The following is a 72,089-nucleotide window of genomic DNA, read 5'->3' as shown; positions in this document are numbered from 1 at the left end:
AATTAAGATAAAGTAATGGGGGGTTGGTATGTTTCGGTGCCTTTAACTGTTAGGATTGAGCATAGCTGACTATATAAGAAAAATAACCCTCGTTTAAGCAAGATGGGAGTTTTATTTTCCTTTTACTTCCTTGATAAGAGCTGATCAAGCAAGTCAACACTTCCTCAGTAGCCTGTGCTCCTTCCAGGTCTTTGCTATACCATCCTAATAGTCTGGTTGCTTGGCACATATTATGGTTGCTGGGGCTCCAGGCATCATATCCTTCCAAGCAGCAAGAAGGATCAATGGCAAAAATGTGCGTATCAACCAAGTCAGCCCCTTAAGGCACTTTTCCAGAAGCCCTACAAAACGACTACTAACTACATTCCGTCAGCCAGTTAATTTCTATCTACTATGCAAAAAAGCCTGTGAAATGTAGTTTGGGCTGGGCACATTGCAATCTCCAGCAAAACTGGAGTTCCATTGCTCAAAAAGAAGGGGAGAATGGATATTGACTAGGTACCTAGAAGTCCAAATTCTGTTCTGTACTTAATATTTAGTCCATCTTCCCTAGGCCTCAGTTTACTCATCTATAAAACGAGAATGGATGCTTACTTTTCATCAATGTTTTAACATTAGAAATAACACATGTAAAAGTCTTGACAGATAGTAGGTATTTAATAAATGAAACAATTACCAAAAAACATCTAACTTCTAAAATATATTTTTGTAGTTATTGAACATTGTCATAGAAAGGTTAACTATCTGATTATGTATAATACTATCAAATACTGGAATTAACATCACACTGCCTCACCAGTGTAGTTCAACTACTATCTAATTCCATTATCTCCATCCCACCCTCTGAGGAAGTGCTGGTTAGGAGTTAACAGACTCTTACAAGGTCAGTCAACTGCTAAACTAAGTAGCTAGGAATAATGGAAAAGACTAATAATGAAGGGATCTACACAGCATATGTGATGGGTAATCCAAGTCCATATAACCCTTTACTCACCACCAAAATAATGGTCTCATTAGCTCAACAGACATTTTGTCTTAAGGAGATACCACTTTCCTACTTTAAAAATTTCAAGTCCAGTCTTCTCCAGTAATGTTTCTATGAGGAGACCAGACAATCTAAGTGTGTCTCTTCTACTACCATGTTTCCCCAAAAATAAGACCTAGCCAGACCATCAGCTCTAATGCGTCTTTTGAAGCAAAAATTAATATAAAACCCAGTCTTATATTACATTATGTTAGATAAGACCCAGTCTTCTATTAAAATAAAGCCCGGTCTTATATTGATTTTTGCTCCAAAAGACTTATTAGAGCTGATAGTCCGGCTAGGTCTTATTTTCGGGGAAACATGGTATTATTCATTTCTCTACTTGTTGGTTTTTTTTTTTTTTAATATCAAAATACATGACCACCAAGTCCTCCCATCCCGGTATACATGCCACTTTGCAAAGTGACTTATTATTCTTCCTATCAAGAGTTGGATTCTATTTCCAGACCTCTTGAATCTGAGCAGATCTTGGCCTTGCTTTGACCAATAGAAAGTGTGAAAAGTGACATGCTATATATAACTTACAAGACCAGGTAGGCCTCCGTAAGCCTTACAGTTCTGGCTTCACCCACTTGGAGCAGTGCCCTGAGACCACCCTGTAAGAAAGTAGGTCTAGCCTACATGGAGGCAGACATCAATGCTCTGGTGCTCTGGGGGACAGCGCCACCTGCCAGACATGTGAGTTAGGACATCTTAGACCTTCTAGCCCAGGAGATCCTCCAGCAACGTGCAACTGCATGAGTGAGTGAGCCCAGAAGAAATTAGCAAAGGGACCACTAAGCCAACAGACAAAACAGAAGTAATAAACCGTCCTTACTGTATGCCATTAAGCTTTGAAGTGATTTGTTACACAGCAATATAAAATGAAATAATATTACTCTGGGAAGAAATAATTGAAGCTTTTATTTGCCTTACAGTGATCTTTGACTCTGTAAAAGGAAACATAATAAAGTCCTAGCACATCGTGGGTGCTCAGTAATTACTTGTAAAATGAATGAAAAAATAAGTCATGGTGAGCCTCCCTGAACGCAGTAAAGAGCCACGGTTTTTAATCTGCGTCATTACATCTCCACCAGAATCAACATCAGAGCACCATCTATTGGTCAGTCAGATAATTTAGAACAGGCAAAGTAAGGATGAGCTCCCATTCCCTTCTTTTTAATGTGAAACTGAATAATTCAGAAATACTTTGGAGTTAGTCATATGCTCACCTCAGAGGAGAAAAACATTTTTTTGATAAACTGGGGCTTTTCTCTTCTACTCTCTCCCTTGTATTAGCAGCAGCTTCAACATGCAATGGTTTCCACTATTTTATTGCTATTTAAAAAGCTACCCCAAGACAAAATTCACCCTTTGTGGACTCAGCCTCTCCAATGTCAAATGGGATTATTTCTAACTTTTCCTACGTAAAAAATAAAGTTTAGTTACCTGGTGTACATTTTATATCTAGTTAACATTAGAAACCCCTTATTCCTAGGAATTTACATGGCTCAGAAGTAAATGTTTTAGGAATATTTGTTTTTAATCGCCACAATGGAAGATCGGTAAACTCTCCTTTGAAATCTTTCCAGGCTTAAATCACTGTGCCTGTGCTCTATGATGGAGAACTTTAGTACATCAATTGCCCATCTGAGTGTTGGAGTAAACTCAAATTGTCTTGCTAGGAAAATCTTGGCCTTGTGCACAAAATCTCATCAGGCTCATATCTGCAAAAGGTTGTGTGGCCTTCGAATCAGATGTATGTGCTGTGGGGGAAAAAAGATTCTCCCTTTACTGCTGACCTTTATGCAGCCCGTAGAAATGGGAAGGGTGCTCAGCAGTACCTCATCTCCACAAGCCATTTGGTACCTTTTAATTGGCACTTTACAGACCTCTTCCCAGCTTGAACAAGCAGTCAGGGATCCCCTTTATGAAAACAGACTTCCTTTGTGGTTAGGGGTCTCCTTTTCTAACAACTATTTTTCCCTTTACTGTGATCATAGGTTTCTTTGTGACAGGAGAATCAGTGTAATTTGTATAGTGTAAGAGTTCCTTGTTATACAGGGAAAACTGGTTAGGGCACCTTGTAACAAAACAGTACTCTGGGTAGAGATGTCATGTTACAAAGCGGAGTTGAAGCCAAAGGTAACATAGGTGGGCTTCAGAAATTCTCTGAAGCATAGAGATGATTATGTCTTTGTTAATGCTTAAATGTCAGGAGAGATTTCAGTTAACTGGTGAAGCACATACAGGATTTGTGCCCTTAAAACTATGACCAGGAAATGTAATCCAAAATCCCTTCCATTTAATTCTTATTCTTACCAAAAGTGTGGGGGGCGGGGGGCAGGGAGAGAGATCATTATACTACTCCTAATGGATTCCCTGAGGCCATGTCATGCTTCCATTCCTCTAATTATTCTAAAATGTATTCCTAGATTGAGCCAGACCAAAGGAGGAAAGGATATGTGTATTTCATCATTTTAACCATCATATAATTTTTTTTTCGTTTGAGCAACTATCATCTTTTGTCAGAATTTCCTACAATGTCCTCTTAACTGATTTTTCCATATTTGTTTTTATTCCCCTGTAATGCTTCTCTATGTACTAATCAGACTATTCCTTGAAAAATCCAAATCCTATCTTGTCACATGTCTGCTTCAAAACTTTGTGACTTCCTAACAAACTTCATATTAAAGACAAAATCTTTAACATTACCCACATGACCATGCGTTATCTCATCCTTACCTACCCAGTTTCCCTGAAAATAAGATCTCGATGGACCATCAGCTCTAATACGTCTTTTGGAGCAAAAATTAATGTAAGACCCAGTCTTATAGTAAAATATAGTAAATTATAGTAAAATATAGTAAAATATTATGTTAAAATAAGGCCAGGTCTTATATTAATTTTTGCTCCAAAAGACGCATTAGAGCTGATGGTCTGGCTAGGTCTTATTTTCGGGCAAATACGGTACCTCTTCAGTTTCTTTCTCAGTCACTTGTCCTCTTTCAGTAACCTAATGGAGTTATAAGGGAGGAGGTCCAAAAAACAATGTTCTTCTTCCCTATACAAGTTCTACAACTGTTTAGCAAAAGGCAAAAGAGCAAGGTAAATGAGAGACATTTTTAAAAAATTGTCCTTACATATTACATTGGTATTGGAGGATATAACCTTTAAATAAAAGGAATTTCTGAAGACTAAACCTGAGAATCAGGCAGCACTGAATGACTTTCCTCATGGGTAGAGAGCCTCAGCTACTAAGTTTAGCTCCTGGCTATAATTCAGGAGAGCTGAAGTATCAAACAATCCCAAAATCTCAGTGGCTTGAAGCCACAAAGGCCCATTTCTTGCTCATGTCCATCACAGGTCAGCTGAGACTCTGCTCTATATTCTGGTACCCCCTCTGGGACCCAGACCGAAGGAGCAACCACCATGTTAAACTATGCTTGCTGCCATGGCAGAAAGATAAGACAGGGCTCTGGAAAGTCTCTCTGTCTTTCTGGTTATCACATGCTCTGCTACAAAAGCGAATCACACCATTTTCAATCCCAACCCAGGGGATACAACTAATAAAATGTCCCCAGCAGGAAATTTTGCCTTCCTTGTGCCCAGAGAAGAGAACAGGATGTCGGTGAGACACAATAGTGACTGTCTCCATCGCCAAGAGCAGCTGTGAACAAGTGCTCTCTGCAGGCCTGCTGGCCTAAGAGACACAGGGTGAGAGGTGCCAGTCTACACATACCACACGTGGCCACTCACAGTTTCCTGTAGATGAATGAGATGAAATGTCTTTAGTGAAATCCTTCCTCATGAAAACTAGATGAATGGGGAAAAGGTATTCCCCCTGATGGGAACAACTGTGAAAATTTGAGTTCAGCTGAGATTATAAATTAAGCACAGCTGGAATTAGGTATTGTTTTGAAAATGTGGGCAGCTTCACAAAGAGAAACACATTACAGAGATCATGCCAAGTGTGTAGGAGGCTCCCAACAAATGGTATAACCAACGTGGATTCCAGAAATTATAATGCAGATCATTAACCCTCAAGGAATAAAGAAAGAAATTTGTTTCTGCAACTCGATTTTTATAAGATTTTCCCTATAGTTTTCCAAAAGGGAGGCTCTGAGACAACAAGTAATGCAGTATGTTTGTGCATCATGCCATTTTCCTTGATGAAATTTTAACTAAAATATTGTGTACACACAGAAAAGCATAGAAATCATAAATGTATAGTCTGATATATTTTCCCAAAATGAGTACATCTGGGTAATCAAGCACCCAGACCAAGAATCAAAACATTATTATCACCTGAAACCCCCTTGTGTTTCCTTTCAGTCACTAATACCACCTCCCAAACTATGGTATAGACAGTGATTATTCTATTGAAGAGGAGAGTGGGAGTGGAAGGGTAGGTAAGGAGAAAATTTCAAATTTTGTCATGTGTCGTTTTGAGTTTTCACATCAAGAATATAACTATATATTATTTTTGCAATAAAACAATTTAAACCCTACTATCTTGACCCAGTGATCCCTTCTACTGATCCTGTATTATCAAGTTCCATTCAGGTGCAGTGATTATGAGCACAGCCTCTGGAGTAAAACAGAAAGGAGTTGAAGTCATATCATACCAATCCAAAACATTTTCTGGGCCTTGGTCAAGTTACTCAAACTCTCAAAGCCTGAATTCCGTCATCTACAAAATTATAGTAATAACAATAATTAGTCATAAAAGAGAAATGAGATAACATTTTTAAACTACTTAAAAGAAAACCAGAAACATGCTAAGAGCTCTATAAATTGTACCTGTTATTATTGTGTGAAATAAGAGTATCAGGTAACTGGCCTTTGGATATTAAATAATATACTCTATTCAAATCATTCAATTAAAAACATTTATTCTGTTTTTACTTTGAATAGTTGAAGATAATGACTGGCATTCCACCACACAGTGTCCGAGAAATAAAGAGCTAGTTAATGCTATCTTAGAAATCACCAGATTCATTCATTTATTTGTTTATTTACACAAATGAATAAGCTGAAACCAAGACAGTTGATGATTGATTTCTACTCACACCATTTGTTGGCCAAAAAGCCAAAAACCAGATTTCAATTTCTCTGACTTCCAGTCCAGTGCTTTGTCCACTATAATATGATCCATTCACATAGACATACCCTAGTAGAGCTAACAGTTATTGAGTGTCTTATCAATACACGCCAATAAAATTCAGACCAAAATGCCCCTCCCCGGAAAAGACGGAAAAACACTTTCTATTAGATCAAGCTGACTTCTATTTATTCCATTAGCAGCATCTGTACTTACTGGAAAGGCCTCCAAGAAGACTACCTCTGTATTAGAAGATTGCTAATATGTGGTATTAAAAATTAATTCTGCATCAGAGAAATGCAAATGAAAACCACAATGAGATATCACCTCACCCCAGTCAGAATGGCTTTCATCAACAAAACAAATAGTAACAAGTGTTGGAGAGGCTGTGGAGAAAAAGGAACTCTCATACACTGTTGGTGGGAATGCAGACTGGTGCAGCCGCTATGGAAGGCAGTGTGGAGGTTCCTCAAGAAATTACGAATAGAATTACCATATGACCCAGCAATCGCTCTCCTGGGTATCTACCCAAAAAAATATAAAAGCATTTCTCTATAGAGACACGTGTACGCCAATGTTCATTGCAGCTTTGTTTACGGTGGCCAAGACATGGAAACAACCAAAATGTCCTTCGATAGATGAATGGATAAAGAAGTTGTGGTACATATACACAATGGAATACTATTCGGCGTTAAGGAAAGATGATATAGGAGCATTTGTGACAACATGGATGGATCTCGAGAGAATAATGCTAAGTGAAATAAGTCAGACAGAAAAAGCAGAGAACCCTATGATTTCACTGATATGTGGTATATAAACCAAAAAGAACAAGACAAACAAAGGAGAAACAAAAACTCATAGACACAGACAATAATTTAGTGGTTACCAGAGGGTAAGGGGGTGGGGGGTGGGTGATGAGGGTAAAGGGGATCAAATATATGGTGATGGAAGGAGAACTGACTCTGGGTGGTGAACACACAATGGGATTTATAGACGATGTAATACAGAATTGTACACCTGAAATCTATGTAAATTTACTAACAATTGTCACCCCAATAAAATTAATTAAAAAAAAAAAAAAAATTAATTCTGGGTGGAGGGGTGGCTCAGTTGGTTAGAGCGTGAGTGCTGGGCAATGGGGTTGCTGGTTCAATTCCCACATGGGCCCTCCACAACTAGAATGAAGTCAATGAGCTGCCTGCCAGTCAGCTTCCGGGTGGCCACATGGCTCAGTTAGTTGGAGTATGTCATCTCAACCACAAGGTTGCTGGTTCGACTCCCGCAAGGGATGGTGGGCTGCGCCCCCTGTAACTAACAACAGCAACTGGAGCTGGAGCTGAGCTGTGCCCTCCACAACTAAAACCGAAAGGACAACAACTTGACTTGGAAAAGTCCTGGAAGTACACACTGTTCCCCAATAAAGTCCTGTTCCCCTTCCCCAATAAAATCTTTTTTAAAAAATTAATTCTATTTCTGAATATACTGAACAAAAGAGGATCTCTTCTCAGCTATCTGCTGCTGAGTCCTCTGTTGTCCTGGTTGCTTATATTTATGCTAATGAAAAATCAGCCCTCAGAGCTCACAACATCTTTTTCTTTCTTCCTTATACATATCCTACCTGGAGAAAGAACCTGAGACTGAAATTAGAGAATTGTGAATTCAACTTTAGTGGACAAATGTAAGGAGACAAGTTGGGGGCCTGAAGAAGGAAGGCAGCAGAATTTTCTCAAGTATCGATGTCTTTGTTTTGGAGATGGGAACTTGTGATTTACTTCCGAAAAAAAGCTTAGAACTTGTGTTTGAATCTTGACCACTTGGAGTTGAATCTTACTGTCAATTCTGTGGCATCTTTTCAGTCCCTTCTTTTACTTGGCATTCATTTCCTCATCCCCAGAACAACTTCTGTAACTGATCTCTGAAACTAATCTAATTTTCAGCAGCTATAAGATGAAAGGATTTTTAAATTGTTTAAAATGTAAAGAAAGCACTGAACGCACTACACAGTTAAATTTGTCTCATAATTATTACTTTTATTGTTCTCTCATTAATCTTACAGACAAATCAGGGAAAACTTCTTTCCTTTCGAAATATTTAAGATTGAGAAGAGTACATTTCCTATATTTTCTTTTAATGAATAGAATGGAGTACTGTAATGAGCAAAGAAGATGCATTTGAGATGCATATATTGGCAGATCAAAGAACTATTAATATTTAATACACTGGAATAAACATATGGGAGTAGAAAAAGAAAAATTTCTTAACTACCACATGCATTTTATCAAATGACCATATGTTTTATGTTCTTTCAAAAGCATAGTGCATGGAGATAGCATCAATAAGTCCAAGTAGCTATTTTGTTAATGGACCATTTTTTCCTCAAACAGTAGATAAACAAAAGGCAGTTATGAGATGCTCTTGTTAGTATAGTATTAAAAATAAGTAGTATCACCCTGTAGCCTCTGTAAAACACTTCAGAGAGATGTATTCCTTATGTGTATGCATTCATAGTACTGACTCTCAAAATTCAAACACTATTGAAAGCACACAAGAATCATCCTGAAAACAAACTTTGATTTCCATCTTAATAGTGGGGATTATTTATAAGAGTAACATTTTCAAGGAATTTTATTCAATAAAACATCAAAAACGTGGTGGTTAATAACTATAAAGGCTTAATTCATCTTTAATAGAAAGTTTCCTTTTGTCCTGTTTATATTCTTCACAGTGAACAGATACGTTGGTTTATATCATCCAAAGAATAATAGACTAAGGAATCCTTTTTGAAGTAATTTTATCTACCCTTATTGTGAAGTACCATACTCACAAAAAGTACATTAAACACAAATACACAATATGGTGAATAAATATAAAGCAAATTCCCTTGTATCGACCACCCAGATGAAGACATAGAGTGCTGACAGCCCTATAGATGTCTCCCATGAGTTTCTTCTTGTATGTATGCCCTCTCTCCCCACTTGGGATAACCACTGCCATGACTTTTACCATAATATCTCTGCTTTTTCTTTATACTATTATCACCAATGTATTTGTTTCTAAAAATATGGTTTACTGACTGTGTTTTGATTGGGATGTATTATTTTATGACTTGCTTCTTTTTTCCAGCAATATGCTTATATAGTTCACCCATATTACTGTATAGTTTTAGTTCGTTCACTTATGTATACAATGTGTACAATTTCATTGTATAAATGTACACAATGTATTTATCTATTTTAATGTTGACAGATATTTGGTTTGTTTCCAGTTTGTGGATATCACAAGCAATTCTGTTCTGAATATTCTTGTACTATACCTTGGTACAAATGTGCACACATTTCTCTAGGTGTCAAAAATTGTGGAAGTTTTGAGACTATACCTGCTTGTATGCTAACAAGTCAATCTGCCACAGTTCCATGAATGTTGGTAAAAGACATGAGATTCCTGGATCAAAAGCAAAGGACAATGTATTTTTCACAGCAGTGGTACTAGCCAGAAAGTCAGCATTTGCAGTGGTTCTCTGAGCCTTAAAAGTTGACACAAAGGGCTGCATTACAGAAGAGGAACCCTAAGCTCAGGAAACACAAATTCTTGTAATAGACTATAAGCCTAACCAACCTTTGCTCCAGTAGGAACACTATCTCTATCTTCCAAGTTTATTTTCTGGAAAAGATAGTCAGGAAAAAGACAGTGCCTCTACCCAAAAGATGTACAGAAATGTAAGAAATCCATGGAGAATTATCTATCAATATTAGGTCAAGACCATTTTTATCTTTTCTTTTTATTTTTACTTTTAATAGTTATGAAAGGTATTCATGTGTTGTAAAGGTATTAAGATTTCCACTTATAAAATATATTTTAAAACATGAAATAAATTATTAGAGGCATTTAAAATTTTTCTCTTTTAAAAACTCTAAATTTCATGGTTTAAACATAGCTCAGAATATAACTTTTGTTTTATTTTCTTACATTATAGCTGGTAAAATAAAATTACCTGCAAGCTGTTTTTTATTTCCTCAAATTCTTAAGGAAAATTCTATTACCATGCTCCATTCTCTAATCCATTTTAGGTAACATTTCATCACTGTAATGCAACTATAAATGCATTAGTGGTTTGCACAGCAGATAAAAATGAGTCATCACATAGAAGGAGGAAAATCCTAAACTTTGATCATGACTAAAATCCATTCCCAACACCAAGGTGAGCTCCAAGTGATTACATAGAATGCTATCATGACCTCTGCATATTACCTTAACTCTAATGTCTCCCCTATCCAAGCCCTTCTGCATAGTTATGTCAGAGAATTTGTTTTTAAAAACAGATTACATTACATTATAGCCTTGCTCAAGCATGTCAAGTGCTACAAATCAGGTTGTGTTTCCTTAGTGTTGTTTAAAAAAAAAAAAAAAAAACCATTTACTAACTATATTAAGCATGTCTCTTTATTCTGATGCTTAGACATCTTAGGGCCTTGCTGACATTGAAAGAGACTGCCCCTTCCAAGCTTAGCTAATTCCTAGAGATAACAACTTGCCTGAGACCTTGTCTTTTCTATGCAAGCCAATCAACCCAGGGCCCATGCCCCACAACTACCTCCTTTATCTAGCTCTTATACTAGAAGCCACTCTTTGGCTATCCAGGTCCAGGTACCAGATAACTCAGGACAGCTCCTGTTTCCCAGAGCCCACTAAAGTTATTAAACCAATCCTAAACCTGCTTAACCCACCTCACCCACTCCCTGTCATTGTTCTGGAAATCTTAGTCAATGTAAAAAAAGCAAGAAAATTAAATAAAGGAAAAGAATACTTAACGCCCAGATTTCAGTTTCTAAATACTTTCCCCCAACAAAAGGAACCAGAGCTCCAGAAGGGATGCCTCTTTCCCACACTGTCTTCCACTCCCTCTGCTTCTGACCAGCCCTGGCGTTTCTCCTATGTGGCCAATCATGGTGTGGCTCACGTTTCTAGGGATCTGTGAGTATAAACACGTCTTCCTTCATGACAGTCATTTCTGTGTCTATGTGTGTTACTAAACCTGATTATAACAAATCCCAGGTATATTTTTAAACACCAGCACACCTCTCATAGCCACCAACTCTAACTACACCTTACCCACACAAGGGTATTTTTATAGTCATCAAGAAGTCCCTTTGTTCCTGCTTATTTTCTCATGTTGGTTTAGAAATGATGAAGGTAGAGACAGGACACACTTTTGACTATACTTTAAATATAAGAAAAGAAAGCAATAAAGGATGAAACTCAGCATGAAGATCCCTGCCAGGCTATACCCAGGGAAGAATTCTTGTAGTATAATTACCACCATGGACTCCAAAGAATCTACAAGAGAGTTTTTAATTGGGTTGCTCAGGAAACAAAATCTGTTATACACACACCCCTCTCTACGCAACTCAGTATGCCCCATTGTATTTGTCTCTGTGTCACACAAAAAATGGAGAACATGAGTCTTTCCAAAGTTGGAACTCTCCTGCAATTAATTTCTCAGGGATTTTGCAAATGGTTGTCTGGAGAAGTGTTCTTGAAGGTAAGTAAGTCAGCAAAAGGATATTTTGCCATGAGTCTTATAGGGGCAATTCAGGTTTCATATTTAAGGAAATGCATCCCAACATCTAGCTGTTATGAGCTAGAATTGGAGAGACCCATCTGGAAAAGAAAGAATCTAATATAGCTAGCATATGTAGGGAAGAATATTAAGAGAGTGCTATGACGTGAACACTTGTCTCTTATGATGAAATTTATTTAAGAAAATATCGACTCAGATTTATTATAGAGTCAGATTCAGTATTGAGAACTTATGAGGAAATCCAGCAAGAGTCTGATAAGCAGTTATTACCCAAGAAAAAGTGGAAAGGAAAAAGAGAAGACCCAGGAAAGAGTGCTGGCTGTGGTTATGGCCAGGCTACTGGAGGAATTAAAATGCAGCAGAAAAGCAAAGGAGATGCTCATAAATGAGAACAGAAGATTATTACTATACTTTCCTCCAACTCTCTCACAGTGCTACGAAGAACAGCAACCACGGATCTGAAATGATTGCAGGCAGCCAAGGAGGTCAGGAAGGAAAGAGATAGGTGGTCTCTGAATAAGCAAGTCATTTGGGGAAGAATCTAGACAAGAAACTGACCTCTTCCAGATCAGGACACATACTCCTATGTTGTTGGTTCCAGGGAAGAGCACTTTTACAAAAGCCTGTCACTGTAAGTTAGACTAGGACATTTGTTTACCCAGCAATGTACCAGAAGCACATAGGCTGAATAGAGAAGCACTTACTATATTTAACCAAATCGGAGGATGAACTTGGGAATCCTGTCTCGGAGCAAAACAAGACAAATAGGAGAAGAGCAGAAGGGTAGTCAGGCGCTAGCTGAGTCACACGGGAAATGACTAAAATCATTGTGGGGACAATGACTGTCTCTCTAATGTGAGATCACAGACTCCACGACGATAAATTGAGTTTGAAAAAAAAGGTGGGGGGGAGACAGTGACTGGTTCAGAAACAGCAGTTCTCAAGCCTGCAGCACAGTTTCCCAGTCAAAGGTTCCAGTGCTTCCATTTGCCAGAGACCATCAAAAGATCAAGGAGCAAGGAGAGGAAAATGGATGCTATGAGTAGCTGGATACCTATTAGCGTAATAAAATAAAAATGTAACCACTGCATTTCATTTGACATTCTTTGCCAGCAAGGCAATTTGTCTGGATAAAATAAGTCATAACCTTAAAAGTTCTATCCCTTGTACAAATGATGTACAAATGCGCTTCTCTAAAACCACCCTTCAGGGGTCAGCTCCCACTTCATCTTTGAAGTTGTTACCAGTTTTTCTGCCTTTACTAATACCTTTTAATTTTTAAATTCTATCAGTTAGTACCATAGAGATTAGCACCTAATTGCTTTCTAATTATTTCTTGTGTGCTAATTGCCAGTTCTCAACTAGCTTATCAGATCTTTGAGGAAAGGTATCATATCTTCCCCAACCCCTTTTAATTCCCAGACCATCTGGAATAGCACTAAGGCCCAAAGTAAGCCCTCCATGAAGAACTGTTTTTAGAGGCTCCTAAATTATGCCTTAACCAACAATTTTTTTTTTTTCACTTTAAAAGGAGATAGTAGAGTAGGCTGAAAAATAAAATTTCACTAGTTAAAAGAAGCATTTTTAAGAGACTGGCTCCAAAATTTTGGTTTAATATTCAGAATTTTCCTAATTTACTAAGGGCAAAATTGAAACTGAAATACAGTCCCACTACTATAAAGCTCTTCTTATAGGGAATTAAGGTGGTTAAGATGAGAATTCTGGAATCAGAACAACTTGCAGCCCGTCTATCATTTAATGAGCAGGTACTATTGGGTATAGTCACATAACTATGCCAGAGCCAATTTCCTCATTTTTAAAATGAGCATATTAATGATACCTACCTCAGAAATGATCTTGGGATTAAATGAGAAAATATATATATAAAATCTTAGCATAGTGTTTTGCACATAGTAAATACTCAATACATTTTAGCTAGTTAGAACCTTTATTTACCTACTGGACATCCCATTATATATATGTGGGACATTTACAAATTCTAATCAACATCAAAGATATTGGCTCAGTTTTGAAATTTTTAAGATTACTAAATAAGGTTATACCTTTAATTTGATTATGTTTCAAATAAAATGTAAAAAAAAAACATTGCTATGACTCTTCATTGTCATGTGAAGTCAGTATTTGGTTAGTATTCATCATGTGCATTCACAAGTGACTGAAATAAAAAGTTTTAGATACATATGATAAGTGAGATAATACTAGGTACGGGATGTGTAGAAAGAAAAAAGTAATAATACATAATTTCTGAATTTGTAAAAGACAATAATCTTGAGAGCCAGAGAAGCCAAGAAGAGATGTATACTAAATGCCTCAGTTTTCATTCAGTAAGTACTTTTCTTCAGACTGAGAAAGATACATACAAAAATATGGGACTTGGTCAATGAAATTTAGGAGACAACCAGGTTGGAAAATGAAGCTTAGATTAATTTTTAAAGCATTTATTTTAGTACACAAAGAAGGGTCCAAATGAGCGATACAAAAATTAAGCTGGTTCGAACAATCAGATATTTAGAGGTAGTAGGAGTGGTGTGCTGGTTTAAACACTGGTTCTGTGCAGGTTTTTATATTTTCCCATTGCTGCTGTATAAATATCCCCACCACTGCTGATTTTAAACCACTACTGAGATATCACTGAATGCAGAGTTGGAAAGAGATGTGCACAATTAACTCAGGCTTCAGCACACCAATGTCGGAATTTGAGGGGAATCTGGAAGGACTGACCGCATCAGAAGAAATTAGAGAGTAGAAAAAGTTCCAAGTGGAGAAAAATAACTGGAATAAATCCTCTGAGTGAGGATGAAGTACAATATACTAAGGGAGATGGTGCAAGGTCAGTTGGATTAGAGTGTAAATGGTGAGTTTAGAAAAGTGGATTCAGACAAGCTTTTGGCAATTTCTTTTTTTTAATTAAAGTTTATTGGGGTGACATTTATTGGGGTAAAGTTACATAGATTTCAAGTATACAATTCTGTAATACATCATCTATATATCACATTCTGTGATCACCACTCAGAGTCAGTTCTCCTTCCATCAACATATATTACGTCCCATTTACTCTCATCTACCACACCCCTCCCCCCTTACCCTCTGGTAACCACTAAACTATTGTCTGTGTCTATCAGTTTTTGTTTGTTTGTCTTGTTACTTCATTACTTTCAGTTTTATCATACCAGTGAAATCATATGGTTCTTGACTTTTTCTGTCTGACTTATTTTGTTTAGCATAATAATCTCAAGATCCATCCATGTTGTCACAAATGGCACTATTTCATCTTTTCTTATAGCAGAATAGTATTCCACTGTGCAATAGTATTCTACCACATCATCTTTATCCAATCATCTATCAAAGGATACTTTGGTTGTTTCCATGTCTTGGCCACCGTAAAAAAAACCGTAATGAACATCGGAGTACATATCTCTTTATGGATGAATGTTCCCAGATTTTTTGGGTAGATACCCAGGAGAGGAATTGCTGGGCCATATGGTAATTCTATTCCTAATTTTTTGAGGAACCTCCACACTGCCTTCAGTAGTGGGTGCACCAGTCTGCATTCCCACCCATAGTGTATAAAGGTTCCTTTTTCTCCACAGCCTCTCCAACACTTGTTATTATAAATTTCAAGTAGAGTAAACGGTCTGAACTTCATTCAGTAGCAAATGGGGATCAGTAAAGATTTGTGAAGAGACAGTAGGTCTCCTGCAGGTAATTCTTTAAGAAGAGTGACTGTTTTGTCGTATTCTGTAAATATAGGAGTAAGAAAAGAGAAATGCTTGGAGACCTGGAGACTTGGTGCAAGGTGTCAGCAGCAGGACTACAGCGGCAGCGCTAAGTGAAAAGGCAGAGAAAATTGGAAGTATCATCGTGGGGGAAAACATTAGATGTCATCTGAAGACTTCTTGGATATGGAAGATAAAGAAGAAAGAAAAGAGAACAATGACTAAAACTTTCATTTCAGAGTTTAGAGTAGAATTGTCACATCACTGAACAACTTAGGAGAATTAATTGACAGAAGCTAGTTTATGGGAGCAGCCAATAACTTCCCCTTTAGACATATGCACTCAAAATCCCGGTAATGTTGGCTCTACTCTCCGCCCTTCAAAATTCCATCGGCCACAGAGATATAGGTCCTCCTACCCGTTTACTGTGCCCTGTCATCCTCAAAACCCTAACACCATACCAGAATTCTCTGCAACTAAATGATACAGCAGAGATCTTAAATTGTTTTTCTTGTTGGAATCATCCCCTCCCTTCCCTTGTATCGTTTTTTGCTCCTACCCTCTCCATCTACTTATTCTCTTTACAATCCGAATCTGAGAATCTTTCTTTTATAGTAAATGTCCTCGCTTTTGAAAAAAAAAATTCCTTTCTGTAGTACATTCCTGTACTAAAGGAGTAGTGTAGTGTTATAATCCATATTTTGAATATCTCACTTTAGATATACTGGTGTATTTATTATTCCACTCATTCTCCTAAAAAATCCTGTGAGATAAGTAAAGGTAGCTATAATTAAGCTCATTCTGTAAATAGAGAGCCAAGGCATGAGTAATTAATATAATCACTTAACTGATTTAGAGACAATCACTGATTTAGATTTACTACTTCTCAATAAACAAAAAAATTCCTACTCAATAAACAAAATTTTGCTTTCAACCTCTTAATTTCCATAAAAGATAGTACACAAATTTACTTTTGTTGTGTATGGTAATATAATTTCAATTATATAAGGTAAAATCTAAAGGAGAATTAATGCCTCTTAATGAAAATTCCATCGCTTTTTCCCAAACTTGACTTGCTTTTATAGTATTATTTATAACAACCAGAGGAGAAGACTACTAAACAAAATTCTAAAAGAAGATAATTCTAATGATTTTGATCTTGTGTGCCATAATTTACTACTCAAATAGGATAAAATAGAAACAAAGCACTTAGCTTTCATTACCATCTCTAGCCTGAACATAAAAACCTTATAATTTTTAGTATATCTTTTTAGGTAATAGAGTATGTTTAAATACAAACAACAGGATAGAAAGAGGGAAACAATACAAGCCAGTTTTGGGTCCAAGAGGTGCTTCACTGTAAGTATCTTAAACTGGAGTCTCCTCACGTCTCAGTTCCTCAGCAAAAGGCATGCAATCAAGCCTCCATTCTGAGCTGAATGTTTCTAACTTATTAATTCTAACAGACAAGATAAGGGGAAAGAAAGCCTCTGAAGCATATAAATTCCATTGTTTTAATGTTAAAGCAGTTTTAACCCTGAAAGGTAGCTAACCTACTATCGAGAAGCCCTTGAATGCTGAATGATATTCTTCATTTTGAGTTCAACACAAATATTCTGTCTATGAGCAACTGTTCCTGCAAACACTGGCTTTAAAATTTAGACCAGTTATTCTCAACACTAGGAGGCAGATATCTGAGAAACAATAGGGTTACAAGGTCTGAAGCAATTGGGACGTAAGTACATTGAATGGAGACTGAGAGAATCGTACTCTGCATTTACAGAATGAGGTTAATTAAAGCTACCCTCACTTATCTCATAGGACTTCTCTAGGAAAATGGATGGAATACTAAACATTCCAGCATAATTCATAGTAGATTTGCTAATTATGTATTTTCCAACCAATGAACCTAAAAGTGCAAGTTCTATCTTTTTGACATCTTTAAAGTATTTTGCCACTGTAGCAAGGATTTTCATTCTATAAAAAAGTTGGCATCCATTACTTACATTTTAGAGTGGGCAGAGTGTTATACTGCTGGAAGGATTATTATCATTTAACATTTTCTGATATTTCCATTTTATATATTTTAGAATATATTTTTAAATCAGCAAATAAACATGAGAGCCATGTCTGATAAACAAAACATGTAAAATATAAAGGGACAAATGTTATTATAAGGATCCCTCAAATTTGCGTGTTACTGTGAACTATCTCTATAATACGTCCCACTTGAAAAATGGGAATATAGCTATTTTACCATTTCCTTATCCGTGGAACTATTTTTCAACATTTTGATTTTTTATATTAATAGTGAAGTCGTATCTATAAAGTGCTTTGAACTCCTTGGAGAAAGGGACAATGTAACTGCAAAGCCTCACTATTATTATTCTGTAATAAATCCTAGCTAACAAAGTAGACAATTAAGGGGGAGAGCTGGGGAGTAATTAAAAGTAATTGATATCTCAGTGTCCTCGCAAGGTGCTGTTTTTGCTGTTCCTTGATACCTTCAAAGTAGTGTCAAGTACAAAAAATAAATAAATAATTCTTAGATGAAAGCAGAAATCTGTCAAGTATCCTTTTTCTAACCAAGATATTCTTTTTTTTTTTTTTTCTAACCAGGATATTCTGAGACATGCCGTCACCAACTTGAGAGGCCCTTACAGTAACTCATGGACCTTGTTATTAACAGAAAATAAGTCAGAGGTTTCAGAATCCACAATGGCATCTAGGCTCTTTGTGCTTCTCACACGAGTGGTGAGTGTTGAAGATCTGACTGGTATAATCTGAACACTCCACTGTTTTCTGATTTGTTGGGATACAAAATAAGTTATTTAGAGCTCAAAAACACAGATTGCCTAATTGCATCAGTTATGAGGAAGTCAAGTTTGTGGGTGCTGAGATTTTTGACAGTGATTCCTCCAGCCTCCTTTACTTCCAGCTGAAACCTCACTATGTGGTCTTTAAACTTTGAATAAGCCAGGATCATCCCTGCTGACATGAGTTTATGTCTCAAATAAGAATGACCTGCCTGTTTTTCCCGCTACTCAAAGTTTGTCATCACTCAATCCTGCTTTCCCATGATTTCATTTTTTTCAGATAGAATTCAGATGTGTCTTCGTAGGATCGTGTTTAGAATTGCTTGCTCCCAAACCTTAATGAATGCTAAGGACCCCAGCCACACAACAACAGACAGTGCTGATATTTAGGCAATATTATCTGAATGAGGTTATGGGATGCATGCTTTCTGGAATTGGGAACCTAAAGGAGGTTTGAAAATGTTTTGGTATTCTTTCAGACTTACGATGTTAAGTCTTTAGCAATCCACATGAAATCATGCTGGAGTAAAACAGTAGGGCGGGCAAAATTGACCTGTGTCAGCAATCTTGTTATGGAGGAGGAATCTCTGAGGTTGTTTTAGCCTTGAGTAAACCCCAGCGCATAATAAGCAGCATGAAACAGTATTTCTTCTACCCAGATACTAGGTCTCCAGGTTGGCTTCAGCATTTCCTCCAACTACTTCTTTTAACCTACAGGAAATGCCTACATATTTAGTTATCAACACAGTTCTTTCAATGGTAACATTTTGGTTTTCTTCCCTCTCTGCTATAGCTCTTTGTGACAGCTACTCCTGAAGTTATCATATCAGTGAAGCCACCAGTTCCACTGAGACAGGTTCTTGCCCAAGGCACCTTCACTACTGGTTGTGATGGCTTGCGGGGGCTGCCAAAGTCTGCGGATACGTCTGGACAAGTCCAACTCCTTGGGAGGCTGTTCCTGTCCAAGTTGAGATTCCCAAATGGTGGCCAGCTAAGGCAGATATGAAGAAAAAGTAAACTTCCATTCATAGAAATTTCTATGTCAGATATTAATAGGTGGTTCATCCTTATTTCAGTTAGGCCTTACAATAATCTTGTTGAGGACATAGAGACTTGGAAAAGGTAAGTGGTTTTCCCAAGGTCACATTATTTCAGAGCCAGAAATGCAATTCAGGTCTGAGTCCCTTCAAAGCTCTGCTTTCCATGGTGCACATCAGCATGGTCTTGGTGTCTGAAATGCACGAAGTCCACTGAAAGTGCCACAAAAGTGAGCAGCTGGGGGAGCTCAGACCATTTGTTCTCTGAACTGTTTTCACTGCTGGTTGAGTGTAGAGATTTTGCGTTTACCCATGGTGATTACAACCAGCTTCTAGAAACTGCAGGTAAATAGATCTGCCATTCAGGGAACCTAGGACAGAAAGGATGGAATTCTCTCCCTAATGTAAGTGGAAAGGATAAAATAAACAGAACGCAACACAGTGTTCCAGTCTTCAGAGAATACATATTCGTCAGTAATGTTATATCAATGGCTGCTGTAGATACAAGGGTTTCTCCCACTGTGAGACAGTTGCCTTTCTCATTCACAGCACCCCTTAAGTTGAAGCACTGCGAGAGACATGACAAATGCATGTCACCAGAGATTGGCTTGCTGTTTTCTATGAATTTGACATATCCCTGTTTTCCCAGATGCCTTGCCTCTTCCTGCTACACACTGCCTCCCATTCTCCCTCCTCCTCTTCATTTGTCGCCTTCTGTTCCCTCCCCTGCTTCTTCTGTTTTCAATTTAGTGATGCTAAATGTTTTAAGTGTGAAATAATAGGCATAATACCGAGGCTCTTCAGGAGAACAATAGAAATGTATATGTACCATCACTCTGTGTGTGTGTGATTATAGTGCATAAGCCACAGCAATAATATTCGTAATCATATGGTATGAAACCTGAAATAAATGTGCGATGGGTGAGTTAAGGTGTTAATAAAAACATAAAGCATGTCTCAGCGCACTCTAACTGTCCTTCTTTGGACCTTGATATCCACTGCTATCTATATATCATTACAAAAGCATTGGCAAATGCAAGAAGCTCTGATAATTATTTTGCAGAGTAGTATAAAGGTCTGCATGGCTCTGATATGTTTTGAATATATCAGCATGGCAACATAACATCTACTTGGGTATCAGCAGGATGTCAGTAAGGATGTAGATAAGTTAGAGCACAATATATTTCTCCAATTTTAAAAAACCTCAGAGTACTTTATAGATGACAAAATTTACAGACAGAGATCTCAAGCTCAATGATAAAGTGTCCTTTATATGAGTAATCTTTAAAAACTGGTGATCTCTGAGACAGGGTTCATAGTACAAGGATATCTGGATTAACATAAATTTTCCTGAATCAAAGGTCAAGTATGGACATGGTTGGAATAACTACTGCTGTTCTTAGTACAAGGTCAGCTGAAATAACAAATGAGGAAGATGAGATAGTGGTGATCTTTTCAAGCAGATTAATTCTGGGCCTGGCTGACACAAAGGCACGGTCTGGAGCCCTGCAGAAAGGCCCATTCACCTGGGAGGTAGGGAGCATGGTGTGCTGCTAGGTTTGATCTTGCTTTGTTTCCGAGGGGAATTGGAACATTCAAACACTCAAGGGTGGGAAATGAATAAATAGAAAAAGAGAAATATTCAAAGAGGAAAATTCCTTCCAAAGATAATTATAGGATGGGATCTACCTTCTGAAACATTTCCCAATCCTTTCTATATTGTTTAGTAGCAGGACTAGCAGTGCAGGTAGACTTAGTAAGAAATAACTGCAAGTCCACGTGACAAGTGCTGTAATGTTATGGTGGTAAAAGGTAGAATCCCTTCTTTGGCTTTGAGATGGGAGGATTTTAGGAAAGCTTCCAGACAAGAGGTTATGTTAGAGCAGATGTTAAATCATGGATTGGTTTTTGGGCAGAATGATAGGATAGAAACTTCTGATGGTGGGAAAAGCATATGCAAACACAAGGGCATTTTGGAAATGATAAGAAAGCTGGCTATGAGCAGGACAGGGCCTGCTGTGGAGCACTGAGAATAGAGTTGATACAGAAGTAGAGTTGATAGGTTCGATACAGAAGTATTCTGTAAGTCAATCTATAGTGTTTGTACCTGGGGCTAATATTAAGCAGGAGTGTGACATGATCAGATTTTTGTTTTTAAAACATAAGTCAGAAAACAATATAAATCATCAATTAGGGTGGTGAGATGTTGGATAACAAATAAAACTACTGAATGCTTACTGAGGAGTCAAGGAAAGAGATTACATAATCTAATTTGTACTGGAAGTATAGAAAGGAGGAAAGGATGGATAGAGGAGAAAATAAGGGGTGGAGATCCTGGGTGTACAGATTAGACATACAGTGTTAGGGAGAGAAAAGAGACAAGTAAGACATTAAGATTTCTCTGCTTACAGGACAAAGTAGGTAGCGATGTTTTTAAACAAAGCAGAATACTCGTATATAACCCAAATGTTCATTTTTCAATAGTCTTCTATCTGATAGCAGTAGACCCTCAGCTTCTTCCTTAAAGTTTTCTTTCTTTCTTTTTTAATGTAACCACAAACCAGTAAGTCAGCTAAAGTCACTATGTTGCACCTCCCTTGTTCTAGAAAGGACTTGCTTGGGCTCCCACTCACCCACATCTGCTGCCTGAAAAGAAACTTGGCAGAACTTCCCCATCTGCCACAAGAACATGCTTTGTTGACGACCAAATCAAGGACACGATGTCTGAATGATCTTAAGGCTTCCATGTTTACAGCCTCCAGAATGGCACTGCCTTCCATGCCAAGGCGGAACACTGGGCAAAAGTGGGCTCACCCACTAGAACTCCTTCATTAGAATGTATGCTCTCTGACTGTAAAAATTTTTATGTTTAATTTACTACAACATTGTCTGTATCTATAGTTCCTGGCACATAACAGGTGCTCAAAAAATATTTTTAATTAAACTTTATTTTAAGATAACTGTAGTCTCACATGCAGTTGTAAGGAATAACATAGAGAGATCTAATGTACCCTTTTGCAATCTCCCCAATGGTAACATCTTGAAAACCTATAGTACAATATCATAGCCAGGATATGGATGTTAAAGCAGTCAAGATACAGACTATTTCCATCACCACAAAGACCCTTCATGTTGACCTTTTATAGCTACACCCACTTCCCTCCGAAGAAATTTGCTCCAAATATTACTATCAAAGGAGCCCTATGGGAAGTAACTGTAAAAGATCACAGGTCATCTACAAGAATTCTAAACTCATTGTTTCACAATTAATTTAACTTCACATCAGTTTAAAGAAACTTAAATGTGTCCAGTTGAGACTGAAGTTTAACAAAAAAGAAAAACAAAAAAAAAGGACAAAAAGGAATTCTAATCAGTATAGCTGACATTAGGGCCAATTAGATATTGGTCCTATATCAAAACATTCACAAGTCATTTTTATTTACAGTATATTTATTTAGGTTTATTTAGAATTAAAGGTGTACATACTTATTTTAAGGTAATTACTCCATATTTTATAAAACCTTTTGATTAAGCAACTACTAGTCCCAAATGTCTTGTATTAAAAACCTCTTACCTTAGGTTCATCACTTAATTACATCTTTCTCTCTCAAGATGGGTCCAAACCTCAGGGAATGGAGGGGGACAATTCCCTCTCTCTTGTTTCACTTTCCTTCTTTTTAGCCTTTTCTGTCATCTCAAGTTTTGTTCTCTTCTAACTACAAAAAAAAATTCCATGAATATGATTTAAAATATTGATGTGAGATATTGAGGAGGAGGAATAAAGGTCACCATCTTTAAGCAGCAGCAAGCCACAATCCTCTCTTACTAAAATAGAAAAAAATTGAAGCAATAAGATGCTTAGGGGGAGCTGGCAGTCAGAAAATAGGTTCGAGAATGAAGATGTTATGTTTCCAAACTTGTCTCTTCGTATCCAATCTCCACAGAGCCATAAACTGGCGTGTGTAACTCCCTTGCTTGACTCCCCACTGCCTGAAGACTATGTCCTAACTCATTCACATGGCCTATTGAGATCCTTCACGTTCTGATCCCTGGCCATTTTTCCTATTTTCACCTGTCGCTCCTGCCATGTCCTTCCCTCTCCATAAACACCAAATAGCATTTTCCTACACACACACTGTGTCTCCCTTCAGAACATCTGATGGTGCTATTCCTGTTACCCTAACTGCATGCTCATACCTACCTTCGGCCTTGTCCTCACACTTCCTCTGGCTTTAAATTGATTCTTTTTATGTTTTTGTTTTTGCTTTTTTTTTTTTTTAGTTTCAGGTGTACAAAAGAATGTAATAGTTAGACATTTATACCTCTCACAAAGTGATACCCTCCGCCCCCAGTCTACTACCCCTCTGATATCATATATAGCTGTTACACTTCCACTGACTCTATTCCTTATGCTGTAGTCCACAATTATATATAAAATTATAGTTGACATTCATTATTATTCAACTTCAGCTTCAAGTGTTCACTGCAGTGGTCAGGCACCTATTCACTTACTTCTTATTCACTTCACACATTACTTTTTCCACAAAGCTTTTCTGGAAGCCTTCCCTGTCACCTACTGAGTTCGGTAACTTGAGTCTCTTAATAAGTTCCTTTTCTCTAAGTCAAGAAACCCAATTCAAATGAGCTTAGGAGAACAAAGAAAGTCTATGTCACTCAAATATAAATTATGGAAAGAGCATCCTAAAGATGTCCATTCTCCTGTGAGAAACCTGCACTGTTTTATTTAATGCATGGTCTTAGCATCTGTTTATATTTCTATCTTCCTCAATCTATAGGCCTGAAGTTATTCATCTTAGGATTTCCTAATGTCAAACACAATGTCCAGTGTAGTAGAAGTTGAATATATACTGGTTTTATAAAGGAAATCATTACATTTTTATTGGAAATTCAGGAAAGTGATATCTAGAGGGAATATTCTATATATAGGAGGTCTTGTTTATAAGTATAAATAAAGAACTTGGTGAGTAGAATTTCAGAATGAAAGAGAAATGATTCTATGCTTACATTTTGAACTTGGGGGAATATAGGAATGCCTTTCCATTGAAATAGGAGGAAAGAAGGTAAAGTCAGTGATGATGCAAGTGAGATCAGCTCAGAAGTGAAGAGAGGAGTTGAAAGAACTCATACCTGCTGGTCTCTCCTTCCTCTTGAGGATAGTAGGCAGTGTCATCTGTTGAAGAGGAAGAATACAATTGTATTTGGAACTGAGGTAGGAGGACTAAGGAAAATGGTAACTTATTGGAAAAGCTGCTGAGAAAAACAAGAAGTTTCTTTCAAAGGACAAAGAAAAGTAAAGTGGAGGGATGATTTAATTCCTGCGTTACCACAGGCCCCACAGTTCAGCCAAAACAACATGGCCAGGAAAGTCCATGAATGTTGATGCATGATTTCACCCACTAAGTTGACTCTTCCTAGAAAGCAGTCCTTTCTATTTATTTGTGTATTCATACCTATGTTTTTACCTGTCTTTTCCTCCGTTCCCACTTCCTATGACTATCCTCATCTTACTTATCCTAAAAAGGAGCTTTTCCTTTCCATGTAACTTAAGTCTTTTCTCCTTCTTCTCATCCCCAGAATTTTTGCAGAGTGGTAATTATCCCCTCTCTCCTTTTACTTACTTTCCATTTACTCTCTCATCCACTGCTCTCTGGCTTTGGCTCCAGTGATACTGAAATAGCTTTTGCAACGTTCACTATCATGTAGTTACAAAGAACCACAGCCTTTTTTTCTCAATATTCCTTTTTCTTGTGTTTCTGAAAGACTTTCAGCCCAATAACAATCACCTCCTTTTGAACCAGTCTCATCCTCTGGCTTTGGACATAGAAATCGGAATCACCACATGGAAGGAGAAACTGTCATGAGACAACGCAAAGATAGTAGCCTAAATCCAGTCACGCAGTTTCCTCACTGTGTGGTGGTAGAGAACTTAACTGGTCACTGCACACCTCAGTTTATGGAGCTGCAAAACAGGTATAATGCCCACTTAGCAGTACTGCCCTCAGAACGCAATCATTTAACACTTAAGAAATACCGAACACCTGCTATGTACCTATGTACCTGAGTGCTTGAGATAGATCAAAGGGAAAAAAAATAAAAAACAGACAAAAGTCCCTGCATTATTAAACTGACAAAGAGAGACAGACAATAAAGAATAAATATAATAAATACATATACAGTGTAGCATGCTAGACGGTAATTATGATATAGAACAATAGAAGCCAGGGAAGGGAATTGAAAGAGTCACAGTGGTGGAATGGATTTCAATTTTATATACGAGGCCAGGGTAGGCCTTACTGAGAAAATGACATTTGAGCAAGCAATGTAGAGGGCAGGAAATGAATCATGTAGAAATTTGAGAAAAGAGTGTTTCTGGCAGAAGAAACAGACTGTGTAAAGGTCAGTAGGAGATGAGTCCGGAGAGGATAGAGTGGGGTGTGCTCTTGCAGACCATTGTGATTATTTTGCCTTTTACGCTGAGTAAAATTGAAAGCCTATGGTGGATTTTGAGCAGAGAAGTGACATTGTTTCTCATGTGCATTAACATAACAGGACCACTCTGGCTGATGTGTAGAAAAACAAACTACATGAGGTAAGGACAAAAGCCAGAAACTAGGAAACTATTTCAACAATCCTTATGAAAGATTATGGTAGCAAATATCAGACAGATGGTGGCAAGTCGTGGTGTAAGTGGTAAGAAGTAATTGGACTACAGACAGATTTTGAAAGTAGAAATGAAAGGATTGGACTGGATTGTAACAGCAACAGAAAAGAAACGCATTATCCCAAGGTAGGTCTGCCATTTTCTGTGATGGGAAGACTGTAAGGGGAATAAATGTCACATAATAAAATTGGTAGAGTGAAATATCCTTCTGTTTTTTAAATTTGCCTCTTTGATTCAGGTTTGAAGTAATTGTTCCCTTTCTTATCACATAGCCTTGCTTCATTCTTAAAGTAAATTCATACACAAAATTTCACATGTTTTGATATTTATAGCCAATTTTATCAGAAAGAAAGAAAATATATAATTATTCCCCATGTAACACATGAGACGATTAAGACTCAGAAAAGCTATGAGATAGCTTTTAACTCAACATGGTTGGAATAGATTGTACACTTAAACCTTGAGTTTTTTGTCTCTTTATCTGGTACACTTTAAATCATATAATGCTTTCCAAGAATCGGGGCAGTGTAAGATAACTTTAAGACCATGCAGTCCAAACTATTCTACATTATACCTGAAGAAACTAACTCAGAGAATCCATGTAATCTGCTCTGAGTCACTCGTCCTTGCTTTTGAAATCTTCTAGAAATTCTCAAAAGACTTTCTATTGAGACTCCATTTTGGTATGTTGAATGACAAACGCACTACATTTTTCAATCAGAAAGATTCCTAGGGCTATAGAAAGAAAAGTAGAAGAGAGCAATATCCTGGAAGCCAAATGAAGAAAGAGTATGAGACAGGGCAACCCTCTGTGCCAAATCTGCTAACTGAGCAAGAAAAATGAGGCCTGAGAATTGGCCACTGGTTAGCAACATGACGATTACTGGGACCTAGACAAAAACAGTTTCAGAGCAGTGGTGGGGGCAAAAGCCTGACTGGAGAAGTTAAAAGAGAAGAGAGGAGAAAACTTGGAGATAACAAAGAGTGTATTACAAATTAGAGCAGAAATATGGAGTCAAGAGAAAACGTTTCTTTTTCTCTCATTTTTAAGATGGGGGGAAAAGCAAGTTTGTGTACTAATTAAAAGAACCACTGGGCAATGGAAAAAACGGCGATGGACAAGAGAGAAGTAAGAATCACGAAGGTAATGTCTTTAAGTGGGCAAGAGGGATGAAATCCAGTGTCCAAAGGGAAGGATTGACATTAAAATGAGATGTGTGTAGTTCTTCAACGTGACAGGTGGATAGTAAAAGCATGCAGATACAAAGGCCACTAGGCAGGTAGATGAGGGGACATCTGTGGGGGTTGTCTCTGAGCGCTTCTTGGTGGATAGTGAGGTAGGAGACAGGTCATGTGCAGAAAGTGATGATGAAGGAGAAGGAATTGAAAGTTAGAGGAGAGTGAAAGTGATGTAAAATAGACACATCAAAGATTCAGTGAATGGATGACCCAGGTAAAGACAGCATGATTGTCAGGGTAAACTTAAAGATGAACTTGCTGTGCCTGGTCCACACATGGGAGTGTCTGCAGTCCAGGGTGGGTAGCCCAGCACCAAAGGTTCCCTATGTGCTCAGCAGTGGTAGCTATTATTATTGTGTTATACAAAAGCGTCCTCTTCCTTAATAGAGGTGTTAGAGAACACTGAATTATCTACATGAAAATTGTTCAACATTTTTTAGGCAGAAATTGAAGAATTTCCTCTTTAATGTCCAATTATTTGGCATTTCCATAATCCTTTATATTTTCAAATTGCTCCACAGTCATGCTCATTACGTATGCTTTACCATATCACTGACTTACACATAGAATAAAATCAAGTGAAATGAATCAGAGGAAACACAATGCTTTGTTCATTCAGTGCTTGGCAGCAGGGAACAGAGAGGAATTATCTATCCTGGATTCAACAGTTTACAGCAGTATTTCCTCAACATATATTTTTAATGGTATACAATTAAGTATACAATTAAACCCAAAACATGCTCCATGAGTAAGAGTTATACGGTCAAATAAGTGTGGGAACTTCACATGGTATATCTTACTTTTAGACTTTCACAATACACATTAGCATCTTCCAGAAGGCTGGTGTTAAAGACATCTCCTTAATTTATTTAACTTAGCGTTTCTGAGGCTTATTTGACCACATTTTTTTTTTTTTAAGGGAGCCTACTTTTAAATGTGTGCATAGCATTCATTGACGGGTCAATTCCCATATCTATTTATCCCTTCTTCCTTTGCAGCAGAATTCCAGTTTTAGCTAGGCACATTACTGCTTAGCCAAAAGGTTTTATTTCCAGCTCCCTTTGCAGCTAGTCCTGGCCATATAACTAAGTTCTTATCAATAAGATGTAAGTGGAAATGATACACGTGACAACCTAGAAATAGCCTTAAAGATAGAGGGCACTCCTTCCTTGGACCACCCACCTTCCTCCCCTTGGCAGGGCAGAATGCAGACTAATGGCTACAGCCATAGCAGTGGAACCAGTAGGACGCTACTGTAAGAAAGACAAGAAAGCTGCAAGACACTTGCAGCTTGATCACTGTGGAGCCACCACATTGGCCACAGAGTGCCTACCTCCAGACTCCTGTAAGTGAGGGAGAAAGAATCTTCAATCTTGCATTCAGCACTGTTAGTTTTTTTTTTCTTTTTCTGTTAGCCTGAATCAAATTCTAACTAATGCAGTGTAATGCCTACCGTCTTCTCCTAGAACTGTGTCCTTCAGAAACACTTTGAGAAGTGCTGATCTAAACTCAGCCACTGAAACTTCACGCCTCTTTCCTCCCAACAAGAGCATCTTTGTCTGAGTCCAGACTCATGAAATCTGCATTTGTGGCTGGTATTTTCATTACATTCCAAATATTCTCATACAAAACGCCATGAGGAACTGGAGTGAGTAATGGCGTATGTCAAAAAAGAAGCATTCAAGTCCCAACTCTGCTTCTTGATCCCAGACAGGCGCTCTAAACTTTGTTCCTCAGTTTCCCTGAAGGCATAGTAGTAATAATATGTTCTCTGCTTCATACAGTTGTTATAATGGTTAATGAGTGATATACCTCCTCTCCCCCCATTCCAAAAAGAAATCCTAAGTATTATGTAGCACAGTACACAAAATATCTTACTGTAATTGTTATTCCATCATACCAGAGGGAGCTCTGGTCACAAACTTAGTAATGTGTGGGTGTGTAGACTTGAGCTCTCTCACATCATTTCTCTAGGAGTCACATCTCTGTGGACAGGTACAACCAGACAGGGTCCTGGGTCCTATTCCAATGCAATTCTAAGTGCAAAGGGCACTCTTAGAACCTTAAGCTGGGTGGGGCCTTTGGGGGCTCGTTAAGTCTATGTCTCTACATTAAGGTGAGAGATCACCGAAACTATGCTGGAATTACAAATGTATTTGTTTATAAAGACCTTGAGAGAATATATTTTAAATCCTTGCCTTCAAGAACATGAATGCCAACTATAATTTTATATATATAATGTGATGGCTCAGTGTGAGGTCGGAGGGATAGTGGATGGGGGGAGGGGGGTTCACAGTGTGATAGATATAAATGATGAACGTCTAAGTATTACCTTGTCTTGTACACCTGAAACTAATAAATTAAAAAAAAAAGAACATATCTGAGAATTTAAGAGCCTTGGCTATGAGAAAATAGCTCCTCATAATTAAATTTAAATTCTTTACCTTAATTTGAGTCTCAGGCTCTCTTGTGTATACTTTGATAGTCAGCATAAAGCTGCTATAATTTGTTCAATATTCATCTTTTCTGTGTTTGAAGACAGTTCTTAAGACAATCCTCACATGAATACTGAGCCTAAAACTCATACTTGCCATGGCAACTGCTATTTTCTATATCCTAAAAAAATCATGCAAGATACCTAACTCACTGATGAGGACTTTCATAAACATAATAGAAGTACCTTACTTCTAAAGTTATGGATATTTAGATATCTATTTATAAAGAAAAGTGATAGGGTAACAAATTTGCAAATTAAAACATGCTTTTAAAGGCTAAAATTATCATTTCTAAACTAAGTAGCTGAAAAATATAAGGCTATTAGTTAAAATAGGTACATACATTATGCAAATGATATAGCTAACATTTTAAGCTTAAAATAAATGAAAAACAAATGTCTAATTGATACTCATTTATTTTTGTCACTACGTAACCAGAAAAGTGCCAACTAGTTTGGTATGGCATCATTCACAGAAAGAGTGTCCCTACCTCTTTTACAAATTAAAATAATGCATAATATTAATTTCGTTTGTTTTCAGTTTTAGGATATATGTGACATATATTACTGCGTATATTTAGTCTCGATTTGCTGTTTTTATTGTAAATCCTGATTAAGGGGTATTAGTATCGCATTCAACAAAATTCATCAAATGATTGCTTTTCTTAAACCAATATGAAATTAGCTTAATAAAATGGAATTATTTAAAAACATTAGTTAAATGTTGGTGTTTGCTTGTCAACCCTGATCCCCTGTGCACTATTTATCTGTATAACTACAACACCGGAGTCTCCATTTGTCTCTACTGACAAACTTACCTTTATGAGATCTGAATCGCAAGAAAAGTTGAAGTTACAAGTAGGGGAAAAAGGACCAGAAGAGGAGAGTGCCTCTTTGGTAACCATCGAAAGTCATTTTTATATGTAAACATAGTGTGACAATGAGAGGGAGTTTTCTCACATCTAGAGATCTGAGTTACAAATAAAGAAAGAAAGAAGGGTAGAATGAACTCTGTTGTAGTTGACTGGAATCAGAGGTATTTATATCAGTTTTTTAAATACAAATATGAATAGATAGATATAGACATACAGGTATGTCTGTATGCATAGTTAGTTTACATACATATATTTTCCAGCTCTGTCCACTGAGAGACCTAGTAGCAATACTGTTCCAGTAGTAATGAGAATACCTAGCTCCCAGATTTTAGTTTCTAAATATTTTCCTCTAATAAAATGAACCAGGGCTGTTGGAGGAATGGTGGATTTCAGGGCTCTAGCAGGGAAAATACCAGACAATCCTATAATATCTTGTGGTGCCAGAAAGAAAAGAAATGCTAGAAAATGATGAAAGCACACTGAAGAATAACATGAAGAATTTGAACGGCCACATCTAGGTCAATTCGAACAATAAAATAAATGATATATTATAATCCATATTCCACCATGATATAAATAATTGAATAAATAAATAAATGAAGGAGAAGGGATAGCTTTTGTTAGTCCAATTTTAATTATAAATGTAGAAAGAATGATGAAAATAGAAAATCATCATGAGGCAAATACCACAATAATAATTATTGCAGGCAACAGTCACAGATGGATGCTAAAATTAGCAGATAAAATATGATAAGAAACAGGCTATTTGCATAGTTTCAAAATATCTCCTCACAAGATACTTATTAATTATGAAGGGAACCAAAGATTCACCACCCCAAAAATATGCCTTTTCAGATATTGATTTTAAGGTGGTTATTGAGAAACAAAAGACTTGGAAACAACTTTGACCCTCCCCCTTCCCTACCTAAGAGATTTAAGATGGAAAGGCTTGCTCCAAAAAGGGACTCTTAGCATATTCTCCTTAGCATTAAATCGGAAGGCTACAAGCAGAGGCCTGCTAGCTAGATTCCCCTCAATGAGTCCCACTGTTTCTAGGTTGCTTAACAGAAATGTGTTTGCCACGTGTGTTCCACCCTTTTCAGCTACCTGTGAATTGCCTTTTTTTTCCTTTTGAAATCCCAGACCCCTGCCCCTTTTGTCCTTTGTCCATAATGTCATATAAGTCTCAATTGCCCAATGCATTTCCAGTCTCATTCTTATGGCACCCCCAAATGTGCATTCAAATAATAAATTTTGGACATTTTCTCCTGTTAATCTGTTCATTTGATTATTAGTCAACTTAGAAGATGGGAGAAAATTTATTTTTTAGTCCCCACAATTACAGGTGAAATAAATAACCTTACAATGGAGAAACCTAGCAGACACCACCTTAAGTAAGTGATAAAAGTGAAAATTGCATAAGACCCAATGAATTAAGACATGTCTTAATGCTGTGCCTCCTGATATGACACACTGTGAAGGTTACAACATTTCTTCTGTGATATTCTTGCCAAAAATGCATAACTTGAATTTAATCATGAGGAAACATCAGATAAACCCAAATTGTGACATTCTACAAAATAACTGGTCCATGCTCTTCAAAATGTCAAGGTCATAAAAGACAAGCAAAGACAGAGGAATTATAATAGATTTGAAAAGGCTAACAAAATACAACTAAAGGCAAAGTGGGATTCCAGATTGAATCTTGTTGAAAAACGGCATAAATTGTACAACTAGAAAAATTCAAAGGCTCTAGGTTAGTTAACAATATTATTATACAAATGTTCAATTTTGATGTCATTAATTTTACTGTGATTATGCAAGATGTTGACATTAGAAGTTGGGTTAATGGTATATAAGAGCTATTTATGCTATTTTTGCCACTTTATACGTGTAATATGATTTCAAATGAAAGCTCATTTAAATAAGTCCATCTTCACCCTCATCTCCATGAGTTTCAGTTGACAATACCTTTGCAGTGTGATGGTCTATTGCTGTGAAATAAACCACTTCAATCAATAACATTTATTATTATGTCTCATGGTCCTGGAGGTTTAATTTGAAATCACCTTATACTTCTAGAAAGTAGCAAAAATAGCACAGAGAGCTTTTATATACCATTCACTGAACTTTCTGTAATGTTAATATCTCATATAACCATAATAAAATTAATTACCTCAAAAAATGAACACTGATAAAATGATATCATTATTATGTCTCATGCTTCTAGGGGTTGATTAGACTGGGTGGTTCTCACTCAGAGTTTTTCACGTGGCTCAGGTCAGATAGTGATAGACTTTGGAGTTATCTAAAGGGTTCAATTACTGTATCTGTAGTACATAGCCTGCATTTTGAGAAATATCAATCTATCTGAACTCTCTCCAACATGAGCATTCTTGATTGTATCTATTCTCTTTGTCATAATCATTATTCTCTTTCTAATACCTATGCACTTTGGGGGCTCTGTAAAATATCCTTTAGAAGAAATATTCACTTTCCCCTTATAACTAATAATTAAATTAGACAAACACACACAAAAAAGCAATAACTAAAGCTCAAATTCACAATTTTTAATTATTTATAATTTTTATAAGAATAGCATACTAAAACAAGACAAACATTTATCTAATAACAACAGCTACAAAAAAAACCCATAGGAAACATAATAATTATAAAATATCTGATGCAATAAAACCAGGCACTACACAATACAATTTGTTGCTGTCATTGTTCTATAAATCTTAGTCAATGTAACAAGGCAAAAAAAAATTAAAGAAACAACTTAAAGAGAGAGACAAATTTTTTTCTCAGTCACCACATAACTGTCAACATATAAAAACAGAATAGCACAAAAAGGTAAACTTAGAAAAATAAGAAAGCTTGATGAATTTTCTGGATGTCAGGATAACATATAGAATCAAAAGCATTTTCATAATTCAGTAACAACAAATCAGATAATAAAAAAATTTAAAGAATAGCGTGAAAAACTATAAAGTCTCTAGGAAAAATTTTTAAAAAGATAGGAAATACATTTATGAAAAATATTACAAAATATGGCAGAAGACTTTTTTAAAGACCTAAATAAATGGAAAGGTATACACTCCTATCACCCAGGAAACAAAAGGGATTTAGAAGCTATGTGTCAGGAGCTGGAGTCAAAGGCCAAATATTACAATAAAAGATGGTCCTAGTGTTCTTGTCACTTAGGAAATTACAAGGGTTTTAGGAGCACTGTGCCAGGAACGAGGGACAGATTATATATATATATATATATATATATATATATATATATATATATATATATATATATATATATATAAAAAACTCATTTTACAAGACCAACATTATCCTATTACCAAAAACAGACATATATATATATATATATATATATATATGTGTGTGTGTGTGTGTGTGTGTGTGTGTGTATGTATATACACAAACACTTTATATATGTATACATAAAGACAAACACTTTATATATATATGTGTATGCATATATTATATGTGTATGTATATATTTATATACATACACATATATATTTTTTTTCTATTATTTCACAACATTCTTCTATGAAAAATGGACAGATTTGGAAGGCAGAAAATCAGTAAAGACCTAGTTGAATTCAACCGCTCCATCAATCAAGTGGATATCATTAATATCTATAAACTATTTTATCCAACAGCAAATTACACATTCTTTGCAAGCTCATTTGGAAAGCCAATCAAGATAGATTATTTATGTGGGTCATAAAACACATTTTAAAAAATGTAAAAGAACAGATATTATACTATCTCTGCTCGCAGTCTAAAATGAATTAAAGTAAAGATCAATAACAGAAAGATAGCTGCAAAATCCCAAAATATGTGAAGATTAAATAACACACTTCTAAACAATACATGAGTCAAAAAAGTAATCCCAGGAGAAATTTTTAAATATTTGAACTAAATTAAAATGATTGATTAAATTAAAATGAATATACAAATTAATCAATATGTGTGGGATGCAGCAAAAGTGGTGCTTTATAGGGAAATTTATAGTAAGTAGTGAATGTACATTTTAAAAAAGATGAAAGAGCTAAAATCAATAATCTAAGCTTCTACCTTAGAAAATGAGAAAACGAAGAACAAATTTAAATCCAAAGTAGCAGAAAAAAAGAAAAGAAAAATAATTAGAACAGAAATCAATGAAATTGAAAATAGGAAATCAGTAGAGAAAATCAATAAAACTAAAAGCTGATTCTTTGAAAAATATCAATAAAATTGATAAGCTTCTGCCCAGGCTAACTAAGATTAAAAAAAAAGAAAGACTTAAATTACTATATCAGAAATGAAAGACAGTACATCACTACAGATACTATGGACATTAAAAGGATAATAAATTAATATTTGAACAACTGTAGGCCCACAAATTTGATAACCTAGATGAAATGGACCAATTCTTTGGAAGACACACTCTGACATAATTCACACATGAAGAAATAGACAGTTGGAATAGACCTGCATCTATTAAAGAAATTTAATTCAATAATTAATAACCTTCCAAATCATAAAACACCCAGCTCAAATGGGTTCACTAGTGAATTCTACCAAACATTTAAAAAAGAAGTTATACCAATTCTTTACAATCTCTTCCAGATGATGGAATCAGAGGGAATATTACTTAACTCATTCTATGAGACCAACATTATCCTATTATCAAAACCAGACAAACACTTTACAAGAAAAGTACAGACTTATAACTCCCATGAACATAGATGCATAATTCCTCAACAAAATATTAGTAAAATAAATCCAACAATGGTATAAAATTATTATACACTATAACCAAAGGGGATTTATAATAGGTATGTGAGGCTGGCTCAATATTAAAAAATCTATTAATGTAATCCATCACATCAACAAGATAAAAAAGAAAAATCACATGATTATATCAATAGATTCAGGAAAAGCATTTAACAAAATCCAACACCCATCCATGATAAAATTCTCAGGAAGCTAAGAATAGAGGGGAATTTCCTCAACTTGACAAAGAACATCTACAAGAAAACTGAAGTTAACATCATAATTAACGATGAGAAACTTAAAGCTTTCCAGCTAAGATCAGGAATAAGGCGAGTGTGTCCTTCTCTTTTCACTACTGCTTTTCAACATTGTATTAGAAATACTAGGTAATGTAACAAAACAAGAAAAGGAAACAAAAGGTATACATATTAGGAAGGAAGAAATAAAGTTTTCCCTGTATGTAGATGCCGTAACAGTCTATTTAGAAAAAAAAAAAAAAAAAAAAAAAAAATATATATATATATATATATATATATATATATATATATATATATGTATATATCAAAAAAAAGAAAGAAAGAAAGAAAAAAAAAAAAAACCCTGGAACTAATAAGCAATTATTCCAAGGTTGCAGGATACAAGATTAATGTACAAAATTCAATCATTTTCCTAATACTAGCAAAGAACTAGTGGAATTTGAAATTAAAAACACATTATCATTTACTTTAGCATTCAAAAAAACAAATAAAATATTTACAATATATACAGTATGTATAAGATCTTTATGAGAGAAACTACAAAACTCTAATGAAAGCTATTAAAAAAGAACTAAATAAATGCAGAGATAATTCATGTTCATGAATAGGAAGATTCAATATTGTCAAGTTGTCAGTTCTTTCCAACTTGATCCACAGATTTAACACAATCCAAATCAAAACCTCAGCAAGTTATTTCATTGATGCCAAGAAATTGATCTTAAAATGTATAAAGTTCTAGAAAAGCCAATTCATTATTGAAGAGAAACAAAATTGGAGGACTTATACCATCAGACTTCAAGATTTATTATAAGGCTACAGTAATCGAAATAGTGTGACATTGCTGAAATAATAGACAAATAGATCAATGAAACAGAGTAGAGTCCAGAAATAGACCCACATACATACAATCAACTGATCTTTGATAAAGGAGCAACAAAGGCAATACAATGGAGCAAAGATAGTCTTTTCAACATGTGGTGCTGTAGTAACTGGACATGCATATGCAAAACAAAAAACAGAGAGAGAGAGAGAGAGAGAGAGAGAGAGAGAGAGAGAGAGAGAGAGAGACTCAAGATACAAACCTTATACTCTTCACAAAAATTAGTTCAAAAGTGATCATAGTCCTAAATGTAAAACACAAACCTATAAAACTCCTAGAGGATAACAAAGGAAGAAACCTAGATGACCTCAGGTATGGTGATAATGTTTTAGATAAAATACCAAAGGCATGATCCATGAAAGAAAGAATTGATAAACTGGACTTCATTAAAATTTGAAACTTATACTTTGTGAAAGGTAATGCTAAGAGAATGAAAAGATGAGCCCCAGAGTGGGATAAAATATTTGTAAAAGACCTTTGATAAATACTGTAATCCAAAATATACAAAGAATTCTGAAAACTCAACAATAAAAAACAAACAGCCTCATTACAAAATGGGCAAAAGATCTGAAGAGACAACTTATAAAAGAAGATATACAGATGGCAGTAAGCACATGAAAAGATATCCAACATCATATGTCATTAGGCAATTACAAATTAAAACAACAGTGATATGCCACTACTTAACTATTGAAATGGCCCAAATCCAAAACATTGACAACACCAAATTCTGGTGAGGTTATGGAGCCAGAAACTCTCATTCATTGCTGGTGGGAATGCAAAATGCTACAGCCACTGTAGACAACAGTTTGGCAGATTGTTACAAAAGTAAACATTCTCTTACCATATGACCCAGCAATCATATTCCTTGGTATTTACCCAGATGAATTGAAAAATGATGTTCACACAAAAATGTGCACATGGATGGTTATAGCAGCTCTATTTACATTTATTCGCAATTGCCAAAATGGAAGCAACTAAGGTGTTCTTCAGTAGGCGAATGGATAAACTGTGGTACATCCAGATAATGGAATATTACTCAGCACTATAAAGAAGTGAGCTATCAAGTCATAAAAAGACATGGAGGAAACTTAAGTGCATATTACTAAGTAAAACAAACAAATATGAAAAGGCTATATACTGAATAATTCTAACTATGTAACCTTCTAGAAACGACAAAACTATAGAGACAGTTAAAAAGATCAGTGGTCTCCAGGGTTAGGGTGGAGGGTTGGATGAATAGGAAGAACACAGAGCATTTTTAAGACAGTGAAGCTATTCTGTATGATAGTACAATGATGGATTACATATTTGTCAAAACACATAGAATGTACCACACCAAGAGTGAACCCTAATGCAAGCTAAGGACTTTGGGTAATGTTTAGCAATGTGTTATCACTCTTAATAAATGCAGCACTCTAGTGCAGGACATCGATAGTGGAAACGTCACACATGTGTGAGGATGGGGGTGTATGGGAACTCTTGGTATTTCCACTCAATTTTGTGTGAACCTAAAACTGCTCTAAAACACAAAGGTGATTAATTTTTTTGAAAAAATTTAATTAAAAATTGGGTAAATATGACATTCTATGGAACTACTTCTGAAGCAAAACACAAGAGGTGCCAACAACAAAGGAAAAAATAGATACATGTGATTGAAATTAGGAACTTCTGTCAACGAAAGACACCACAAACAAATTTAAAAAATGAAAAAAAAGCTGCAGTCTGGAAGAAAATATGTCTAACTCATTCATGTCCAGAAAAACTGTAAGAAAATACAAACAATTCAATAGAAAAGTAATAAAGGAAATGAAGGCATCCACAAAAGAGGAAACCCAAAAGATTAACACAAATAAAACAGATGCATAACCTCACCAGGAATTAAGAAAACACAAGTTAAAACCTCCGTGAGATATCATTTCATTTCCATCAATTCAGCAAAAAAAAAATTTAAAGTCTAAAATTACTAATATTTGGTGTGGATGTGGACAAATAAAAATCTTTTATCTAGTGATGGGAGAATAAATTGTTACACCTTCTTTGAAGAGCAATCTAGCAAAATCTCATAAAGTTAAGATGAAAATATTCAGCCATTCCTTGAGATACTTTTTCCCATGTGAACAAAAATATATCTACAGAAAATGTTTATTACAACAAGGTTTAATCTAAATGTCCACCAGCAGGAAATGATAAAGTAAATTATGGTATATTTATTCAGTGAAGCACTATACAACTGTTAAAATAACTGATTTAGAATTCAGTATCTCATCATGGACCAATCTTAAAACCTGAGTTGAGTAAAAAAAGTGATTAATTGAACGGTATGTATAGTATAATAGTGTTTATTTAAAGCTAGAAAATATGCAGAACAGTGCAATGTATTGTTTAATGAATACATGGAATGTTAGTTACTGTGTAAAAACTTGCAAAGGAATGATTAATACTAACTCGGGCTTATCTCAGGAGATGGAGGAAGAGTGAAGAGTGAAACCACCCAGCATAATTTCAGCTTTATCTGCAAAGATTTATTTCACTATTTTTTTAAATTTAAAGCAAGTAGAACAAAAGTATTATATTTTATATAATGTTCTTTGAAATGTTCTGTGTGGCTGAAATATTTTTTAATTAAGAATAAATAATCACAAACAACCCAATTGAAAAATGGACAGAGGACCTGAAGAGACATTTCTCCAAAGAGGATATACAAATGGCAAATAGACATATGAAAAAATGCTCAACATCGCTAATCATCAGAGAAATGCAAATGAAAACCACAATGAGATATCACCTCAACCCAGTCAGAATGGCTTTCATCAACAAAACAAATAGTAACAAGTGTTGGAGAGGCTGTGGAGAAAAAGGAACCCTCATACACTGTTGGTGGGAATGCAGACTGGTGCAGCTGCTATGGAAGGCAGTGTGGAGGTTCCTCAAAAAATTAGGAATAGAATTACCATATGACCCAGCAATCGCTCTCCTGGGTATCTACCCCAAAAATATAAAAGCATTTCTCTATAGAGACACGCGTACGCCAATGTTCATTGCAGCTTTGTTTACGGTGGCCAAGACATGGAAACAACCAAAATGTCCTTCGATAGATGAATGGATAAAGAAGTTGTGGTACATATACACAATGGAATACTATTCGGCGTTAAGGAAAGATGATATAGAAGCATTTGTGACAACATGGATGGATCTTGAAAGTATAATGCTAAGTGAAATAAGTCAGACAGAAAAAGCAGAGAACCCTATGATTTCACTGATATGTGGTATATAAACCAAAAAGAACAAGACAAACAAACGAGAAACAAAAACTCATAGACACAGACAATAATTTAGTGGTTACCAGAGGGTAAGGGGGTGGGGGGTGGGTGAAGAGGGTAAGGGGGATCAAATATATGGTGATGGAAGGAGAACTGACTCTGGGTGGTGAACACACAATGGGATTTATGGACGATGTAATACAGAATTATACACCTGAAATCTATGTAAATTTACTAACAATTGTCACCCCAATAAATTTAATTTAAAAAAAAAGAATAAATAATCAAATCAAACAATTAAAAAAAATTCTGTTTTCTCTCTGCTCATTACCTCCTGTCCTTGGCATTGGCAGGACATTTTTCCTGAATTTTACAGCAGGAACAGGAGAAATTTTGTAATCTGATTTTGACCTAAGAAAATGAAAATAGGATCTAAAATCAGGACATAACTTTATAAGGAAAATACATAGCCATGAATTCCCCAAACCATGAAAATGAAAGAATGCCTCAAGGCATCATCTTTCACGGTTCAGTCAGAGATGAAACCTGACAGAAATTGAGTATACCAAACAAAATATTTTATTTGCTTCTCTAGTTATTAGATGAAATTTCATTCAGGAATTGAAAGGCAAAATTATGCAAAGATGCCATCTGAAAGTGTATGAGTCATTATAGTAAATGAAAGACTAGCCTAGCATCCTGGATTTAGAAATTAAAAATCATGCCTAGATGAGGGTCTAAATTAACATGCAGTAATTTTGTACCTTGCGTTTGATGGTGAAAGTTCTCTGCAGAAGAAGCAATGATAGGTCAAATAGTTTTGCTGCAGGACCATCCAAGGACTGTATTGCCACTAGGGAAAAAGAAGAGTTAGTTATATTCCAAAGAGAAATGTATTCAAGAAAAACTCTCAAACCTTTTGATTAGCTTCCCTATTTCTTCTATTCTTACACTATTATTTATTTCTCATAGATTAGTTTATAGATATCCCACAGCATGCATGCTTGAGCTGAATGAAAAGGTGGAAAGGCATAATGTCCTCAAATGTTATTTTTACAACCTGCACAGACCACCTGCCCTCCTTCCCCGGCCCCCTCCCCACATACACACACACCGCCTACAGAGTGAGGCCTAAAAAGGAAGGAGATGATGTCCTATGTTTCTGAGGTTTTGCATGATTTCATTCAAATTATATTTGTTTTTACATTTCATCAAGTACCAAGAAGTAAATATTTTATCAGCTTCAATCCTAAGGCTAAAATAGGGCCAAGAAAAATTCTAAACTACTAAACTATTTACTTCTTTAAAAATTTAGTTTTCATTTTTCTGGGGTTTTTCATTGCAGTATAATGACTCTCAGATGGGCTCTAATGACATCTTCAGACATCCAAATTAAATGTAAAGATTCATGAAAAACCTAGATATTGTATGCTTTAATTATAGATAAGGTTATATATATATAGTAGAGAGGGTTACTACCTAAGTAACTGGATTTTTTTTTCATTCCTATGTTTCATGTTTTTTAACTTTAATTTATATAACAGGTACATTTTTACAATGCGGAAATGGATAACATAGCAGAGAGCGAGATTATGGGCAGTTAATTTTCCCAGTAACTCATCTCTTGCCATTTCTTTTACAATCTCAAATCACGCAGGGTACCTCACACAATTCAGGAGAAGCCTTTCTATTTGAAACAATGGAACACCTGCAGCATACTCTCTTCTAGTGCTGTTTGGTTTACAGCTTCCACCAGAAGAGGACAAAAAAGTCTATAATACTGATGCTTTAAGCACTTGAGTTCTGCCCTTTCACACCAACTCCAAATAATGAAGCAAGGACTTGCACCTGTGATCCCCACACCTTCTGCCTCATGCTGTATTCTGACTCAGTTAGGCGTCTTAAGGATAAAGACCATATTTTTGCATTCGTTTTCTTTTCTTGCACTAGTGGAGTACCTGGCATATAGTTGTATCTCAATAAATATGACAGCAATGAATAATTTCTTCATGTTTCACAGCTGTGGAAGCTGAGGTTCAGAGAGGTATAGGGGCTTCTGCAAGGTGGAAAGACAAATCCCAAGCCAGGTGACTTCAGCAGTCCCCTCGCTGTCTTCCATGTTAAGGTATAGAAGGCCCCTGACACCATATTGTCCTGTTAGGCAGCTTCCTGGAAAGGCTACAGATTTCTCCTGTTCCTCAAATGAAAGGTGGCTCAAAGAGAGTGAAACCTAATTAATAGGATATAATGTGGTAAAATACCATTTACGATAGTGATAGCATCCTGCTCAAGTAAAGCAGTGATGAAATTTCTGAGTGCTACCTTACTTTGTAAAGCTGCTAAAATGGGTAATTTTCTGTTCCTATGTGATTAAAATCCCTTGAGATCCATTTCCAATTAATGTAATCTAAGAACAAAAATAAACGCTGCTCCCTGCCACGTGTACTTTGAAGCATTTTCTCTTTAGGAGGATTACATAACAGACATCTTTCAGATAGTTCTGTGTCAATTAATAGAAAACAACCTTAATTGTGATTATGGATAGTTAAACAAGCTGTAATTCCCTGGCTGTGTGTAGCCCAATCTCCTGCAGACCCTTTCCATGTAACACATCTCAGTTCGATCTGACGTAGGTAGATTGGAATACATTTCAGTTTACTGTGGTACAGTAAGCTTCCAGCAGATTTTGTCAGTGCCATTTCACACAGTGGGTGGGCATGTGCGTTCTGCATATTAGGAAAAGTTCTTACTTGCCAGTGCAACAGGTTTTCATTCTGAATTCATTTAAAGCCTCAAATGAGGTTACAAGGGTAAATAGCATGAAGGAAAAAGTTAGAAATGACAGTCACAGTTCCAAATATCTTGGCTGTGTCCACCAAACCATTTAGGGAGGAAACATGCTATATGCTGTGCTCTATTTCAGCTGCTTTCTCTCATGATAGCAATATGAATTAGTAAGAGTCTGATTATTTTTATTAATGGGGAAAATTTTTGTTGTCTTTTACTGCTTATAAATTAAATGCATGGAGAAGAGGAATTAACTCTCATTTCTTACCTTACACATTTTATATTGTTTGAATTTTCAAATAGCATGTGCTACTTTAGTGATTTTATATATTAATGAAATAATGTTCTTAATAATGTACATATTTTGAAATAAGTAAACACAAGCAATACCTGCTTTTTTAAAAAATTCAGACAATACCAAAATATACAAAATAAGCAACCCCACCATCTAGAGATGTGAACTGAGAACATTAGTATATACATATTTATTTAAATTAAACTGTGAAGATAGTTTTAACTTGGATAATATAGTTTTGTTATATATTTTATTCCTTAATAATATATAATGACCATCTTTCCATATTAATTTATGAGTCTCCATATTACTTTTAATGGTTTCAAAATATTCCATTATGGGAATGTCTTAATTTTTTTTAACTTAATATTAACTGAATTAACTCAACACATTGTAATTACTTGGGCAATTTTTTATTAAATTTATTGGGGTGACATTAGTTAATAAAATTATATAGTTTTCAAGTGCACAGTTATATTGTGTGTTCATTACCCAAAGTCAAATCTTTTTCCATCACCATATATCTGGTTTGCTTTCAATTCTTCAATATTATAAATAATGCTACATTAAACATTTATAACTTCTCTGATTAATTCTTTACGATAAGAAGGTTGAAGAAGATGTAGATTTTAAGTCTCTTACTACACATCCTCAGAGTATCATGCTAACGATTGAATCTACCCACAGTATAGTAAAGTTACAATCCATTTACAAGAGTTCTACTATTTCAGCACAAAAAAAAAGAAAAAAGTTTTTGTATGTTTTTTTTTAATTTTAGTTAATGACAACCAAAGCTAGAGAAGAAAGAATACTAACACAGGTAGCAGCTTTGTTCAAATTCCTTTCCTTGGGAGGAAAGGTGGAACTAACTACAATCTGCTGGATACTTATAATGAACCAGTCACTATGCAAAGTGCTTGACGTAAGGCATTCTACAATAACCTTAGGAAATAAATACATATTATTATCTCCATGTTACAGATAAGGCAAGTGAGGTGCATGAAGGCTGAGTATTTTGACCAAGTTTACATAGAGAACCTAGACTCTGGAATGTTTTGACCCTGGGATGTATAGGCAGATTTGTCTGGCATTCTGTTCTCTTTGTCATTCATGTCTGAAGTTCTCCACCAGATTCCCAACTGTCTACCATGTTAATGACACATGACTTTGCTGAGTTTCATATAATGCAAGATACTACTAGTCTCGGGACTGGCAGAAATACCTTGCTAAACATTTACATCTTTTATAGAAAAACACATGAAGCAATTCAGGAGGAAATTAGGGACAATATTACTTGATAACATTTTCACATAATTTTCAACTCAGGAGTCATTCATAGTCTGTAAAACTTCTCAGAGTTTCAGATATACAATTTTTCAAATAGGTTTTGGGGAAAGATATTTTAAGCTACACATTTTTGCCTTAAATAATAAAATACATTAACTTATTATGAGTATGTTCCTTGAGAAATAAATGGCAGAGCAAAATAAAAAGGCAAAATGAGAGCCAAGAAAGCAATGCTGTACATCAGAAATATGCACTTCAGAACAATAGTGACAACTTCTAATGCATAACTCAAGTCCCACGCACCCACATGAAAGGCAAAATCCTAAGTATTAGGCTTAGCTGTCAATTATAATATCTGTTCTCATATTTAGTGTTAATAAAACTAGAACAGCAGGAGAGGAATGCACTTTTTGTTTGTTTTGCTTTGCGTTTTTCTGGAATGCACATATTTTTTTTTTTAGAAATAATTGGGTAATTTCATTTGCTCCAACTTTTTAGATTCCCTTTGTTGACTACACTTTCAGATTTTTCATGTTGGAATTTAATCATAAAGTTATGATTTTAAAAAGAGAATTATCATCTTGTAACACCCAATGCAGTATCATGATAAAGTATATAACTTCAGTTCAGTTTCCTACGAAAATGATTATTCTTAACCTGGCAGGTGAATGAAGTAGGCAGAGAGCAGCACAAAGATTCTGAGAGGTTTCTTTTCCAGGCTTTTTTCACCCTGCACAGTAAGGCATCCCTGACAAATGCCAAATTTTAAATCAGCTGATTGTGAAATCTCCTATTTCTCGTTATTTCAACAATATATTTCCCATTTTTCTTCCAATATCACAACATAAGAAAAAAAAAAAACATACGCAATGCCCTAATTCTTATAGGAAATTCAGGAAACATAGGATACTAATGTTGCTCTTTTTTTCTTTTTCTTTTCATTGTTTTTTTTCTAATCTTGCTTTTTATTTCACAACTTTGCTTTACAAAATGACAAACTAAAGTCAGAAAAGAAAGAAACTAGGAAAATCCGAGCTCATTTACACTTGGGAGAAATAAATGTGTTTTTTTTTTTTCTTTTTCTGTTTGCACATATAAGCCTAAAGAAAAAAATTAGGAGCAGAAGTGATGCTGATATTCACATCGAATCTGATAGATATCTGAAAAGCAAATCTTCATTTTTATTTATTTATGCTGTGGGAAATTGGTTTTCACCACACTTTGACAAAAGGCATCTTCCATACTCCTGACATTGATGCACATAGGGTGGTTATCTTTAATTCGAGAACAGGGTAAGAGTGTTTTCCTCCTACCCACCCCGTCCCGCCCCCAACCACACACAGTGTACCTCCCTTCCTCATAGAAAAACCTCTGGAATGCCCCATGTCATTCAACCTGTGTTATCACAACACTCAACTAAAGCACTTCCTATATAAAATCAATTGTTTCAGTTCTCTGAAAGAAATCTCCCCAAATAAACAAATAGTATGGCCTTATTTTTTGACGGAGGATCAGGAGTTTTAGATTTGGCAATATGCAGTATTGTGACGAAAATGAATGACTTCCCTACAGATACAAGACATTGGGGGGATGTTGTTCACACTATTAGAAGGAAAAAAGAGATATGATTATGCTCTATCTGATGAATCCCAATTTTAAAAGCCACATGTTTAATGTCATTTATATTGGTCAGAAAGCATCCTTCAATTCTCTCAGACATATTGCAAACTTAGCCTCACCTGCTCCTATATCCCTGCCAGTGTGAAAGCAGTAATTCAAACAGTGAGAATTCTGTCATTAGAGCACAGAAGAGGAGGGACATCTGGGCTCTGGCTGCAGACAGTGTTTGTTAGAGCTCTAGGAAGTGAGATCTTTCACCAACTCAATTTAAACAACTTTTATTTACTTAACACCAAGAAAACCCATACAGAAAGAATACGTAGCCTTCAGGCTATTCCTAAATTACTCGAGGAATATAAGGACTCTTCATTTCGGCTGGGTAGAGAATCCCTGTACATTTCCAGAGAGGGGTTCTATTTTCCCATTCACTTTTTTTTTTTCAGTTTAAAACTGCTTGCCTCATTTACATACTAATTTGTTGTATTTTTTTTTTATTAAATTTATTGGGGTGACAATTGTTAGTAAATTTACATAGATTTCAGGTGTACAATTCTGTATTACATCATCTATAACTCCCATTGTGTGTTCACCACCCAGAGTCAGTTCTCCTTCCATCACCATATATTTGATCCCCCTTACCCTCATCACCCACTCCCCACCCCCTTACCCTCTGGTAACCACTAAATTATTGTCTGTGTCTATGAGTTTTTTCTTTCTCATTAGTTTGTCTTGTTCTTTTGTTGTTTTTGGTTTATATACCACATATCAGTGAAATCATAGGGTTCTCTGCTTTTTCTGTCTGACTTATTTCGCTTAGCATTATACTCTTAAGATCCATCCATGTTGTCACAAATGCTCCTATATCATCTTTCCTTAACGCCAAATAGTATTCCATTGTGTATATATACCACAACGTCTTTATCCATTCATCTATTGAAGGACACTTTGGTTGTTTCCATGTCTTGGCCACCGTAAACAAAGCTGCAATGAACATTGGAGTACATGTGTCTTTATAGAGAAATGTTTTCAGATTTTTTGGGTAGATACCCAGGAGAGCGATTGCTGGGTCATATGGTAATTCTATTCGTAATTTCTTGAGGAACCTCCACACTGCCTTCCATAGCGGCTGCACCAGTCTGTATTCCCACCAACAGTGTATGAGGGTTCCTTTTTCTCCACAGCCTCTCCAACACTTGTTACTATTTGTCTTGTTGATGAAAGCCATTCTAACTGGGTTGAGGTGATATCTCATTGTGGTTTTCATTTGCATTTCTCTGATGATTAGCGATGTTGAGCATTTTTTCATATGTCTATTTGCCATTTGTATATCCTCTTTGGAGAAATGTCTCTTCAGGTCCTCTGTTCATTTTTCAATTGGGTTGTTTGTTTTGTTGTTGTTGAGTTTCATGAGTCCCTTGTATATTTTGGATATTAGCCCCTTATCAGAGGCACTGTTTGCAAAAATCTTCTCCCATTCAGTTGGTTGCCTCATTATTTTGTCAATAGTTTCTTTTGCTGTGCAGAAGCTTTTCAGTTTCATATAATCCCATTCGTTTATTTTAGTTTTTACTTCCATTGCCTTTGGAGTCAAATTCATAAATGCTCTTTGAACCCAAGGTCTATAAGTTTAGTACCTATGTTTTCTTCAATGCAGTTTATTGTGTCAGGTCTTATGCTTAGGTCTTTGATCCATTTTGAATTAATTTTGGTACATGGTGACAGATGGCACTCCAGTTTCATACTTTTGCACGTAGCTATCCAATTCTGCCAGCACCATTTATTGAAGAGGCTGTCTTTCCTCCATTGTATGTTTTTAGCTTCTTTGTCAAAAATTATCTGTCCATATTTATGTGGTTTTATTTCTGGGTTCTCAATTTTATTCCATTGGTCTATGTGTCTGTTTTTCCGTCAATACCAAGCTGTTTTGATAAAGACAACACAAAAAAAGAAAACTACAGACCAATATCTCTGATGAATACAGATGCTAAAATCCTAAACAAAATTCTAGCAAATCGAATACAACAATGCATTAAAAAGATTATTCATCACAACCAAGTGGGGTTCATCCCCGGGGCATAAGGATGGTTCAACATTCGCAAATCCATCAGTGTGATACATCACATAAACAAAATAAAGGGCAAAAATCATATGATTCTATCAATTGATGCAGAAAAAGCATTTGATGAGATACAACATCCATTTATGATTAAAACACTTAATAAAATTGGTATAGAAGGAAAATACCTCAACATAATAAAGGCCATATACGACAAACCCTCAGCTAATCTCATAATTAATGGTGAAAAGCTGAAGCCCTTTGCTCTACGTTCAGGAACACAACAAGGTTGTCCCCTATCACCTCTGCTTTTCAACATAGTGTTGGAAGTCCTTGCAAGAGCAATCAGGCAAGAGAAAGAAATAAAAGGCATCCAAATTGGGAATGAAGAAGTTAAATTGTCACTCTTTGCAGATGACATAATGCTATATATAGAAAACCCTAAAGACTCCACCAAAAAGCTATTAGAAACAATCAATGAATACAGTTAAGTTGCTGGCTACAAAATCAACGTACAAAAGTCCATTGCTTTCCTATATACCAACAATGAAATCTCAGAAAAAGAGATAGAAAAAACAATTCCTTTTGCAATTGCAGCAAAAAGAATAAAATACCTAGGAATAAACTTAACCAAGGATGTGAAGGATTTATATGCTGAAAACTATAAGACATTTTTGAAAGAAATTGAAGAAGACACAAAGAAATGGAAAGACATTTCGTGCTCATGGATTGGAAGAATCAAATGGAAGAATCAATAGTTAAAATGGCCATATTACCCAAAGCAATATACAGATTTAATGCAATCCCCATTAAAATCCCAATGGCATTTTTTAAAGAAATAGAACAAAAAATCATCAGATTTGTTTGGAACCACAAAAGACCCCGAATAGCCAAAGCAATATTTAAAAAAAAAGAACAATACTGGAGGTATCACACTCCCTGATTTTTGCTTGTACTACAGGGCTACAATAATTCCCATTCACTTTTATTGACAGCAGCATTGGTCTTCTCTTACTGAGTTTCATGCCTGGGGGGATTTTTTAATTAGCATAAATGGAAGCTCCTTAACATTCTTTCCATATGTTGACCCAACTGTCCTAATACCTTGTGTAGGACAACACTCAGATTGGAGGCTGGTGTTCATATGCAAACTATATATGCATTCTTGCTGCATTACAAGAATGTAGCATTGAGAGATCCAAGATGGCAGTATGCACGGACCTGGAGGGTATTGTGCTGAGTGGAGTATTTCAGGCAGAGAAAGACAGATGCAATGTGATTTCACTTATATGTGGAATCTAAAGAACAAAATTAACAATCGAAGCAGAAACAAACTCATAGATACAGAAAACATTTTGATGGTTGCCAGATGGGAAGGGGGTTGGGGGTGTGGGTGAAAAAAGGTGAAGGGACTAAGAAGCACAAATTGGTAGTTACAAAATAACCATGGGGATGTAAAGCACAGGGAATATAGTCAATGCTATGGTAATAACTATAGTTATTACCCAGGAGGGTACTAGATTAGTCAGGGCGATCACTTCTTAACTTATATAAATGTCTAACTACTACGCTGTGCACTTGAAATTAGTATTAAATAATACTGAATTTAAAAAATTGTTAATGTAGGATTGAAACATTGAAAATGATGGAAAGGGTATACTTAAAATCATTTGGTTATTTTCCAGACCATGAAAACTTTACCTGTGAACCAGACCTAACATTAATCATCAAAATGCATGTTAAGGCTTGGATGGAGCAGAGGAACAGGGGAGGAGGCTGAGGAGGCTTACAGATTAGAGAAGGGAAGGAAATCCAAAATTTACTCCACTGTAAATTGTTGTCAATCTCTTATAAGTCAGAAGTATTTGAAATATTTTAAAGTTTACATTCAATGGTTCATATATTTCAGAAAAGATCATCTCAAAGTGTACTATTAGGTTGGTGCAGAAGTAATTGCGGTTTAACAGATTAAAACAATTGCAAAAACCGCAATAACTTTTGCACCAACCTTATATATGTATACTAGTGAGCAAATATAAAGAGCAAACACATAGTGCTTCCATAGTACTAGGCACTGATCCAAGTGCTTTACACATATTAAACGCCCTTAATTCTCACAACCTACAAGATGGTATTAGAGTTACCATTCTCTTTACAGAGTAGGGAAGTGAAAGGTTAGGTAACTTACCCAAGGTCACACAACTAGTAAACTAGTTAGCAAAGCTGGGTTCACACCTAGGCATTCTAGCTCCAGAGTTCATGCTGTTAACTACCTCATTATATTTCAGAAAATAAAGTTTCCTTCTTTTAAATCACCATACAGAGATATTAAGTTGATGTATTCTTAGCACCCAATCCTTCCCTCCATCTCCAAGTTCCCTGTTTTTATTTTCTCAGAGATGATTTTGTAAACAGCACATAGTTTTTTGAAATTCCCAGCTAAATGCAAATAAAATTTTGAATCAATATTTGGTGCACTAACAAGCTCTGCCAAAACAATTTTTATCACTACAAAAGAAAAGTTTCAATGTTCCAATGATTCTTCTGTTTATTTATTTATTCAATTGTTTATTTATTTATTCATTTATTTATTCATAATATCCAGAGCATATAATCTTTTGGGTTAATTTTACAGATCAAAAACCTCATAAAGATTGGAGAAAATAACAGATGGCGTTATTCCAGGAAAGGTCAGGAAACTTGTAGTTTTCTGCATAGCGATTTAAAGTAAAACTCATGTCAAAACTGAAACATGACTAGTTGAAGCAAATATGAAGAGCAACCTGTTGTCTGGGTTAGAGTTTACAGAAAAAAGCTTAAGTACCACCAATAAGCACATCATCTCTGACTCCAGGATGTACCCGCACCTTCTAATTGGCGCCATTCTGTACTAATCAATACATCACAAGCACCTAATAGGCACTCCTGAAAATCCTAGGGAAACAACTCACACCACAGAAAGCACTGTAGCCCTGAATATTCATACCCAAGTGCAAATGTTAATTCATGCAGTGTTTGCGTTAAACTGGTCTAATTATCTACTGAAGGAATCTATTAAAGGCATGCTGTCAATCCTCCCAATTGGGTTCAGCAAAGTGAAACTGAATTGCATGCCTTTTCAGCTAATCACAAAATTCTGCCTGACATGCTTTAAGAACGGTCAAAAAATGTACAGACAGCCAAGATAGAGCTCCCCGACATATACTATGTCTCCTCTTGTCAATCAAGAAAATACAGGACCCGATGACATAGAGAGAGAAGTACAGCCTAGGAGACCTGCGTCCTTTCATACATCTCTTATGGTCTCATAAGGAATGTGGCATGCCACAAATAACCAAATTTTACATATATATACATGCATATAATTGGTTTTTCATTGCAGAGTTTGAGACAATAATCAATAACTTTTAAACACTTAGAGACATTCCTTGGTGTCTGTGTTTAGTATTCCTATATATTTAGCTAAAAAAAAATATATCTACACAATTCTTTTTTGCTTTTGTCTCCAATATTAAACTAGAAAATCAAGAGGAAACTAGGATTCTTCCTTTCTGCTTCCCCCACATTCTCTAGCTTTACTGGGTCTCAAGTTTCTATCAGCTCATCCCACATTCAGATAATACTGCATAGAATTTATAAGGAGGACAGAGAAAGCAGTTTCTAACATGGCAATATCTAGACAATGTTCCAAAATATTTTGTGGGGTGGGGCCAACCTACTTTCAAAATCAGACATTCTTTTCCTGGAAATGTTCACTATCACCCCTTCCAGCCAGAGTTTTCATATCCTCCTCTCATATAGGTTTCATACCATCCACCCCCATATTTAAAGCAGATATAAACACTCAAGTTTAAAATAATAAACTAAGTCATCAAATAGGCTCCTTGTGCATCAGCAGGCTATTACAGAAGCCCTGCTGTATTTAGGGAAATTTTACAAATATTACTCACAATGTTGGATAAAGGATTGATGATTAAGTTATTCAGAAAAATTCACTATATAATGATTCATATCCTGTTCTTCTATCTCTCACATCAAGTGTCTGAATATATCAGCAAATCCCATTGGTTTTACCTTAAAAATCTACCCAGATTCTGTTTGTTACCACCTCTACCACTATAACCATGTTCAAGGTACCACCATCTATTGCCTATACTACTGCAGCCGCCTCAGAGTCTGTGCTCTGCTTCCACCTTTGTCCCCATTTTAGTCTATATTTCCTTCATACAAAAGCTAGAACATAAAGATAATATAATAATTAAGACAAAAATATAAAGATCATATCAAAATGAAAAAAGCCAGTCACAAAATGACAAATACTGTATGATTCCCCTTAGAGGAGGTACGTAAGTAATCAAACTTATAAACAGAGAAAATAGAATGGTGATTTCTAGGCATTTGTCACAGGGAAAAATGGGGAGCTCTTTGTTCAGTGGAGTATAGAGTGTCACTTATGCAAGACGAAAACATGTTTGAGATCTATTGTACAATGTAAATATAAATGACACTACTGAACTATGCACTTAGAAGTGGTAAAAAAGTAAAATAAGATAAAAATAAAATCGTGGTAGAGCTTATCTTTCCACTGCTCAAAATCCTCGCATGGCTTCACATGTACTCAGTGAAATTCTGAACCTTTTTTTTTGGCCAAGAAGGCTGAGCATGATTGGCCATCACTGCCCTCTACAGGGTCCACACCACCATGCACATCCACTTGCCAGACCTTATCTCCCACTCTTCTCTCACTTGGTCTCTCCAGACAAACTGGCCTTCCCCTCCTTTTTTAACTCACCAAGCACATGCCTTTGTGAAGCACACTCTTTCCTCTAGAGTCACACCATTCATTCATTTATTTCATACAGGGCTCTGAGCGAATATACCTGTTAGGGATAATGCCACCAAACTATCTAAAATCACACCTGTCATTGAGTATCTTTCTCCTGATTTACTTTTGGTCTAGCATTTATCAGCACGTGATCAATTTTCTATCTATTTTTCTCTGTCTCTCCCAACTAAACATGTCAACTCCAAGAGATCAAAACTTTGTTTTCTTCACTGCTCTATCCCCAGTGGTTGCAACAGTACCTGTAATATTGTGGCTGCTCAATTAATATTTAGTGAATAAATGAATGAATACGTGGTATGAGTGAATGTGACTGTGGATAACTGAACTATAAAGATAAATTTCATTAATTTTGTTTTTATCTTTACCCCAATTCCTGACCTGTTTCCCTAAGCTTAACTCAATACTATTTTATTTACTAAAGTGGAAAAATGATTTATCGGGACTGGGAAATATAATATGTGAAGCATAAAAGTAGTTTCGCCTAGTTTTTGATGTTGTGTATTTTTTCGTTCTTCTGAGATCACAACGTACCCCAACGTATCATATGATATTAGCAGTAGTGCTTAGTAGTGCTGTCCTGTCACAAGTATTAATAGTCTCATTCCTGCCAGACGGGACACACTAGGCAGTAGTCATAAATTATAGGTCTATCACTCTTACACACACACACACACAGCTGGAAGTCTGTGTGCTGTCTAATGCTAAAAGTATTAACTTTTGCCTGCCACCCTAACTGCTGATATGCATTGGTGCCAAGAGGTATGTAAGGATGGATTTAAAAAAAAAAAAAACACCAAAAACGTGGGAAGGTAAATGAAGATGAGGAACATAGTTAATAAAACTGGAGCAAAGGTGGAAACAAAGAACACTTAATCTTAGCAGGCAGTGTCATTCAGGGTCTCTGGTCCCACCTCCTCGCACAAGAACGCAAGATATGGTGAGGAAGCAGGAGCCACATGATCCGCAATCCACCGGCCGCTTCTCTGCCAACCAACCAACCAACCAACCAACCAACCAATACACCCCTCCCCCAGCGTAGCCACGGCAGTTATATTAGTGGCTAATGGCTAACAGGTGACAGCTGATGGCCCCCCAGCCACAGCAGATGGCCCATCTGATTACAGCTGATGGCCATCTAATAACCAAGCCAGCACCTTTCCACATGAGGCTGAGAGCCTGGAAACTCTCTGGGATTCTGTCCCCACAAGCAGGTAAATCAGAGCCTCTTTAAATTGTAATGAAAAAAATGCAGAAATGCATTATCTGAAGTTAAATAAGGTCATTCATAAGAGAGTATCTGTAGCATATTTCCAACCTACTGTGGGAGTAAAACTCATGAATAATATTAAAGGTATTTACATGATCCACTGTTCTCCTGAATAGTATTTGCCTAATGTAATAAGATCTGGATTGCTTGGGCAAAATACAAATTTGGAGTTGTAAGACCTAAATTTAACTGCCCATGTTATTAAAAAAGAAAATAAACTTTTTTGAATACAGTAGTTTACATAAATATTATCATTTTGTTCTACTGGTTATAGATTATTGTGATTAAATTAATACTCTTTAATAACTATAGTATACTACCCATGACAGAGATTCTACTCTCCTTTTTTAGTATACCTTGATGTTGGTTGCAATTGAACAATTCCAATCTTCCTTTTTAAAGTAAATGTCATGTGAGAAAATACAGTCTATCCTTAAAAAGTAGAAAAATTTTTAATAAACAAAAATCTAACCGAAAATTACTCATCTCTCTAACATTTCTAAAGTTACTTTTTAAAACATACATCTATCTCATTTCTTTCCAACTTTTAAAAAATGACAAAATTACGTTCAACATGCAAAAGCAGATATTTATAGCTAAGAAGCTTTCCTCTTTCTTTTTTCTTTTCTTTCTTTTATTATTTTTTTAATCTTATCTCGGTTCATATACTTACATAAAAATCCTTGGGGGAAATGAGATAAAAAATCCTTTATTAATATCAGAGTTGTCTAGCAGTAACATGTCTCTCAAATTCTATGAGTGAGGATATCTTGTCTTTCTAACTTACCTGTATTTTATCATTTTACCTGGGCCTTATCTTCAGATAAGACCTTGTGGGAGTACTTTACATGCTTTTTGAGAAAGGCTTGTTTCATCCTATATTAACATCATTAGCTTGGCGCAACTAAGGCAAGTGTTTCACGGACTTTTTTCTTTTTTTTAACCCCAGCTTCCCTCTTTCCCCAAGCATGGGGCTATAAGGCTTTTGCTCTACCTATTTTAACTTTACTGTGGCACAGGGCAGGACCTCTGGTCCCTCTGCTTCCCTTCCTGGTTGTTTTGCTTTTGCTTTGTTATTGTTCTCAAGCCACATTTTAAATACCTGAAGAAATCAATCCTTATCTCTTCTCAGAAGCACCAGATGACTATTAATGAGTCAAACTGAATGTGCTTCAGCTCTTTTTCCCATTAAATATGGAAGTATTTCAGCTATCCAAATAATATTGGGAAAGCACTTTGAGTTACAATGTTTCCATGTTCTTTTTAAGCCACATAGATATGAAAAAGACATCTCAACATGATGCTCCCTGTTCTTTGAAGATTCATATAATTGATTCAGCAAATAATTGATTCAGTACATATTTTGAGAGTCTATTCTGTGCAATATGCTATAGAAGGGGAGGAAATGCGTTAAGTATGTTCCTTGTCCTCAAGGAGCTCACAAAAACCTGAGGGTTTACATTTTAGTTTTATGTATCACAGTAAGTTGTGAAACATAAAGAGAAATAAGATAGCTGTGTAAAATGACTGACAAGAAAAAAATCTCTGTATAAACATTCTATCAGATACTGAATCTTCAAAGAAGGGAATTGTGGCAGATGGATTGCCAACATGTCCCCAATTCCTCACTCCCATTCATGCCTTTTGCAATATGACCAGCTCCTCCTTTCCAAAGGTAGAATCTGTTTCCCTACCCCTTGAATCTGGACTAGCTTTGTAACTTGCTTTGGCAAACAGAAAGTGCCAGAAGAGTCTATGTGCCAGTTCTGAGCTTAGGTTTCAAGTAGCTTAGATCTCTTCTGTTCTCTCCCTTGAAACCTTGCCACCTGTGTGTGAACAAGCCTAAGCTAGATGGTGAGAAATATCTGGTCCAGTCACCTCATCACCCCAACCAGCAAGCAGCACACAGCCAGACATGAGTAAGGCTATTCTAAATGAGGCAGCCTCCCGCTGATCTGCCAGATTTCCACAGATGTGTGAGCTAGCCCAGCTGGGATCAGCTGAGCCTGGTCCAGATCAGAACTGTCAGTTCACTCATAGATTTATGAGCATAATACAAGTTTATTCTTTTGAGCCAATGAGCTTGGATGGTTTATTGCACAGTAATAATGTATTGCTGTGGTGATACTTAACTGATACAGCATTTGCAAATGCAGGGAGAACTGTGGTTTTCTCTGCTAGTAGTATGAGACTGCGTCTACATAATTTGAGATATATATATATAAATGTTAAAAATAAAACAAATGAAATTTCATGAACAGAAATGTAGTAAAAGAAATATAAGTTCCATGAGAGCATGATTATATTTTTCCATTTTATTCATTGATGTAGCCAAAGCATCAAAAAGAATGACTGGCACAGAGTCTCAATTTTTTTTCTTGTTGTAGATAAAATAAAGGCATTTAACCAAATATTTATTTGATTATCTCTGAGTGCAGAGTTAAAAGCTCAGAAAAGGCATATAAATGGATTCCGAGGAAGTGAGTAGAGTCCAGGAGGAAAACAGAAAGCTGCAGTGATATTCTAGATACCCTATAATAGATCTTCAATTAGGATGGTGACTGCACGAAGAAAAGAGGAAGGAAAGATCAAATTGGCCCATGAGACAGGCTGAACTTGCTCAAAATGTGTGTAACAACCCATTCTCTAAAATCCTTTCATATCCGTTTCAAATTATCAATGAAAATGTGATAGAGTTTCTAATTTCAAGTATTCACAGTCTAATGATGGAAACATTTTAGCCATCCCTTCTGCATATTGCAAGCTAATTTGACAGTGCTGTATGATAAAGGAAAATACAGGCAGGGAATGCGGGTGTAGTAGAGACATTTTCCTGGAAAGGGGTGATCTGTTGCTGAAGCCAAAGGAAATATCTAGATAAATAATCAGGTAAAAGATGTGTCAGGGAGAAGAACTAACTTACACCAAGACCTAGGTGAGAGAGGGCGTGGCAAGTCGTAGGAATTGCAACTAATTTAGTCTGGCTGGAGTAAAGCTTCTGAGAAGAAGTGAGGCAAGAGAAGTGAAAAAGTAATCAGAGATTAGTCCACAAAAGACATTGCAGACCATGAAAAATGTTAAGGTTCACTCTTAAGCTATGAGGAACGTCTGAGGGTGTTTATGGCAGAGTGGTGCCATAATGAGGTTTAGAGTTTAGAAAGATCTTCCTAAGTGTACTGTGGTGGATGAATGGAGAGGTGCAAGAACAATGCCAAGGAGAGTACTCAGTAAACTGCTACAGTGGCCCCAGGGAGACATCCTGGTGCCTGATGAATATACTAGCACTGAAGATGTATGTAAATAGATAGTTGTGATATTTTGGGAAGAAAATATGAGGAAGCGAGAAGTAGATAAATTAAATTATGACTTTGGCAACTTATGGGTAGAAGTGCAAAGCATGAAACTGGAAGATACAGGAGGGGTAGTGGGCTAGAAGAAAGATAACAAGTTCACTCTCCGACATGCTATGTTTGAGATCATTTAAATTCTGAAGGAAAGATGTGCAAAGAGAGGCCATCAATTTCCTTAGCACTTTGTCTAGACATGCATGGTGCCTAACCAACAAGTGCTTAATAACTCATTTGTGAATGAATGAACAAAATATCTCAGACAAGAGATCTGGACTTGAATCTAGAAAAGGGAATTCATATAGGCCTAGGAGAATTTTTTTACTGTGGGAGTGAATTAGATCATTTCTGCTCAAAGTGTAGACTGCAGACAATGCTGATCCTCAAACAGTCGCCTGTCCTCAATGAGATAAGTACAGATATTAAAAGGAAGCATTTGGAAATTTTCATAGCAATTTAACAGAGTAATTTTATGTCTGTTTTATCTAATGTAAAGAAATTGAGTTCATATTTTGTGTCTTCATTTTCTGTTTCTAACTTTCCTTTTTTTGTAATTATTTTTTGTTTTTACAAAAGTTTTGGTCTGTAATGAATTGAGTATATTCAAAATCAACAAACCAACAAAAATCCTGGTCCATCACCACAGGTACCTTAAGCATTGAATTAGACCATTTGGGGAAAACATTTATGGCAGCTCCTCTTTTACCTGTTCTCACTTCCTACTCTTCCTTCTTGTCTGTTTTTCTAAACCCAACTTCATTCCTTCCCTAGTATCCCCATAGTGAACTAAACACTCTTTTGTGCATTTTGCATGCTTATCCAATTTGGCTCCAAAATTGTTCCTATAATGTGGATAAAAGGCACTTATTTCCCTGCTTGAGTCCTATAGAAAGAACAGTGTGGTAGACAAAATTGTAAGAGAGCTCCCTAGTGTTATGCCCTGCAAAGTCCCTATCCTTTGAGCGTGTTCAGGACCTACAACTTGTCTCTAGCCAAAAGAATATTCTAAGAGTGGTCCGATATCACTTTCTTGATTAAGGTAGATACATACATACATACATACATACATACATACATACATACATAGAGATAGGCAATGCATCTTCTACAAATTTACTCTTACATTGGCACTGAAGAAGCAAGCCACCATTAGTCTTAAAGCTTGAGAGAGAGAGAGAGAGAGAGAGAGAGAGAGAGAGAGAGAGAGAGAGAGAGAGAGAGAGAGAAGGGAGGGAAGGAGGAAGAATTCTACCAACAACCTGTAGAGCTTAGAAGTGGATCCTTTCCCAGCTGATTCTTCAGATGAGTCCTCACTCTCAGCCAATATCTATCTTTACTGTAGCTTTATGAGACCCCAAGCAAAGGACCCAGTTAGCCATGCCTGTAATCCTGACCCAGAGAAAATGTGAGATAATCAATGTATGCTGTTTTCAGCTGCTAAGCTTGTGGTAATTTGTTATGCAGCACAGAAAACTAATACAATTAGGCAGGTGGTAGTTACTTGGATTCCAGTGAAGAGAAACTTAGACACATGGGTCATTATGGTGCTATTTCTATCATTCAAGCCATGAGAAAAAGAAAAAAATAATGTGGAGGGAATAAAACTTAATTTTAGATGGAATGAATTTACAGCACTAAAACAAATAAAATATCTAAACACATTACTATTATAACTTAGAAGAGACACAAGTTTGTTATAAAATGTTTGAGTGACTCAAATGAAACATCATATAACAGAAGAACATAGAAAGGTTGGAAAGAAGAGCCATGGAGTAGCTAGAGGAGTCATGAAAAAGTCTTGGAAATGAAGAAAAGAATTCATGAAGAAAATTGAAAACTAAGTCAAGTGCTTAAGAGATGTCAAAAAGAAGAACTATGAAAGACCCTTGTATTTTATAAGAAAATGAAAAATGGTCACTGGGGTCTTTTGAGAGAGTAGCTTCACTAGAGTATGGAGCTTCAAAATCGATATTGTAAGGGCCTGGACAGGAGATGGATGGTGCAAACTTGGAGTTACTGAATATAGATGAATAGAACAATTTGGGGAAGTTAAAGAAAGAAAAAAATGTTTAATGGAAGTTGGGTGGTGCAAAGGGCAGTATTACGGAAGGTATATTTCAAGATGATGGAAGTAGAGAGAAAGGATGAAGTAGAGAAAAAAGACTAGTGATGCTGGAGGGGGAGGTGTTTATGGCCTGACACCGAGGGCTCAAGTGAAAGCATTAGCCCTGAAGAAAGACACTTTTTACTCTCAGGCTGTTAGAAAAAAAAAAAAAAAAAAAAAAAGGAAAAGAAAAAGAAAGAAAGAAAAGACAAAAGGAGATGTACAGAAGAGAGGAAGAGAGGAGACTTTTTAAAAGCTCATCTAGAATAGTCTCTATAACTTCTTGATAAAGAAGGGAAGTTGTCCACTTCCAAATTAGTGGGAAGGATGGGACCCTGGATTGGAAGTGAGCGAAGGTGTGGAATAGCTCTTCTGCAGACTGTGGTAGAGGATCAACAAGAGATTAATGAAAGGATTAAGAAGCAATTAAAGTCAGGCAGTGAGAATTGGTAGGAGGCCAAGTCGGCAGTTTTGCTGGAAATCTGTCACTGAGCCTGGGTAACAGCTAATAGAGAAGCTGGACTAATGGAGTCGGCGGCTCCCAGAAAGCGCCCCACACATCAGTGAGGATGAGACCTGCACGCACCACTCGATTCCAACAGGACAGCCAAGAAATGGAGATTTTTAACAACAGATGGCAAATGTGCCTTCCACCAGCTATGACATGGGTACATTTTTAAAATTCAACCAGTAGGAAACAGAAAATACCCTAAACTATTTTAATCACAGCCTCTTCTAGTATTGTCCTTAATAATCCAGTTAACTTCCCTAGTGCAGTCCTTTTTATTCCCCCGTTTCTTGCATATTTTATTTAAAAATGTGTATGAGGAATTGCCATTTTCTCTAAATGTTTTAAACAGAAGCAGCATGGTCTACTAGGAGTTTATATGTAGCATTTAGCCTCCTGATTCTGTAACTTAACTAGCTGCATTGGAAAAGTTATTTCATCTCTCTCTGTGCCTTAAGTTCCTTATCATAAGTAGGGATAATAATCTCTAACTCTCAGTATAGATGTGATAATTAAAACAGATAATTTATGTATTGGTACCATGGCATGTATAATGGATATTTAAATAATGTTATTTAAATTTTTTCATTGAAGCAACGTAATTCCAATGTAAGACCATTTTTGTGTTCTAGAACAACCTATAAAAAATACTGAGAAAAATTAGAAAACATGGAAAAGTAAAAAAGAAAGGAAATAAAAGTGATCAAAAATCCACGCATTAAAATTTAATATTTTGGTACCAAGTGTAAAATTTTATAACTAGAGAGACTGTTTTGATGCCATAAAGTTCGGTCCCTGCATTTTACAGATGAGAAAATTAAGGGGCAAAGAACACAGCCGGCTTTTCTAAGGGCACACAGAGTATTAACTATAGAGCCAGGGCTAGAAATGAGGTCTTCCATCTCCAGTGCTTTTCCACTCACTGTGATGAGATAGGTAAAAAGCTACTCTGTCAACGACCAACATTTTTGGGTCCACACATACTCAGAGTACCCATAGTTCTGGGTATACAACCCTTATTTGTTATAATATCACACCTATTAAGAATCCAGTTGAAGGTATACATGTAGATCAGCAAAAAGACAATCCTTCTATATAAAATAGAAAGAAAAAAAAACACCTTCTACCTAAGCCTGAGGCATAAGCTGTACAAAATTCATTTCCTCCAGTTTGCAAAAAGTCTATAGTCTATTTTTTGGCAAGAGGAAAACATCGATTTTTCAATTGTCCTTGATATCAAGGAAAGCGTGATAGCTGTAAGTCATTCACTTTGTAAGCTCTGAAAACTCATCCCAAGGGCTCCTGCGCCTTATCAACAGGCCTAAATGATGTAAATTAGTCCACAGAAAGTTCAGAAGAAATATGTTCCCAGATTGTTGAAGACCTCAGGCCTAGCCCACGGATTCCACACTTAGCCTGCAATGTGGTAAGGCTCAAACTAGCTTTTAGAGGTAAACAAGGGAAAAGAAAGATACAAAGCAACCAGAAAATGATGTTCCCTGGAGGTTCATGTTTGAGTTCATTTGCAGATGATCATCAGCAAAGAAACAACTGCAGCATATTCTCTTGTAATGATTTAGACATTACTTCCCCAAATCTCGTTTGTGCATTTTTTAAAAGTTATTTGTAAAACAAAAAACAACAACACTTCTGTCTGCTTCTTTTAAAACACTAAGAAGTTGAGGATTGTTAATTGGACAGTGCAACAAATATTACCCAGGCCACCAGCCTAGGGCTACCCTCCAGCTCAAAGTACGTTTATGGAAGTGTGTGCACTGTGCGTATGATCAGTGCAGAATAGACTTTGGTCAGTGGAAGAGAATTTTAATTTGGGTTAATGAATACTTATTATATGCCTACTGTGTGTCAGTTATTTTAGGCCTTTGAGGATACAAAACTTTCCATCTAGAATTCTACAATACTCTGAGAAATGCAAACACATAAACAGATAATTCCAATATGTTAAATTGGAGATATAATAAGGGCACTCTTTGGAGCACAAATAGATGGGGTGGGGAGGTGGGCAGTAGTGCGCCTCATCTTTGGTTTATGATTCCTGAAGAAGAACATGACACATATACTGGACCACACGACTAGAGAGATATAGCAAGGTAACAAAAGATGAGAAAGGCATCCAGGCATGAACAAAGACCTAAGGCACGAACCAGCATGGTGTGTTCTGAAAACTACAAGCCGCTTGGTACTGCTAAATAACAAAGTTCAAAGCAGAACGTAGAAAGAGATAAAAATAAAGAAGTACTTAAGGCCAGTTTTTGGAGAGACTCATGTACTACGCTGAGTAGCTAAAGAGCTTCAGTGGTAGAAAGTTCCTTCTAAGCAGTGTGTGGGGGCATGAATTTTAAAAGGACTGGACAAGGAGGACAGGGCCAGATGAGATATGGTGAGGATCTGATGCAAGGTAATGAGTGTGTATGAAAGGAGTTAACAGACACGAGAACAACTGAAGAGGTAAGCTTAGAGGGAGCCATGATGTGTCAGAGGAGGAGAGGTTGATGCCGTGCTTTCTGACGTGCCTACCTTGATATTACTATGTATGGTTAGGAAGACAGGAAAGAACAGGGCAAGGGGAAAGAAAATTAGGTGAATTTGGGACTGGTGAAAGTAAGGTGTCTGTGAAACATGCAAGATAAATAGACTGGCAGGTAGAATCTTTTGGAGACTGATGTTCTCGGATGTCTCTCTTTTTTTTAAGATTTTATTGGGGAAGGCGAACAGGACTTTATTGGGGAACAGTGTGTACTTCCGGGACTTTTTTTTTTTCCAAGTCAAGTTGTTGTCCTTTCAGTCTTAGTTGTGGAGGGCACAGCTCAGCTCTAGGTCCAGTTGCCATTGCTAGTTGCAGGGGGCAGAGCCCACCATCCCTTGCGGGACACGAGGAGTTGATCCGGCAACCTTGTGGTTGAGAGCCCACTGGCCCATGTGGGAATCAAACCGGCAGCCTTCAGAGTTAGGAGCTTGGAGCTCTAAGCGCCTGAGCCACCGGGCTGGCCTCTGGGGTTTCTTTTGATGACCATCTCCCTCCTGTTCTGGTAGCTTGTGAAAACTCCTTCTGGCTACCTGCTCCAGGAAGAACTAACCCAGAGAGTCCAGGCAGAATATAGCCCCTTTGTACTTAGGATATATTACCTCCTAGGAAGCCTATTCCACTTTGGAGAGAAAGTTGGGCTCTGGATAGGGTCCAAGAGACCTCAACAGGACTGTGTGGCAGATAAAAACTGTGGTGCCTCATGGGACCACTGCCACTCCCAGCAAGCTACATCTGTCAACCTGTTTCTGCTACCATGTGGGACAGCTTCAGGTACTGACTGAGTCAATGGGGTAGCCAACCATCTCCCCATACCTTTAATCCCAGCATATCTGTGGCTTCTTCTTCTTCTTTTTTTTTTTTTTTGTCTCCCTACCTCATAGCAGAACCCCTTCTGATGGAACTGAATTACTCAAGACCACATTCATGTGTGATCTGTATCTCCCAGAAACCCTCCTTTCCCTCTCCCCTCACTTCATGCCAGATACTTCTCTTTCCCACTTCTGACTCACCCACTGCTCACTTGATCTTGCATTTGACTCACAACATGGAGAATTCTAAATATAAGTTTTATTTAGTAACAGATTTTATTTTTCTGCTCCCATCTTACACTTTGCAACCTACTTTGTAAACCCACAGGCTTTTTATTTGTGGCAATGTAACACAGTGCATCTGGATTTGAATCCCAACCCAGATGGGCAAATCACATAAGCATACTGAGACTTAGTTTCCTTATTTGTAAAAATGGAGGTAAAAATACTTTCTTTTCAACATTTTTGTAAAAATTATATGAGGAAATCTTAAAAAGCCTGACAGGTGGTAGATAGACAACAAACATCCTTTCCCTTCCTGCCCTCTCCTTTCAATTCTGTCTCTCATCCTTTCTTCATAGTGCATTTCATTTTGTATTCTTCTGCTTTCATATTTTCTACAGTTGTATTTCACTCATCCAGTCCTCTAGCTTTCTTTCTTTCTCCTTAGTAACTCTTCCCTGGTTTCATCCTCCAGTGCAGAGATGGGGTAGAGCCATGGAGAGAAACCTCGATTGTAAAACAGCTACAGTTATGATATCACTGTTTTCTTCTCATAGTTCTAATTTCTTTTGATAATAATGTCTCCCCGAGCAGGACATGTCTCTACTTGATTTACTTCTATAGCTAAGTAGCCATCAAATAGGAACTTTAGTAAGCTTTTGTAAATCATTGCTGATATGTAAATTACATATAAGTGAGTCTCCTTTTTCTCCACCAATTTTTTATTTTGCTCCTCTTGTTCCTATACGACAGACGTCCTCCGCTCATTAGTGCCTGTGTTTCTCACCCCGCTGTCCTGAGACACCTTCTCTATAACAAAAGGTTTCAGGTTCCTTTGTGCATTCATTAATATCAAGCTTGTGGCTAAGTAGCTCACCCCACAAATTAAATTACATAGATTCATAAGATCTCAGGTTTCCTAAGTTGTTTGGTGTTTCTTTAACCATGACATGCAAGGAGATATTTTTGTGTGCTGTTTAATTAAAGCAGTAAGAAAGTGGCAGTCACCCCCATAGAAAAAAAGCTTTCTCTCTGTTAATTGAGAGTACAGTACTACCTCGGTTTTCGAACATCTCTGTTGATGAACATTTTGGTTTATGAATGCCGTAAACCGGAAGTAAATGCTTCAGTTTTCTAACATGACTCAGAAATTGAATATGTCACACAGCTTCCACTGAGTGCAAGATTCTGAGTCCTAGCTGTCGGCTGTTTTTGAATGTTTCAGAGCTCGTGGATTATGTTCGAAAACCGAAGTACCACTGTATTTGGTTGCATCAAAGACACTTTCAGCTTCAATGAACAGAAACCTGACTTAAAGTTTTAAGTAGCTTAAAACTTTATCTCATGTTTTCAAAGTCTGGAGGTAGGGCTCATTTGTGGTTCATTTAGCAGATCAACCTTGTCATTAAGGACCTGGGTATTTGACATTGCTCTAATCTGCCATCTCCAACAAGCCAACAACCCATCCCTCATGCTTACAAATGGCTGTAGCAAGGTTAGTCATAGTGTGCCAACAAGACCATATTTCGCAAAGAACAAAGGCTTCCTTCCTGTCCCTTCCCTTATTTTGTGTCCTTTAGATTAGAGAGGACAACTTTCCTAGGAGCACCTAAGCAGAATTCCTTTAAATCCCACTCACCAGGATTGGATCACATGCTCATGGGAACCAATCCCTGGCAAGAGGCCTGGGGCACCCGTTTGTATTCAACTTAACCTGACTGAAAGATCATGACTCGCCCCCTTGGGCAGGGCAGGAACCCATTCCAGAACTCAGAACTCTGTGGAGGCACCTGAATAAAATTCGGTCTGTATCAGCATGACAAATAGGAGAGAGATGACTATTAGGGTTGGAACAACAGTGCCTTCCCATAGCCATAGCAAACATTGGGAAGTACTACACCAGCATAATCCTATGGGCCAGGGCCGAGATGAGAACCCTGGGGCACAAAATTTAAGAAGATATTTGCTCTCTGACTTGCACGACCCTGAGTAAATTCCTCCTTAAATTTTGTGTCCTAGGAACCTGACCAGCTCGAACCTAGTCCTGACGGCTGTAGACATGGTATAAGCTCAATCAATGTTGTTTATTTAATTTTTAGGTGTGTTAGGAAACCCATGTTGCCCATAAATATCTCAACTGATTCCTGAAATTCTATCATTAGCAGTTTATTCCTTTATGGAAAGGCATCCCTTCTCTCTGTCACATATTTTTTCTACATGAAAATGTCCCTAAGGAAGTTGTTTATTATACTATCACAATCTTTCTTCCTAACAGAATAGATACATTTTGGAATCAGACCAGGTGGTTATTTGCACACATTATCTGTGTTAGATAGCTTCTCCGCCGTCTCAGTGAGAGGATGATGTCGGGCAAAGGTGGGAAAGGAATGTGGTACTTCAGCAGACTGCCTGCAGAGCACTGTAGTATTTCCATAAGCTTTGAGGACAATATTGCTGGAAAGGGATGAAGTAGGAGGGTAAAGGGAAGGGTATTGTAAACAGCTAGCTTCTGCTGAAATAAACCGCCACATAACATAGAGGCTTAAGACAACAAATATGTATTATTGCTCTAGACTCTATTCCTCAGCTGGGAGTTTCTGCTCATTTGGGACAGATTGAGCTGATATTCCCTCGGCTCACTCGTGTGTGGTTTGGACAGGAGCTGCACGGTCTAGGAGAGTCTCACTCTTATGGGCCATCATCCAGCAGGCAAGCCCTGGCTTAAAACCTTTTTCTTTCTCAGGTTATAAGAACAAGGGAGCAAACCCCAAGGTACACTCGTGACTCCTAAAGTACTTTTGAAGGCCCTGCTTGTGCCATTTTGCTCATGTCCCATTGGCCAAAGCCCAAGGTGAGAAGTGGTGTGTGTGTGTGTGTGTGTGTGTGTGTGTGTGTGTGTGTGTGTGTGTGTTTATGGCCATTTTTGTAATATAACACAGAAAGGGTTCTCCTGAGGGAGCATCCATTAGGTACCTGCTGAAGGGCTAAGGACATTGTTAGGAGGCTTGCTGTGAACACAAATAAACTGGAGGAAAACCCAGTAAAGAAAGAAAGAGTGTGTCATTCAGAACAGTTGTTTCAAAAGGAAACAGACAAAGCTGCCATTGTGGCAAATAATGTCAGTATCCATCCAAGTCCCATTGTGGGAGGGACACCCAGAAAATCCTAACAGACTTTCTTTTCACTATTTACTGCCCCCTACAGCAACGGAGGAATCAGGTTATTTGAATCATAACCACCTTTACTCTACTTCTTGTTCATAAAGCAAACTCCCTGTGCTTTAACTTCTTATGAATTTGGCCTATAAAGGGAACAATGCACTAAAGACAATAGGAAGACTTAGTCTTCCAATACAACTATTGATAGTTGTATACCTCTTTGAAAACTGCTACATTAGCATTCTGGCTTGTATACTTCATCACTGTAGGAGATTTTAGCAGTACCTAAGGTTTTGTTTCCAAAACAAATCTCATATCTTTTCGTATCACATTGTGCATGAAAAATTATTTTCAAAAATATTTATGCTCATCACTACTTCATTAGATCTTGTTATACATTGAGTTAATAAAGAAGCATATATTACCATAGCACACATGTTTTATAATTTTATAACGGTATTTTAACATAATATTTTTTCATATAAACAGTCACTGGCAAGTGTATTTTATTTTTATGACTTAAAAAATTATTCTGAGACTAGGTCCTTGGGCTTAATAAGATTGCAAAGGGGGACAGGGCTTAAAAAGGTTAATATCCTGAGCTACTATGAGACAGCTTCACCTAGTGTAATAAAATCTAAAACACTGATAAGAGTTATTGAGTTGCAAAGCCAAGAGTTAGATCCTAAACCAAGTAAAATCGCCAAGGACGTGCCACTCTTTGCAGTGTACTGTTACATAGATGTCCTACCATACTTAACAGTGAACTAGAAATGCTCTGGATGATTATTAAAGTACGGGTGTGGGACTAGGCAATCGCACAGGCCACTGCAGTCTATAACATTCTACAGTTTTATAACTCTGTCCTACCTCAAGTCCTGGACAGTAGTCATAATTAAATGGAAAAATGTATTTGGTCTTCTAGAGTAAGATCACAAACTCCCACGCCCGAGTACTCTGTTTTGTGAACTAAGAATGTTTTCTACACTTGCGGTGGTTGAAGATGTCAACAGTAGAATAATGTTTCACGATACTTCAAAATTACATGAAATTGAAATTTTAATGCCAATCAATGTTGCTTTATTGAATACCACTATGTCAATTCCTTCACATGCTGCCTATGGCTGTTTTTGTACTGCACTGGCCAAGTTGAGTTTATACAACAGAGACCATATGGTTTGCAGAGCCTAAAATATTTACTATCTGGCCCTTTACAGAAAAAATATTGCCAACCCCTGTCTGGGAGGAAGAAAACTTAGTATCTGATCCTGTGCTTCTCCATTCCTATTAATGTCTGATCATTTCACTAAACGTTCCTTCTCAGATTAAGCAGACCTTAAAATAATGCTTTCTCCTCCCTACATCTACTCTCTGTGGAGAGGTTTTAGTGTGTGTTCCATTTCACAAGTAGCATGTCAGGCAAGTCATGCATATAATTCACATTTTAAACAAGTTAATTATTTAAGTGCTCAATCTTTTAGTCCGTCTATGAGCCAGCATTACAATGAGGAAATGAATAAACATGAGGGTACTTCATACTCCTCCCCCCATCATTCATTAGAAACATTCAGAGACTCATTAGTCAGGAGCTTAAGCAGCCTTTATAGTGGGCTGATCAGATGCCAGACATTACTCTCCAAACTACATGAGTATAACCTAAATGGAGGGAGGGAAATTCCTATCAGCTCAGTAGAAATTAACTGTGACTCAGCCTCTCACTGCCTTTCTCTAGCTCTTCAGGAAAATCTAATTCCATCGCTGTGATTTATTTAAATTGTTGCACAAAACGATTACGCGCATAAAGCACTTGGATGCAAAAACGAAGTGTCACTTGCATACCGTGGAGTGCTTTCTGTTCTACCACCAGGAAATGAAAAAGAGTAAGAAAAGATGGGCAGTCTTTAAAGGGATTTTAAATCAGAACACTGCATGCATACCCCAACTCTCTCATGACTCCTAAAATTGGACTTTGTTCCTTACATGGTTAAAATGGCAAAAGTATTATCGTACTTTTAATTTACTTTCCAAAACACATTGTCACTTTTCAACAGCCACAGGGGCAGTGCCTCCTGAGTAGCTTGCATTAAAAGGCACACAATTGTCTGTGTCTAGTTCTTTTCTTCCTGTTGGTTCTCCCTCTAGTCTCACAATGCGTATATTGTAGCAGTGCTGTGGACAGTGACCTTGAGAAAAGTCCCTTGGGTCCATTTTATGATAATTAGTTTTTATGGTCTCTTGCAGTTTTTCTGGTCTCATCTTGTTGTTGTGCTCATTTGGGGGCTTATTAAAAAGAGCGTTGTATTTCAATAAAGGAGAAATCACTTGAGAGGGGTAACAAGGAAGAGGTTTGTGCTTCCATTTTTTAACAAAATGTCAAGGTCCAGGGAATGAAAGAAAATGAAGGCTTTGTGAGTGCTTAGAGTTTTCGCACCTCCTCTTAGTGTTGCAAATCCCATGAGTTCAGCCCATGTATCCAGCGCCAGGGTGGCAGCTGTTAGCAAAGGTGGAACAGATTAATTTGTAGACTCCTGATAGCTGGCTTCACATTCCAAGGGTTGATAGTGTATGCTTGGTGGGGAGAAAGGTTTATTTTGGCACAGAGGGGAAAGGACAACAGATTGGAGCCAATATGAACAGAAAAGCAATAATGCAGCCTTGTGCTGCAGCTTAAAATTAAAGTCTGCCCACCTCCTACGAAATGGTAGCACTTGGCAGTGAAGCCCTTCCAATGGAAAATAATGAGCTCTCTCATTAAAAAGTAATAGTTTGTAAAGTGAAATTTCAAAGCATAATTAACGAGCTTGTGAAAAGTGCCAGCAAAACAGTAGCCTAAATGTCAGTGTTGAGAGTTACACAAGTTTATATGTGGCAAGGGATATTTGCTGGCAAGTTTTGAAGGCTTACCCAAAACCTCAAACTATTTTTTTCTTTTATAAAAGTATTTTGCTACTCTCTTTACCAGATATTGTTGATCATGTTCCCCTTGAATTTCGCCTCTAGCACATATTAATTAAAGATTTTAACAACATGCATAGATTGTCATGTAAATACTACCAATACGTTCTTTTGTGAGAGCCGATCACTGCATGCCTTAGAGTAGAATGATGTAAAGTCCAATCCAAAACTTTGAACACATAGTCACACAGTGGGATAGATTATTTGAAATCAGGATTGTTTCAGAAAATCCAGGATATTTGGCTACCTTAAGAAAAGTTAAATATAATATTGTAAATGCCTTTATTCTTAGTGTAGTACCATGGTAGCTACTGTGTTTTTCTGTTTAATATGCAAGAATCCCTTCCCTCCTTTTCTGTTGAGAAATACTGCCCAATCCCCTACCTCCTGCCAAAAGGAATGACTACTGGTTTTTCATGGGAGCACCCATACCATTCTGACCTCTGTGATTCATTCACTGGTGGCTAAGTGACCAAGCAAGGATCCAACAGACACCTTCCTGGGATTCCAAAATGGACAGTGGGGGAAAAGGGTTGACTCTCTTTATTTGAAGATATTAAGCTAGTATTCTATAGGCGTGGGGGGTGCCAGCAGAAGAAAGCTGGAAAGCAATAGGAGAATTTGAGGCTAACACAAAAAGAGAGGCAGATCTGAGTAAAAGAGAGAAAAAGATCTGAAGGTACCATTTGTATCCTGGATTTGGTCATACCTGGTGCCATTTCTTTTTGTTCTCTACCAGGTACCTAATCAATAAAGTCCATTGTTTTTCTTAGGCTGGTTTGAGTATCTGTGTTTTATAACTTAAAAGATCTAGCAATCTGTCAATAGGCAAGATAATCCCTCATAAAGAGTGCAAGGTCTAGCTATAATGAGAAAGTTATTGAAACTGTATTTAATCAATTCCACAGCACTGTATACTAGGGAATGATATAATTTGCTCTTTCCCAGTTAAAATAAAGAAGATATTGAGTAGAAAGAAATGGAAGATTAATGATAGCTATATTCAGAATACTATTGCCATAGAATAATGTTAGATGAACAGACCACCTTAGAGAGTCTACAGAATTCATTAAGAGGGAGACTTTGAAACTATAAAACAGACAATAACAGGTATAATAATTCTATTGAATTTTCAGAACTTGGGGGCTTTTGTAACTTTCCCATGTGTATTATCTCAGTGCCCCAGAGATGTTTCTCAAAATTGATTAAAAGGAAAAGCCTCTAAAAGTTCCCTGTCGAAATAGGGCATATGAAAACGAAGGATACATACATGAAAGCAAAGCAATATCTAGGACTGGGGAGCCAAAACTTTCTCTTGCTAGAGAAAAAAACTTTTAAAACAATGATTTGAAGCTTGTACAATCTTAAAATTTGTTATATATACATGTTGACAGCACATGCATTTCCTCAGCAGCACAGACCATAACTGAACCTAGTTAGCAAGACAAATTAGTCAAAAAGAGGAAGCTGCCAGATGGTACACATTGTTAATAACGCCCATCTGTGAATTACAAAGCTGATTCGTGAATGCATTTGATGCTTCTTTTCTTGGACAGCAGAGTTGCTAGGAACAACTTTCTGGAGGTGCCTGGGTGCTCTAGTGGCTTCACAGGTAACTGAGTTTATTCTCAGCCTGGGATTTTGAGGAAAAGTTGCTTCTTCTAGCCCAACAAACAGAATCTTGTGCTGCAACAAAGGAGCAAGCTGTGTCATTAATACTTGGGGTTATTAGTGAACGGCTCCCCTTTTTCAAATCTAGGAAATTCATAAAATGACAAAGCCTTTAGTGTGTTAAACTGTAACCTGCAGAAGGATATAGATATGCAAAGCCACACAAAGGAGCCAGTCCTCTAGAGAGAGGAGTTTGCAGTACAGACAGGAATCAAAGAGAAAAGGAAGAGGGCTCTGTCTTGACAGAGCTTCACTTTGGCAATAAGTAAAACAGGGCAGCCTCAACACTTCTGCAGATTTCAGAGTCCTAGTCCCATTGGTGAGGTTGGGTGGAGGTGGACTATGGAAGTTGTAAGCAATGGTAGGTACATAGACGTTTCAGGCTGTCTTATTCTGATGCCATTAGACAGCTTAATTTTTCTGATTCCTCTGATTCTGATTCCAAAAGCAAACTTCTGACTCCACAACTGGCCAGTCTATACTGTAGAATGTTCTAATTATTCAAACTTCAAGTGTTTCTATGACTGTGATAGTAATTTCAAACGTAATAAAATGGTTATTGATTATTATTGTCTTCCATGTATTAAGTTAAACCTTATAAATGTGTTAATACATGACTATTTTTTTAATCTACAAAATAATACTTTTATGGCTTGGCTACATCAAGAAAATGAATTAATAACACAGACTTCAAGAATTTTTGTCCACATGTCACTTGATTTATTCTGCAAGTTAATAAACTGGTTTTCTCGTGTCTACTCCAGAATCATTTGCTTTTTAATTAAGATAATACACAGAATTATGGAAAGTCAGAAAAGAAAGGTACCAGATATCAACTAGT

Source organism: Rhinolophus hipposideros (assembly GCF_964194185.1).
Source record: "Rhinolophus hipposideros genome assembly, chromosome: 2".
NCBI classification, from domain to species: domain Eukaryota; kingdom Metazoa; phylum Chordata; class Mammalia; order Chiroptera; family Rhinolophidae; genus Rhinolophus; species Rhinolophus hipposideros.
This window is presented reverse-complemented; position numbering follows the sequence as displayed.